General features: G+C 58.2%; 2 protein-coding genes across 3 annotated transcripts; both read left to right on the top strand.

Annotated features, from left to right (window-relative positions):
• The first annotated feature begins 2,625 nt into the window (after positions 1 to 2,625).
• Positions 2,626 to 28,413, top strand: KPNB1 (karyopherin subunit beta 1). Of its 2 annotated transcripts, XM_054649484.2 has the most exons (22): positions 2,629 to 3,009; positions 3,264 to 3,322; positions 6,387 to 6,569; positions 10,206 to 10,406; positions 11,944 to 12,096; positions 12,662 to 12,721; positions 12,823 to 12,912; positions 13,792 to 13,902; positions 15,851 to 15,952; positions 16,777 to 17,001; positions 17,715 to 17,906; positions 18,579 to 18,709; positions 19,636 to 19,783; positions 20,049 to 20,120; positions 22,080 to 22,224; positions 22,729 to 22,811; positions 23,506 to 23,613; positions 24,271 to 24,414; positions 24,894 to 24,999; positions 25,479 to 25,593; positions 26,199 to 26,360; positions 26,897 to 28,413. In XM_054649484.2, coding segments are annotated over exons 1-22 (2,631 nt in total). In that variant the 5' UTR covers positions 2,629 to 2,969; the 3' UTR covers positions 26,898 to 28,413. The 2 variants fall into 2 exon arrangements, with proteins under 2 accessions (XP_054505458.1, XP_054505459.1); XM_054649483.2 differs by lacking the exon at positions 26,897 to 28,413 and having other exon boundaries at positions 2,626 to 3,009; positions 26,199 to 26,364.
• Positions 28,414 to 33,986: 5,573 nt separating this feature from the next.
• Positions 33,987 to 44,884, top strand: TBKBP1 (TBK1 binding protein 1). Its single transcript, XM_077190856.1, has 11 exons — positions 33,987 to 34,851; positions 36,141 to 36,372; positions 37,152 to 37,376; positions 37,452 to 37,574; positions 37,660 to 37,764; positions 38,104 to 38,245; positions 38,325 to 38,485; positions 38,818 to 38,867; positions 41,621 to 41,739; positions 42,682 to 43,424; positions 43,615 to 44,884. Exons 3-11 carry the CDS (start codon positions 37,155 to 37,157, stop codon positions 43,741 to 43,743), a joined length of 1,794 nt encoding a protein of 597 aa, XP_077046971.1. The 5' UTR covers positions 33,987 to 34,851; positions 36,141 to 36,372; positions 37,152 to 37,154; the 3' UTR covers positions 43,744 to 44,884.
• Positions 44,885 to 54,504: the final 9,620 nt, after the last annotated feature.

Below are 54,504 nucleotides of genomic sequence, written 5' to 3' on the forward strand. Positions count from 1 at the left end.
GGGCTGCCCTGCTCCCCCTCCAGAGGATCCAGCTCCTCCTGCTCCTCCCTCTCCATCATTGCCGTGGAAATTTGGATTCTGAAGCCTTAAATCAGTGATGACGATGATGATGATGATGATGATGAAGCTGTGCCATCATCCCCTCCCAAAGCAACGTGGTCCTACTAACCAGCCACCCTCTAATACACAAAGGTTGGAGTTCCAGCTTTTTATTTTTGGTTTTTCCTCCCTTTTTCCTTATTTTCTTTAACAGGAATTCGTATTTGGTGTGGCTTAACTGTTAATTTTTTCAGAAGGTCATCAGATTTAACTTGTCAGACTGCTTCCCCTCGAGACATTTTTGTGCTATTGTTTAAAAAAAAAAAAGATTACAAAAAAACCCACAAAAAATAAAAAAAATCAAGCAAAAAAAAAAAAGAGTACAAAATAAAGGAAAAAAAAAAAGATTTAAAAGAGTTGGCGTTAATAAAAATGTCAATGTGAAATTCACGTCCTCACCTTGTGTTCTGTTTGAAGGCTGAAATGGACCCAAAGCTGGGTTTATTTGGAGCCTGAAAGGATCCAAAACTGAGTTTAATTTAGAGCCTGAAGTGACCCAAAGCTGTGAGGGGACAGCAGAGGCCAAGGTGCCGCTTACAGGACCCCTCCTATGCCACTGGGGTAGAGTTTGTGTAACGTGAACAAAAACCACCCTCGGGCACTCCAGAACTGCCCAGGACTTAGCAGAGAAAGGAAAGAAAAAAGCTGTGAATAAAAATAATGTATTGAAGAGCGCAAAGTTGACGGAATAACGCCGTGGAGGCGCTTCCAGGGTGGGGAAACGCCCCAGAATTGTCAATGTTGAGGCTCTGAGCTCTTGGCCGGTGGCACTGCCCAGGCTGGGCTGGGAACGAGCCTGGCTCGGGGATTTCGCTGCTGTCAGCACCAGCCCTGCCCCAGGCTAAGCCGCTTTCCCTTCTGCCGCCTGCACACGGACAAAGTGAAAATAACCCCGAGCGAGCGGGACCGGGGCACCCGCGTGGGACCGGCACAGAAACAGCAACCGCAGCAGCAAACGGGGCCGGGCTGGGCTGAATCCCCGTTAAGGGAACTTCGGGATCAGTCCTTCCCATAGGAATCCTTGATTTTTATCGTGGGTGACAAAGTAATGCTGGGGAGAGGGGCAGGACAGGGACAGAGGAGTTTTGCGGTGAGGAAAGGGCTGAGATGGGGCTCAGGGCGTGATTAACGAGGGGATTGTGGTAATTAAGGAGGGAATTGTGGTAATTGAGGAGGAAATTGTGGCTGCCACAGCCCTGGAGCGCCGGGGACAGCGGGACCTGTCCCTGCCCGTGGCAGGGTGGCACCGCATGAGCTTTAACCTTCCCACCCAAACCGTGCCTTGATTTTGCCCACGGGATTTGGGAGCGTCCCCACCAGGGACACCTGAGGGATCCAAGGAGGGATCCCCGGATCCAGCCCAGAACTCCTGGAGCTCCGGGAGGTTTCGGATCACCACCGTTCCATGGAGAGCTATCCCAGTGCCCGATCACTCCCTCCCAAGCAGGAATTCCTTCCCCGAACCCTGTCCGACCCTGCCCTCTCCCAGCCGGGCTCCTCCTTTTCCCCGAATTCCCTCGGATCCCGTTTCTGGAGCGCGTCCCTTTCCCGGGATCCCGGAATCCTCCGGGAGCGAGGGACGATGCCAGGGCCGAGCCCGGCGCTCCCCCGCCCGGGGCGGCGCTCGCCTCTCCCGGCCCTTCCCGGTGCCTCCCAGCCGCGGGAGGGGCCGGGGCTGTGTCCCGGTAATTGTCGCTTGTCCCCGCGGTGTTTGCGGTTTGTGTGTCACTAATTGCCACTCGCCGTTACAGCCCGTTAATTATCACCCGCCGCTCTCCACCTGTCCCGTTTTCCCTTTTCCTTCCCGTTCCCGCATCCCTCGGCTGTGCCGGTGTCACCCGGTTTGGGGACACACCGGGGCGCGGAGGGACTGCGGTGCCCGTCCCGGGGGCACTCGGGGGACACCGGAGCCGGTGCGGGTTCTGGCGGGGCTGTCTCCCCCGGGAGCGCTTCCATCACGGCCCGAGGGACATCCCGGTTCCTGCGGGACCCCGTCCCGGAGCGACTCTGCAGGGCCGGGCAGGACACCCGGACACGGCCCCGGGAAACCCGCGCCGGCTCCGCTTCCCGCTGCGCGCCGAGCACGTGGCTCCTCCCAAGCCGGTTCCGGTGCCGCTGCCGCCGCTTTCCGCGCCCGCCGCGGGCGGAGCTGCGCGGGCCGTGGCCGGAACCGGCAGCGGTGCCGGTGGCCCAGCAGCGGTGCCGCTGTCCCGGCTCTCCTCCGTCGGTCCCGCCGGTCCCGGTGCCGCCCCCACCCGCGGCCCAACGTGGTCGCGCCCCTCTTCCCCCCCCGCCCCGCGGCAATGGTCCCGGCCCGGCCCCGCCCAAGCCCCGCGCGCGCCGCCGGAAGCCCCGCCCCTTCTCTTTCCTCCCCCGCTGTCCCCCTTTGCCCCCCCCACCGCCAATGTCCTCGCGCCGCCGGCCCAGCCAATAGAAAGGCGCGCGCGCCGGCCCGGGGGGGCCCCGCCGGCCAATCAGCGCGGCGGGCGCGGGGCGCGCGCGCGGGGCCTCCTGGCGTATCCCTCCGCCGCCCGGTGCGCGCGCGCGCCGCCGCCTCCCCGCTCGCGCGGCCCCTTCTTTTTTTTTTTTTTTTTTCCCTTTTTTTTCTTTCCTTCTTCTTTTTCCGTTCTTTTTTTGTTTGGTTTTTTTTTTTTTGAAAATAATCTCCCGCCACCGCCCCGCAGACGCACCGGGAGCCGCCCCCGCCCCGCTCCGGCCTCCGCCCGCCGCCTCCGCGGGGCAGGCCCCGGCTTTCCGCCCTTCCCCTCCCTCCCCTCCTCCGGCCCGCCCCGCTTCCCCCCCCCTTCCCCTTCCCCTCCTCCTCCTCCTCCTCCTCCTCCCGCCGGCGCCGGAGCCGCCACGCCGCCGCCATGGAGCTCATCACCATCCTAGAGAAGACGGTCTCGCCGGGTAGGGCGCGGGCTGAGGGCTCAGGGCAGCGGGGCGGGCAGGCCCGGCGGGGCCGGGCGGGGCGGGGGCCGCGCAACCCGCGGGGCGGCCGAGGCGGCGCCCGCAGCCCCGGGGAGGGCGTGGGCGGCGGCGGAGGCCGTGGGGCGGGCGGGAACCGTGGCGGCGGGGAGGCTCCCGGGCACGCTGAGGAGCGCGCTCGGAGCCTGAGGGCCCGGGCGGTTGGGCCGCGGCTGACGCCGGTTTCCCCTCCGCAGACTGCTCGGAGCTCGAGGCGGCGCAGAAGTTCCTGGAGCAGGCGGCCATCGAGAACCTGGTGAGCGCTCGGGGCGGCCCCGGGGGTGGCGGGGCCGGTGGCGGGGCCGGCGCTGCCCCGAGCGCTCCGCGGCCCCCCCGCCCCGCCCGGCTCGGCCCGGCCCGGCCCGGCCCAGCCGCCATGGCCGCTGCCGCCCCTGCCCGCGCCCGGCGGCCGCGCGGGCCAATCACAGCGCGCCCTGCGGACCCGGCAGCCAATGAGCGCGCGGCGCCGGGCCGGGGGGCGGGGCCGGTGCGGGAGCGGCCGCGGGCCATGTGCGGCCACCGCGGCCATCGCGGCCCCGGGCGCCGCCCGGTCCTAAAGCCCGGCCGCCTGCGGGGACCCCCGGCCGGCCCCGCCTGCCGCTTCCAGCGCCTGCGGGCCCCCCGTTCGCTCCTAGTGCCGCCACACCCCCGCCCAGTCCCGCTGCCCGCTCCTACCGCCCGGCCCTGCGCCCGCGGGACCCCCGGCCGGTTCTAGCGCCCGCTCCTACGGGACCCTCTCCTAGCCTTGCCGTCCGCGGGATCCCTGCCCAGCCCTGCTGCCCGGTGCCAGTGTCCGGTTCTACTGCCTGTGGGACCCCCGCCCAGCCCTGCTGCCCCGTTCCAGTGCCCTCGGGACCCCTGTCCGGTCCTGCTGCCCGGCGCACCGGGCCCGCCGCATCCCCTCGGGCCCCCCGGCCGGGCGGGATCGGAGCTTCGGGAGTCTGGGGAGGAGCTCGGGGGCGGCTGGTGGGGAGGGAGGTGCGGCTGGGCAGGGGGAGTTGCACCCCCGGTGACCTTAGATTTGAGGAAGAAAAGAAGTCTGAAAAAAGAAAAGAAAGGGGGAACAAAAAGCCCAAAGCCCTGGGTGTAGTCGCGGTGCTGGAGCAGGGGATTCGAGGCTGCTGCTGCTCGAGAAGGGTTTTTGCTTAGTCAAGGCGTGGGGCTGCAGCTCTGGCTGCTCCCCGCAGCCCTGGGGAGCACTGGGGGTGCTGGGTCCCGGTGTCCCGGTGCTGTCCTTGTCACAGCCCCGCTGCCACCCCCAGAACTGGCACCTGTCAGCCCCAGCAGTTCCTCCCCTGGCCCGCTGTGAGCTGGGACAGCCACGGGCTGTCTGTGTTTGTGGTGCTCCTCCTGGGAGGAGGGTGAGCTCCCCTCGGAGCAGGATTGATGCAGCCTTTGTGCTCAGCACCAGTTTTGAGGGAAAATCCTCTGGGTTGGTGCTGGGGGTGTCTCAGGATGCCCCAGCTGAGCCTGGAGCCCCAGGGCTCTGTGGTGTGAGGGATTTTGGGGTGATGGGCAGGAGCTGCTCATGGTCCTGATTCCCAGGTGCTGGGAAGAGCTGGGCAAATGAGGATTTCCCAAGGTTTGGTTTTTCCCCTCTGCCTGGGGGGATTGCTCCAAGCTTTCATTTTTACTTTGCTTTGTGAGAGCAGAGCTTGGGCTGGCACCAAGGATCTGTGTGGGAATGGTCCAGGCTGGGAGGGGGCTGAGTCCTGGAGGAGGATGAGGGTGGGGATGAAGCAGGAGGATGAGGATGAGGAATTCAGGCCTGTCCCCACCACAGGATGTGGTCCCTGGGTGGGAAGAGCCTTTCCCAGGAGAGGGAAGGGGCAGGAGAGCCCCAGGGCTTTGGGGGCATCTCCCAGTTCCCTGCTGGAGCCTCCTGCTCTTCCTCTCCCCCCTTCCTCCTCCTCTGCACCCCTAATTAACTCCCTTTAGCTCATTTATCCATTTTTACCTGAGCTGTTCCCTGACACCTCTGCAGATGTGCCAGGTCAGGCACATCTGCCCTCACCTTATCTCTCAAACCTGACGTTTCTGATACTGCCTTTTTTTTTAGCTGAATTTACCCCAAAACCTCATGAAAAGACAAATTTTCCTGCTAATTTATGAGTGAGAAACCCAAGGATGCTTCTCCAGCTGTGAATTTCAGGAGTTTTCTTGTCCAAGGTGGCAGCAACACTTCTGGGTTGTCCTGTGAGCTAATTCTAGCTGGTTCCTCACTCCTGATACAATCACAATTATAATTTGGTTTGAAGTGGTTTAGTGGGGTCTGTTCTTTGGGTTTATTCTATTGCATTAAATTTAGAATATTTCTAATGCTTTACAGCATCTCTTAAAGTTTTCCCCCATTTTTTGACCCCAAATTCTTCAGTTTGAACTTGAAGAGTTTGGGATGGAACAACTACAATCAATTTTATCTCAAGAGCTGGGCTTGGGCATTGAAAACCTGGGGTCCAAGGCACTGGAGTTGTTTGTTCAACTTTTGAATGTTGAGTTAGTTTTAAAAATGGGTTTTGGTGCCCCAAAATCTTTGTAATTTAAGTTTGTTTTTTTTTTCTTTGAGGATATATTTTAAGATTTCTTCAAAGATTTTAGAACTGGGTTTATTGTAAAAAAGTAGAAGATTTTTAGGAAAATTGCTTGGAAAGCAATGCATCTGCTCCCACTATTTTCTAGGAAGGCTTTCCTGAGCAGGCAAAAAGCTTTTGAGGAAAAATATTCAGGAAAAAATAAAACTTCACTTCTGACACTTGACTTAAGGGAAGCCTCTGAAATGTGAAGAAATTTTAAAAAGGTTTGAAAGAAGAAAAGGTTTAAAAATTGAAAGTTTTAGCAAAGGAAGTGGCACCAGTGTCAAGGGGTTTTGTGTGCACTCAGGTGCTTTTTTGAGGGGTTGATCGTAATTTTGGGGGGTTGATCATAATTTTGGGGGGGTCGATCATAGTTTTGGGGGGGTTGATCATAATTTTGGGGGTCGATCATAATTTTGAGGGGCTAATAATAATTTTGAGGGGCTAATTATAGTTTTGAGGCGTTAATCATCATTGTGGTCAGCAGAGCGTTTGGAATGTCACAGATCAGAGGTTCCCCATTTTACCAATCCCAGTTTGGGTGTGGAATCGCCCAAACAGCGAGCGGGGAGTTCCTCCATAATTCCCCCCCAGAGCCTCCATGTTTGCCCCATAAATGCACTCATTGAGGGCGCTGTGGGAGCGGGGAAGGCGGCGGGGCCCCGGTGTCAGCCCTGAGGGGATCCCTCCCCACGCCGGCCCTGCCGAGCCCGTACCCCAGCCCCGCTGACCCCGCTGTCTCCACAGCCCACCTTCCTGGTGGAACTGTCCAAAGTGCTGGCCAACCCCGGCAACAGCCAGGTGGCGCGCGTGGCCGCGGGGCTGCAGATCAAGAACTCGCTGACCTCCAAGGACCCCGACATCAAGGCCCAGTACCAGCAGAGATGGCTCGCCATCGACGCCAACGCCCGCAGGGAGGTCAAGAACTTCGTAAGTCCCGGCCTCGCTCCTCCTGTTCCCTCGTTTGCGCCTCGGGTCATCCTCCCTGCTTCTCCACCTGAGGAGTCTTCTCCTGGTCTCTGGAGCTGCAGCTGCTCAGTTCTGGGAGCTGGTTTCATCCGGATGGGATTTGGGGTGGGATTTGGGCTAAGATCTTCCCCCAGGGGCTGGTTGAGTGCTGGTACAGCTCTCTATGGGATGGTTGTGATCCCAAAGCTGCTAGAACTCCAGCAGTTTGGGGTTGGATCTGTTGGGTGGGTTTTGGGGTTTCCCCAGAGGGTTTTTGGGCGCTGGGACAGCTCCTATTGGAATGGTGGTGATCCCAAAGCTCTCAGAGCTCCAGCAGTTTGGGGTTGGATTTTGGGGTTTCCCCAGAGGGTGTTTGGGCACTGGGACAGCTCCCCATGGAATGGTGGTGATCCCAAAACTCTCAGAGCTGCCAGGGGTGCACAGGGCGGATTTTGGGGTGTCCTGCAGGGATGGGAGCTGGGCTGGATGCTCCCTGTGGGTCCCTTCCAGCTCAAGATGTTTGGGATTTATGGAAGGTTCTGGCAGGACAGGGGAGGTTGGTTTTGGACTGGAAGAGGATTTAGATGAGCTAAAGGAAGAAGTTTCTACAGTGAAGCTCTAAAAACGCTGCAGGGATTGCCCAGAGCAGCTGTGGCTGCCCCTGGGAGAGTGGGGAATGTTCCTGCCTGTGGCCCTGGGTGGGATTTAGGGTCCCTTCCCACCCAAACCATTCCAGGATTCCATGGTTTCCCTTGCAGCCTGGCTGGGCGTTGATTTTTCGGCAGGAGATGCTTTTTGAGGAAGATTTTTCTTCCCTTTCTGAGGAGGATCTTCCCAAAGTGCTCTGCACTCCCCATCAGCATCTTTGAAATGAGTCTGAGCAACGTTCACATGAGGCCCAGCAAGTTTTAAAAGTGAAAAATGGGGGGAAAAAATGACAAGTTCCAGATAGAAAATGAATAAAAACGGGTGCGTTTGCCCGGCTGGAGTTCAGAGCCTGCAGGGACAGAAGTGGTGGCTCAGTGCTTTGTTGTTTCTTTTTGGCTGATGGGAGCAAAAAGCGGGGCTGGGATTTGTGCAGCGCTCTGAGACTGACTCAGCTCGGCCCCGAGCTTTGTGTTTATTTTCTGTGTGGAAATAGAATCGCTCTCTCGAATCCCAGAGTGATTTGGGTGGGGAGAACCCTGAATTCCATCAGCTCCCACCTTTCCTTCTCCAGTGTCCCAGTCTGGCCTTGGACATGGCAGGGATCAGGGGCAGCCGCAGCAGAGGCTGAATTTGGGTGCGAGAGGAGGGAGCACCTTTGGTCCTTTATCTCCATGGAATTTTACTGGCATCAGGAGCTGTCCCTGTGCACTGGAATTGAACAATTTGTTGCTGTTTTCAACACCAAAAACCCAACGTTTAGGTGGAAACTTGGAAAATGAAGGTGTGGAACTGGAAATGCTGATAAAATGCATCCCATTCCCTCCAGTTTGGAAAGGAAATGTTGGTGGTGTGTAACTGGAAATGCTGAAAAAATTAATTCTCATGTCTTTGTTTTTTAAAGAAAGTTTCATTGGTGTATAACCAAAAATGCTGGAAAAAGGCTAATCCTTTCCTCTGTTTTTTATAGAAAATATTATTGGTATTTAAGTGGAAATTATCAAAAAAAAAAAAGCATTTCCCTCTCTATTTTTTTTTAAAAAGTTACTGGTGTATAACTGGGAATGCTGAAAAAAGTTCATCCCATTTCCCTCCGTTTTTTAGAGGAAGTTACTGGTGTAAAACTAAAAATGATGGAAAAGTGAAAACCCCTCCCTCTACTTTTTAAAGAAAATTTTACTGACGTATGACTGGGAAATGCTGAAAAAATCCCTCTGTCTTCTAGAGAAAGTTATTGGTGTGTAACTAAAAATGATGGAAAAGTGCAAACCCCTGCCTCTGTTTTTTAAAGAAAATTTTACTGGTGTATAACAGGAAAAGCTGAAAAAATGCATCCCCCTCCCTCTGTTATTTTAAGGAAGAGTTCCCAAATTCCACCACCAAAAATCAACCCCAATGTCCAACAAAATGACACAGATAATTTTGGCATTTAAAAATTTGCTTTTCGTGTTGATTTCAACCCCGATTTGTTGAACTTTTACCAGAAAGTTAAGGAAAAATTCCCAAATTCCACCACCAAAAATCTTCCTGATCAATCCCCAATGCATTACAAAACTACCCAGATACTTTTAGCATTAAAAAATTTCCTTTTTGGGGCGAATTCAACCGCGATTTGTTGAACCTTTACCATGGCAGTCCCAGCCAGGCTGTTGGCGTTCCCAGCAGCGTTTTTGGGGTTCCCAGCAGCGTTTTTGGGGGTTCCCAGCAGCGTTTTTGGTGGGTTCCCAGCAGCGTTTTTGGTGGGTTCCCAGCAGCGTTTTTGGTGGGTTCCCAGCAGCGTTTTTGGGGGGTTCCCAGCAGCGTTTTTGGGGTTCCCAGCAGTGTTTGTGCAGGGTTCCCAGCAGCGTTTTTGGGGGGTTCCCAGCAGCGTTTTTGGGGGGATCTGTGGTGATCTGTGGCCGGTCCCTGGGTCCCCGGGGTCCCTGATGGCCGTTTGTGCGGGTTCCCCAGTGATCTGTGGCCGGTCCCGGGGTCCCTGGTGCCTGTTTGTGCAGGTTCCCCGGTGATCCATGGCCGGTCCCTGATGCCCGTTTGTGCAGGTTCCCCGGTGATCCGTGGCCAGTCCCTGGGGTCCCTGATGCCCGTTTTTGGGGGTTCCCCGGTGATCCGTGGCTGGTCCCTGATGGCCGTTTGTGTGGGTTCCCCGGTGATCCGTGGCCAGTCCCTGGGGTCCCTGATGGCCGTTTGTGTGGGTTCCCCGGTGATCCGTGGCCGGTCCCTGGGTCCCCGGGGTCCCTGATGGCCGTTTGTGCGGGTTCCCCGGTGATCCATGGCTGGTCCCAGGGTCCCTGATGGCCGTTTTTGGGGTTCCCCGGTGATCCGTGGCCGGTCCCTGATGGCCATTTGTGCGGGTTCCCCGGTGATCCATGGCTGGTCCCTGATGCCCGTTTTTGGGGGTTCCCCGGTGATCTGTGGCCGGTCCCTGATGGCCGTTTGTGCGGGTTCCCCGGTGATCCGTGGCCGGTCCCTGGGTCCCTGATGGCCGTTTTTTGGGGTTCCCCGGTGATCCGTGGCCGGTCCCTGATGCCCGTTTTTGGGGGTTCCCCGGTGATCCGTGGCCGGTCCCTGATGCCCGTTTTTGGGGTTCCCTGGTGATCCGTGGCCGGTCCCTGATGGCCGTTTTTGGGGGTTCCCCGGTGATCCGTGGCCAGTCCCTGATGCCCGTTTTTGGGGGTTCCCCGGTGATCCGTGGCCGGTCCCTGATGGCCGTTTGTGTGGGTTCCCCAGTGATCCATGGCTGGTCCCGGGGTCCCCGGGGTCCCTGATGGCCATTTGTGCGGGTTCCCCGGTGATCTGTGGCTGGTCCCTGGGTCCCTGATGCCCATTTTTCCGGGTTCCCCGGTGATCCGTGGCCGGTCCCTGATGCCCGTTTTTTGGGGTTCCCCGGTGATCCGTGGCCGGTCCCTGATGCCTGTTTCTGTGGGTTCCTTGGTGATCTGTGGCCGGTCCCTGATGGCCGTTTGTGCGGCGCAGGTGCTGCAGACGCTGGGCACAGAGACGTACCGGCCCAGCTCGGCGTCGCAGTGCGTGGCCGGCATCGCCTGCGCCGAGATCCCCATGAACCAGTGGCCCGAGCTGATCCCGCAGCTGGTGGCCAACGTCACCAACCAGCACAGCACCGAGCACATGAAGGAGTCCACGCTCGAGGCCATCGGCTACATCTGCCAGGACATCGTGAGTGCCCGGGGCTGCGGGGTGGGATGGGGCGGAGGCCGCCACGGCGTGGGATGGGTGCCTGGGTCCTTGGGCTGCAGATTCTTGGATTCTTTGGGTTGGAGATTTTTGGGTTCTTTTGGGCTGGAGATTCTTGGGTTCTTTTGGGCTGGAGATTTTTGGTTCTTTGGGTTCCATTCTTTGGGTTGGAGATTTTTGGATTCTTTGGGTTGGAGATTTTTGGATTCTTGGGGTTCAATTCTTTGGGTTGGACATTTTGGGATTCTTTGGGTTCAATTCTTTGGGTTGGACATTTTTGGATTCTTTGGGTTGGAGATTTTGGATTCTTTGGGTTCCATTCTTTGGGTAGGAGATTTTTCGGATTCTTTGGGTTCAATTCTTTGGGTTGGACATTTTTGGATTCTTTGGGTTTGATTCATTGGGTTGGAGATTTTTGGATTCTTTGGGTTCCATTCTTTGGGTTGGACATTTTTGGATTCTTTGGGTTCCATTCTTTGGGTAGGAGATTTTTGAATTCTTTGGGTTGGAGTTTCTTGGATTCTTTGGGCTGGATTTTGAGTTGGATTGTTTCTTTGGGTTTGATTTTTTGGATTCTTTGGGCTGGATTCTTTGGGTTGCATTTTGGGATGGATTGGAGTTTTTTGGATCTTTTGGGTTGGATTCTGGGTTGGGTTTTGGCTTGGATTCTTTGGATTGTATTTTGGGTTGAAGTTTTTTGGATTTGTTGGGCTGGGTTTAGGATTGAGTTCTTTAGGTTGCACTTTTTTGGTTGGATGTTGGACTGGGGCTTTTAAAGTTGGATTTTTTGTTTTCTAAGGATTCCCAGGAGATTTTTATGGCCTTGGGCTTTTCCAGCCTTAAGGAAATCCTGATTTCCAGGAGACTTTAAAATTATCTTGGAGGGCTTTCCTGATATTTGGATTCCCAGGAAACTTTGGTGATGCTTTGATGATTCCTTAAGGAATCCCTGATTTCCAGGAGATTTGTGCGGCTCTGGAGGGGATTCCCTGGTTTCCAGGAGATTTTCCCCCTGCTGGCAGCTCCAGGCAGGTTCCTGGAAGGCCTGACCTCCTTTCCCACCCCAAATCCAGGTCACCATTCCTGGAGGGAAAGCGGAGCCTCCGTGTCCCCACAGGGCTGAGGGAAAACAGGGATCAGCCTTGGCATCCTCCCTGGGCTGGAAATCTGGAATTTCCTCTGGCCAGGGGATTTCTGGAGGATTTGTGCTCAGTTCAGGCTTCTCCTTCCCATCCCAAGTGCTGCAGGAATTCCTTGGATTTCCCATGATTTCCTGGTTTATCCTAAAATTTTTCTAAAACATTTATTTGTAGATTCTGACAAAAAAAAAATCCCTTTTATTTGTAGATTCTACTGCTTGGAAACAGAAAAAATCTATTTAAATAATAAATAAATTTTAAAAATCTATTTCAATAATAAATAAATTTTAAAAATCTATTTAAATAATAAATAAATTTTTAAAATCTATTTAAATAATAAATAACTTTATCCAGATTTTTTTTAAATATTTTTTTTTCAGGATCCAGAGCAGCTCCAGGACAAATCCAATGAAATCCTGACTGCCATAATCCAGGGAATGAGAAAGGAGGAGCCCAGCAACAATGTGAAGCTTGCAGCTACCAACGCACTCCTGAACTCTTTGGAATTCACCAAAGCAAACTTTGACAAAGAGGTGAGGGAAAAAAAACCCCAAAAAAGCCAAAATCTTGGGAAGGGATTGCAGGGGAGCTGCTGATCCACGGTCAGTGATGAGGGTTCATGCACCACGCTGAGTTTTGATGGATAAATCCTGTGGAAACTGAGACTTGGATCCAGCTCTGGCCAGGGAGGGGAGCACTGACCTTTCCCCTTTCTTTCCTTCTTTTTTCCCTTTCTTTCCCCCCTTTTTTTTTAAGAAATTGCTGAAATAATTCAGGGACCAGCACGATTTTTGAATTCTGAAGTTCTGCTGTGTCTTTATTTTGGACAGCCTTGAAATGGAAGTTTTGGATTCCCGTTTTGGGGGGGAAAAAATTTCCATTTTGGTGGAAAAAACCACTTCACTTTTGGGGAAAAATACTCCAGTTTTGGGGGGAAAATATTCCCACTTTGGGGGGAAGATGGTTTAAAGTAGAGCAGGGAGTGGTGCCCTGTGTCTGTGCTGGTCCAGACCTAAATTCACCCTCCCTGGGGAGCCTTTAAAAGCTTAAATTCTTCTTTGAACCCTTTTAAGGTTCTTTTATTTCTCTTTTTTCCAGTCTGAAAGGCACTTTATTATGCAAGTAGTCTGTGAAGCCACACAGTGTCCAGACACAAGGGTGAGTAAATTCAAAATTCCCTTCCTGGGGAATCTCTGCCTGCCAAAAATATGCTAAAAATAGGAAAATTGTGTGAAATTGGGCATTTTTCTCTGCCCCAGGTACGAGTGGCTGCCTTACAGAACCTGGTGAAGATAATGTCCCTTTATTATCAATATATGGAGACCTACATGGGGCCTGCCCTCTTTGCTGTGAGTGGTTTATGTTTTATTTATAAAATAATTTTAATAATTAATAATAAAATTATTTATATATTTCTAATGAACATATATTAATTTCATATATAATTAGCATATATTAATATAATGTAATACTGTAATAATATTTATACACTGGTATAATAATAGATGTTAATAATATGTAAGTAAGATATAAAATTAATCTATAATAAATTATTTATTTATAATAAATACATTTTATTTCTAATTCTCACATTTATTCTTCCGATTTTTCTCTGCTCGTATTTTCCCCCATTTGTATTTTTATTTCTCTGATTTCTCCCCATTTGAATTTATATTTCTCACTCTTTTTGGCTGATCTCCCTGTGTTTATATTGATATTTATTTTCTTGATTTTTCTCTACTTATACTTCTGTGATTTCCCCCATTTGTATTTCTCATATTTATTGCTCTGCTCTCTCTGTACTTGTATTGGTATTTCTCAATTTATTTCTCTGATTTTTCCTTTGTTCATATTTATATTTCTCATGTTTATTTCTCTGATTTCCCTTATTTATATTTCTCATGTTTATTTCCCAAATCTCCCTCAATTTCTGTTTATATTTTCCATTTTTATTTCTCTCAAGGCCATCTCTTTAAAAATTTCCATTCCTGATTTTCCTTTGTATCCCTGGGGATCCCAATCCCTAAAAACCACATCCTTGAAATTCCAAATGGGACAAAACCCTCAGTTCCAGGTGATAAAATAAGGGCGAAAAATCAGATTTGTAATTTTCAACCTCAATAACTTGAATTTCCCCCAATCCCCAATCTCCTCCTGATCTCCCACAAACCAGGATGAATTCCAGGCAGGATCAATCCCTAAAATCTCCTTTTTTTTTGGCACGGCAGATCACGATTGAGGCGATGAAAAGCGACATAGACGAGGTGGCTCTGCAGGGCATCGAGTTCTGGTCCAACGTGTGTGACGAGGAGATGGACCTGGCCATCGAGGCCTCCGAGGTGGGGCTGGGGTCCCCTCTTCCATGCCCTGGGAATCCCCTGAGATTCCCCTCATCCATCCCCTCATCCATGCCCTGAGATTCCCCTCTTCCATGCCCTGAGATTCCCCTGAGATTCCACTCATCCATCCCCTCATCCATGCCCTGGGATTCCCCTCATCCATGCCCTGGGATTCCCCTCATCCATGCCCTGAGATTCCCCTCATCCATGCCCTGAGATTCCCCTCATCCATGCCCTCAGATTCCCCTCATCCATCCCCTCATCCATGCCCTGGGACTCCCCTCATCCATGCCCTGAGATTCCCCTCATCCATCCCCTGGGAATTCCCTCTTCCATGCCCTGAGATTCCCCTCATCAATCCCCTCATCAATCCCCTCATCAATCCCCTCATCAATCCCCTCATCAATCCCCTCATCAATCCCCTCATCAATCCCCTCATCAATCCCCTCATCAATCCCCTCATCAATCCCCTCATCAATCCCCTCATCAATCCCCTCATCAATCCCCTCATCAATCCCCTCATCAATCCCCTCATCAATCCCCTCAGATTCCCCTCAGATTCCCCTCAGATTCCCCTCAGATTCCCCTCATCCATCCCCTCAGATTCCCCTCATCCCATGCCCTGGGATCCCCTGCTCTTCCCCTGAAATTTGCCATTCCTGGCTTTGGCCACCCCGGGAGCTCCTCCTGCTGTTCCTGGGGGGAAATGGAGAAATTCCTGACTGGTTTTGGGCTCACAGCACCACCTGAAAAGCCCTAAAAGAGATTTTGGCTCCTCTTTTTGGGAGCTTTAAATTCCTCATTTGGGGGTTTTTAGCTCCTCCTTTGGGTGTTGAGTTTTTCCTCCTCCTTTGGGGATTTTTGGCTCCTTTTGGAAGTTTTTAGCTCATTTGGGAGTTCAAGTTTTGGCTTCCCCTTTGGGACTTTTTAGCTGCTGATTTGGGAGTTAGTTCCTCATTTGGGACTCGAGTTTTTAGCTCCTCACTTGGTTCTGGCCCAGGTCCTGCTCCCCCCAGGTAAACTGGAGGTTTTTAGCTGACTCTGCATTCGGAATTCCTGTTAATCCCAAAATCCTGAGATGGTTTGGGTTGGGAGGACCTTAAAACCCAGCCATGGGCAAGGACACCTCCCACCAACCCAGCTTCTCTCCAGCCTGGTGGGTTTTGTTCAAATAACCCAATTTTACCATTCTTATTCCCTATTTCCACCTAAATCCACGTGCAGCTCCTATCACAGAGCTCTCCCATGCTTTTCCTGGAAATAATCCGTGGGATTAATGAAATAATGCCCAAAATTTTGGGGTCTGCCATGGTTATGACAGAGTTTTTCTTCCAAAAGATGGCACACATTCCCTAAAATCCATGATTTATGAGTCAGACCTGGAATTCTGGAAGAAATAAAAGTAATTATCCTGTGGAATGGCTGGGGCTGGAGAGGAATTTGGGGAATTTGTTCTGCGTGCAGATGCTGTTTGCAGAAATTGTCTGTGGAGATCAATAACAGCTGAAACTTTGAAGGGCTCTGCATGAATCACATCCATTTTTTTAAAAGCAGCTAAATCTATATTTATGCTTGCATTCCCAAAAAATAAAAAAATCAAGGATAAAAGGACAGGCAGCAGCAGTGGGGTGGGGTTTATTTGCTCCAAACCTTTTGCTCCTTCACCTTGGGGTCACTTGGTAATTGCACCTGACAGCCAAGTGAAAATGGGGATAATTGTGCCCTGTGAGGAGGGATGAGGAATTAAAGTGGATTTTGGAATATTTACCTCAGTGCAAAGTGCCCTTGAGGCAGCTCAGAATTTGTGTTGGGGAGGAGGGGGGAAAAAAAAGGGAATTTATGCCTCCTGGAGTTGATCATTCAGCCTTTTAACGCTGAAAAAAATTATATAAAACCAGATAAAAATATTGATGAAAATAAACTTTTCACCTCTTCTTCTTCCCTGCAGGCAGCAGAGCAAGGACGGCCCCCAGAGCACACCAGCAAGTTCTATGCCAAGGGGGCACTGCAGTATTTGGTCCCTATCCTAACCCAGACCTTAACAAAACAGGTGAGTGCCACGTTCCTTGAGGGAATTGCAGCTCAGGAGCTCTTCCTGCCCCCTGGCTCCTTTGGGAATGGGGTTTTGGATTCCTCAAAATCCCTTTTGGATCCCCGAAATGGAGGTGGCAGTCCCTGGTCTGTGATGAGCTTTCATGCACCACTCTGAGCCAGTGATGCAGCAATTTTTGGGCTGAGACTGGGACTTGCCTCCTTTTTTTCCCTGATCACATCCCAGCATTTGTGGTTTCCAGAGGGGTTTGGTGATTCCCTGTATTCCTGAAAGAATATTTGGGATATTAAACCAAATATTGCACAGCCCCTGCCTCATCTGAGCTCCAGTTCCTGGGATTTTTGAGGCCTTAGTCCCTGTTAAACTATATATAAAATAATTCCAGGGATTTATTGGAGCTCTGCTTCCCGAGATTTGTGGTTCCCAGAGGGTTTTAGTGATTCCCTCTATTCCTATTTGGGATATTAAACCAAATATTCCACAGCTTCACATGAGCTCCCAATCCCTGGAATTTTGGAGGCCTGGGTTTATTTACTTCCTGTTAAACACTTCCAGGGATTTATTGGGGCTGTGCTTCCCAAGATTTGCTGTTCCCAGAGAGGTTTGGTGATTCCCTTTATTCCTGACAGAATATGCTCCTGTAACTTGTGTGATTGTCCTTGTTCCCAAGCTGTAAAAGGAATTATTTTATTTCCTTACCCTGTGAAGAGAGCTCACCAACCCTTAATATGTATCTCAGACCCACACTGTAAAGCAGCCCAAAATCTGAAAAAACTAAAGTTCACACTTCATTGCATGGCCGGGTGATGTTTTTCCCGCAGGATGAGAACGACGACGACGACGACTGGAACCCCTGCAAGGCCGCAGGGGTGTGCCTGATGCTGCTGGCCACGTGCTGCGAGGACGACATCGTCCCGCACGTGCTGCCCTTCATCAAGGAGCACATCAAGAACCCCGACTGGAGGTACCGCGACGCGGCCGTCATGGCCTTCGGCTGCATCCTGGAGGGGCCCGAGCCCAACCAGCTCAAGCCTTTGGTCATACAGGTCAGTGCTGGGCACGGCTGCAGCTCCGAATCCTGCGGGTCTTCAGGGCAGGGTGCTCCGTTTGCGTGAGCTTTTCGGTTCAGGAAAATCAGGAGGGTGCCATCTGCTTTTGGAGGTGAAAATGCCCTCTTTAGGGGCTGCTAGAGCTAAAAGTCTTGTGGTTATCTGGAGGAGAATGTCTGATTTCTACATGCTCTTATTTAAAAAAAAAAATCAGAAGGATATCACCTGTTTTGGACATTTCTGGAGCTTGAGTTTTGTAGGGTTTTAGAGCCCAAAATCACTGGGTTAATTGATCTTATTTTAAGGAAAATCAGAAGGGTGTTTCTGGAGCCTGAGTTTTGTAGGGTTTTAGAGCCCAAAATCACTGGGTTAATTGATCTTATTTTAAGGAAAATCAGAAGGGTGTTTCTGGAGCCTGAGTTTTGTAGGGTTTTAGAGCCCGAAATCGCTGGGTTAATTGGGAGAGAATGTCTGGTTTCTACATGATCTTATTTTAAGGAAAATCAAAAGGATGTCACCTGTTTTGGAGGCTTCTGGCGCCTGAGTTTTGTGGGGGTTTTGAGGGTTTCTTTTGAGGAAAATCAGAAGGATGTAATCTGGTTTTGGAGGTAAAAATCTCTTGCTTGGGGGTTTTTAGAGTTTAAAATTGCATGGTTATTTGTAGGAGAAATTTTTTTTCCCCTCACGTGGCTTCTCCTGGCTCCTTCCAGGCCATGCCAACGTTGATAGAGCTGATGAAGGATCCCAGCGTGGTGGTCAGGGACACGACAGCCTGGACCGTGGGCAGGATCTGCGAGATGCTGCCCGAGGCCGCCATCAACGACATCTACCTGGCCCCGCTGCTGCAGTGCCTGATGGAGGGGCTGAGCGCCGAGCCCAGGGTGGCCACCAACGTCTGCTGGGTGAGGAGCCCCCCAGACCCCGCGGGAATCCACACCCAGTGGGAAAAGCAGCTCCCGGTGGGATCTGGAAGGGTTTGGGTGACACCAGGTCTGAGCGTTGTGCCGGGAGCAGCGCTGAATTGTGCTGGCTCTTCTGTGCTCATCCGTGAATTTGCTGGGCAATTCCAGAGACTGGCAGTTCAGCCCTGCTCCAGGCAGCTTCTGCAGATGCCTGGGACTTCTTCCATGAGGGAATTTTCCTTAATATCCAGCCTGGACATCCCTTAAGGCTGTTTGGTCTTGACTGTCCAAATCTTGCCCGTTTCCCCTCACGAATCTCTCCTTTTTTCCCTCACATTTTCCCCTCACGGATCTCCCCCGTTTTCCCCTCACGGATCTCCCCCGTTTTCCCCTCACGGATCTCCCCCGTTTTCCCCTCACATCCACCCCCATTTCCCCTCACGAATCTCTCCTTTTTTCCCTCACATTTTCCCCTCACGGATCTCCCCCGTTTTCCCCTCACGGATCTCCCCCATTTTCCCCTCACAGATCCTCCCCCGTTTTCCCCTCACAGATCTCCCCCGTTTTCCCCTCACGAATCTCCCCTGTTTTCCCCTCACATCCACCCCCATTTCCCCCTCACGTCTCGCCCATTTTCCCTCAAGTTGGACATTTTGATATTTTGTGTCCCAGGCCTTCTCCAGCCTTGCTGAAGCTGCCTATGAAGCTGCAGATGTGGCTGATGATCAGGAAGAACCAGCAACCTACTGCTTATCCTCCTCCTTTGAGCTGATAGTGCAGAAGCTGCTGGAGACTGCAGACAGGTAAAGCAGCCTCTCCAGAAAGCCTTTTCTCATTTACTTCCCACTCCACGCTCTCAGGCTCTTCTTGGCAGCTGAGATCTGGTGTTGGATTAAAACGTGGCTTTAGTTGGTGTAAAAAAACCCAGAGGAATAGAGGATGCAAATCCCAGGAAAACAGCTCTTCCCACTGAATAATTTCTCATAATTTTGTCCATATCTGGTTTTAGGAAGTCCAGAAGTGTCCCTTCTCCCTTTTCCTTCAAATTTCTCCCATTTCCCCTCACATCTCCCCCATTTCCCCCTCACATTTTCCCCTCACATCTCCCCCATTTTCCCCTCACAACTCCTCCATTTTTTCCTCACGTTTTCCCCTCACATCTGAGGGAAAATATTTTGCTCTCAGATGCAGGGGAAAAAAAGGCTAAAACTCAAATTTTATGGTGGCTCGAAGGTCACATAAATCTGACAGCTCCAGGTTCAATCCCTGGATCAGCTCCATGGACTGATGGAGCTTTTTTTTTGCTGCTGATTCTCCTTAAAAGCCTTGTCCCAGTTCAAAATTTAAACTCTTTCCCTGTCTTCATTTGCATCCAGCCAGGAGTGGAGTGTCTGGCTCAAGGCTCTGGAGCCCATCAATCATCTCAGGTGCCTCAATTCCGAATTTCACACCCTCAGGGGTGTCTGAAGTGCTGCTCACCTGACACCAACTCAGAGGCTCCTTCTGTCCCTCTCCTTGTTGTGAGAGCTGCTGAAAATCATTTCAAAAACTGAAAATCGTTAGAAAGAAAACTGCCAGAAGCGGCTTCACAAATTCCCTTTATTTCAAGGCTTTTCAAGTGGCTCCTGCTTGTCACAGCACTCAAATGGAGCTGTTGCTGCTTTACTAAAATTAAAAAAAATCTGTTTCCAAGCACTTGGAGCTGCAAATCTTCCTCCTTCTGTTGCAGACCTGATGGACACCAGAATAACTTGAGGAGTTCTGCCTATGAATCCCTGATGGAAATAGTGAAAAACAGTGCCAAGGACTGTTATCCTGCTGTCCAAAAAACCACCCTGGTCATCATGGAGAGGCTCCAGCAAGTGCTGCAGATGGAGGTGGGTAAATCCTGATTTAAAATTAAAAATTTAAATTTAAAACTCTATCCCTGAGAGTGTCCAAATCCAGGGATGGTGGGAGGTGTCCCTGCCCATTTGGGATTTAAGGTCCCAAACCACTCAGGGTTTCTATATTCAGCTTCTTCACAGCCCCTGTGCTCTGAAATCTGAAAAGAACAAATATTTAAAGTACAACCTGGCTCTCCCTGGAGCTGCCAGGATCCCAGGCAGCCTCTTCACATGTGGGATTTTGTTCTTGTTTCAGTCTCACATCCAGAGCACCTCTGACAGAATCCAGTTCAACGACCTCCAGTCTCTTCTCTGTGCTACTCTCCAGGTAAGTTCCTCTCTCCTGGGTTTGCTGTGGGAATAAAGTGGTTTTTGAGGTGTTTGTGTGCCCCTAAAGCTGCAACCTCAGCTCCTGGTGCTGAGAATTGAATGAAAAAAGCGGATTTTGGGTCCCAGCTGACACGTGGGAGGTGATGCAAGGTTCAGAAGTCTCTAAGTTGTGCTCTAGTGACAAAATTCAGGGCAATGTGACTCAAAGGATGCTGCTGGGGATTTTATAGGTTGTCTGTGCTGTCAGATTGGTTCTTGGGTTGGCTACAGCCTCAACAATCCCACAGACAACAACAACAACAACAAAAAAATTCCCTCAAGGCTTTGATTCCCTCATCTGCCTCTTGTGCTTGGTGCTCTTGATCCAAATGGCACCAATTAAAATGTTCTGAGTGTCCTCAGAATTCCCAATTAAACATCTGCTAATGAGCAGGCGCCACCAGGGCGGTGCTTACTGCTGCAAACACTGCTCAAAAAAGGGGTTTTTTTTCCCCAAAAAATCAGCTCAGAGCAACCCAGGTGCTCTCCAGGTTGATCCCAGGTTGTCCCTAATTTCATCCTCAAAAGCTTCATGTTTGCTTTCACTCTCCAATTTTACGGTAATTTTTGAAAATAATGGGAAATGGGAATAAACTGTCCTTGGAAAGGGTTTTAATGGAGAATTTTTGCCCTGGAATCTCACAGGATGGGCACTGATCTCTGCCTGGGGAGTGTAATCGAGGTGGAATTAAGATGCCAATTTTAATGTCTAAATGTGGTTTTTTATTATCATCCCAGAACCTGAACCTGAATTTTTTACCCAGTTGCAGCAAATGCTAAAAAACCACAGAGTAAAACTCAGCAGAGGGACTTTTTTCAGTATTAAAAAGATAAAATATATGGGGGTTTTTCCCAATTTTTTTTTTTTGTTGTTTTGCTGGAAATGCAATTACGAACATCCAGCAGAAGAAAAAACATTTGTTAATATTGAAAATTAAGTGAGAAAATCCCATCCCTGGAAGAAACAACTTGGTTTAGTGGGACGTGTTACTGTCCATGGAATTTGGGGATTTTTTAAGCTCCCTTCCCACCCAAACCATCCTGTAATTCCATAATTCAAATCTTAATTATATAAACAGCCAAAGTCCATTTTTGTGGAGTGCAAAATTAAACTTTAAATAATTACATTCTTCTGGAAATTAAGGATTTTTTTTTTCTTTTCCTGGGAACTGTTGTATTTTGACCACTTCAAGCATTTCTAAACTTTTAATTCAGAAGGGTTCAACCCCTACAAGCTCAGCTGCGACAGAAAAGAAAAGGATTTCATTATTATGTTTTTTTTAATAGGCTAAATTTGGGCTGGTCACATTTAATTCCAGCTTACACATGGCAAAGCTTTGAGAACAGCCCATGCAGCAGGAAAGGGAAATTCAGCTGGAAAATCTGAATGCAGCCAAATGAACGGGACTTTGCAGCCACAAAAGCAGATTTTTTTGGCTGCAAAAGGGTTCAAACAGCAGCTCTTTCATCCTTATCAAAGCTCTCAGGGCTGTGGGAATGCTTTATCTGTAGGATAAGCAGCAATTTTTGCCCGTTTTCCACGATTTTTCCCTCAGAATGTGCTGAGGAAGGTGCAGAACCCATTGGTGTGGGAATGCTTTACCTGTGGGATGAGCAGTGATTTTTGCCCAATTTCCATTATTTTTCCCTCAGAAGGAGCAAACCCATTGATGTGGGAATGCTTTACCTATAGGATAACTGATGATTTTTGCCCATTTTCCACGATTTTTCCCTCAGAACATGCTGCAGAAGGTGCAGCACCCACGGCTGTGGGAATGCTTTACCTGAGGGATGAATGGTGATTTTTTCCCATTTTCCATGATTTTTCCCTCAGAAGGAGCAAACCCAGGGCTGTGGGAGTCCTTTACCTGTAGAATGAGCAGTGATTTTTGCCCGTTTTCCACGATTTTTCCCTCAGAACGTGCTGCGGAAGGTGCAGCACCAGGACGCGCTGCAGATCTCGGATGTGGTGATGGCGTCGCTGCTCAGAATGTTCCAGAGCACGGCCGGCTCCGGGGGGGTGCAGGAGGACGCCCTGATGGCCGTCAGCACCCTGGTGGAAGGTCAGGAATGGGGTTGGATCCGGGAATTTTGGGCAAAGTGGTGGAAAATGTAATTTCTGGTGCAGGGAAGGTGGTGGGGGGCTCCGTCCATGGAAGTGGCCGAGGCTGGAGGAACTTGGGATAGTGGAAGGTGTCACTTTAAGGTCCCCTTCAACCCAAGAAATCCTGGGATTCTGAAATCCAAACCACTTTAGAGAGTAGAGTTTTGGTTTCTTGTATTTTTTTATTATTCCTAAGGAAAATGTGGATAAGGCAGTAAAGGAGAGTTGGGGGTGTTCACATGGCTCAAGTGTCCAAGGCCAGGCTGGACAGGGCATTTCCTATAAGAATTTGGGAATTTGTCCAGTCCAGGAGGACCTGGATAATTTCACTGTTCTCAGTTGTCAAGTGGAACGTTGGTTTTCGCTGGGTTTGGGTGGAATTTGAGGGATTTCTGATTTATTGTTTATGGCAAATGCCAGGAATCGGGATTTTCCTTCTCACTGGAATGTTTTCCCTGCACAGTCCTGGGTGGAGAATTCCTGAAGTACATGGATGCCTTCAAACCTTTCCTTGGGATTGGTCTGAAAAACTACGCTGAGTACCAGGTGTGGATCCCATTTCTCCCTTTTCCAGGGAAATTGTGGCTGCCCCACCCCTGGAATTTTGAGTTTGGGGATAGTGAAAGGTGTCCCTGCCCATCCAGTGGGGTCACTTCCAACCCAAACAATCCCAGGATTCTCAAATCCAAACCACCTTGGAGCGTGGAATTTTGGAGTCTTAGGTTTTCTTAGTTACTTCCAAGGAAAAGTGTGGATAAGGCAGCAAATTCCCCTTGGAATGTCAAATACTGGTGCCCCCCAGGGGAATTTGGGGGTTTTTTCCCCAGCCCAGATCCTGGCTGGGATTTTCTCTTGAATTATCAATCCTGGCTGGGATTTCCTTGTGGGATATCAATCCTGGCTGGGATTTGCCCTTGGATTATCAATCCTGATGGCCTCCATGGGAATTTTGGAGTAGTTTTTCCAGCCCAAATCCTGTCTGGGATTTCCCCTTTGGAATTGGAATTTAGGGATGTTTCTCCAAGCCGAATCCCTGCCACTCCTGGATGTGCTGCCCTCATGCCTCACCCCGTGCTGTCAGCCAGCTCGTTATCCCCTTTAGGATTTAATCACCCTCCCATCCCTCCGGAGCACCAGGATGACCCCACATTCCCGGGGGCCGACCCCAAATTCCCGGGGGACGACCCCAAATCCCTGGGGATGCTCCCCAGTGCCAGAGCTGATCCCTGCCCTGTTGCAGGTCTGCCTGTCAGCAGTGGGGCTGGTGGGGGACCTGTGCCGAGCCCTGCAGTCCAACATCCTCCCCTTCTGCGACGAGGTGATGCAGCTGCTCCTGGAGAACCTGGGGGTGAGTGGGAGATTCCCGAGTAACAGTTGGATGCTCACTCTTCCCAGGGGAGTGGGAGGTGGGAGAAGCCTGGGAAAAGTGGGAGGAATTCTCCGGGAACGTCTCGTGTTTGGCGACGCCGCGCGGTTTGAACGGCGGCCAGGAGGTGCTGGGGGCAAGGGCGTTGGGTTCTGGGGGAATGTCTCATTTATCAGCCTGCTGAATTCCTAAATCAATTCCTTCTTGAATTCCTGAATTCCTCCCAGATTCCTTCCTCTCTCCCACTCTGCATCGCTCCCCCTGAATTCCTGAATTCTCTCTCTGAATTCCTTCTGAATCCCTTCCTGAATTCACTCCTTCCAAGTTCCTTCCTTCCTTCCAAGTTCCTTCCTCCCTTCCTGTTGAATTCCTTCTGAATTCTGAATTCCTTCCTTCCAAATTCCTTTCTTCCTTTTGGATTCCTTCCTGCCTTTCCCTCCCTCTCCCACATTCCTGGGACATTTCCAGGCATTTTCCAAGCCCTGGCTGTAGTTGCTCCAACATTTGACACCCCTTCCCCTGGGGAAGCATTCCGAAGCACCCCACACCAACCCCCTGGCGCAGCCTGAGGCCATTCCCTCCTTTGCTTTGCCCCTTCCCACACTGATCCAGGACCCTTTTGGGATGCTCTTTTCCCAGAATGAGAACGTGCACAGGTCGGTGAAGCCGCAGATCCTCTCGGTGTTCGGGGACATCGCCCTGGCCATCGGGGGCGAGTTCAAGAAGTACCTGGACGTGGTGCTCAACACCCTCCAGCAGGCATCCCAGGCCCAGGTGGACAAGGTGAGCTGTCCCCAGTCCCGGGGGCATCCCCAAGGTCTCACCTGGAAGCCTAAAGAGGCTGGGCAGAGTTAAAGGAATAAAGCAGGGATTTGTTAAAAGGCTTCAAGGATTCACCTTGGGCAGCACAAGAGCCTGGCCGTGGCTACACCCAAGATGGACTCAGAGTCAGGAGTTTTCTCACTTTAATAAGTTTTGTTCCATTTCCATATTGGGGTTAATTGTCCATTTACAGCTCATGCAGTCCCATCCTCACAGATTCCTCCCCTCAATTTGCTTTGCTCACACTTTTTGGGCCTTTGTGTTGTTCACACTTTTGGGCCTGAAGCTGCAAGGTTGTGCTTGGCCCTGGGGCTGGAAAGGGATTGTTTTGTGTGCCTGAGCTGTGAGCAGAACGTGCTGGCACTCCGTGTGAGTGCAGAACCTGGGAAATGTGGGAGCTGGGGCTGAAGGCACGGCCGTGTCCGTGTGTCTGTCCCCAGTCCGACTACGACATGGTGGATTACCTGAACGAGCTGCGCGAGGGCTGCCTGGAGGCCTACACGGGCATCATCCAGGGCCTCAAGGGAGACCAGGAGAACGTGCACCGTGAGTGGCAGCCCTGGGGATCCACCCTGGACATCAGCCACCTCCTGGCGTCCTGGGTATTCCCAGATACCCGACACAAACCTCCCCAGGCCTCCTTTTGGGGTGGTCGTGTCCCTGCTCCTTCCCTTCCTTTGAAATCGTCCAGTGTCACCTCCAAACCACACCTCCTTTTTTTGCCCTTACTCCCCTGAATCCCTTTTCCCCCATGAATTCCCTTTTTCCCAGGATTCCTTCTTTTTCCCCTTAATTCCCTGAATTCCCTTTTCTCCTGTTGATTCCCCGAATTCTCTTTTTTCCCTGAACTCCCAGTGCCACATCCCCGCATTCCTGGGACATTTCCAGGGATCCAGGAGCCCCCCTGAGCCTCCTTTCCCCAAACAATCCGGGATCGTTTCCGCTCCCCAGAGGGAGGGTCCGGGTGGGCCCCGGGCTGTTTTTTGGGAGCATCCCAAAGCTCTGACCAGGCCTCTCCCCTGCAGCTGACGTGATGCTGGTGCAGCCCAGGGTGGAATTCATCCTGTCCTACATCGACCACATCGCGGGGGACGAGGACCACACGGACGGGGTGGTGGCCTGCGCCGCGGGGCTCATCGGGTGAGGCCTCCCCGCCCTGATCCTCCCAGGAAAACCCTGGGGTCTCCCCCTTTTCCTGCCTCCCTGAGGTTTTCCGGGTCCCTTTTGGGGCTGGAGTTGGGTGTTTGGCTCCAGGTGGGAAGGGATTTCGCAGGTGAGAGAATCATCACCAAAATCCCAGGTTTAGGATTTTCCAGGTGCTCAGTACCCAAAACCCTCATCCTTAGGGAACAGAGGAAGCCAGGTTAAGATTCTGGAATCTGCCCTTTTTTCCTGCCTCGCTGAAGTTTTCAGTGTCAGTTTTGGGGTTGGGCTTCGGGTGTTTGGCTCAAGGTGTGAAGCGGTTCTGAAGGTGAGAAACTCGTCACAAAAATCCCAGATTCAGGATTTTTCCAGGAGTTTAGAACCACAAAAACTCCTCATCCTTAGGTAACAGAGAAAGCCAGGTTGAGGTGTTTTCATTTCTCCTGCTGAATTGAAGGAGAATTATGGCGAAATCAACCTTTGGCCAGGAACTGGAGCATTTTTAAATCCCATTTCTAACTGCGATTTCCCCAAAATCAGCCCCGACCAGCACTTTGTGCCACTCCCATGGGGTTTATTTCCCAATTCTCCTCTGCATCCAGGGATTTGTGTACAGCTTTTGGGAAGGACGTCCTGAAATTAGTAGAAGCCAGACCCATGATCCACGAGCTGCTAACGGAGGGGAGGAGATCCAAGACGAACAAAACTAAAACCCTCGCGACCTGGGCCACGAAAGAGCTGAGGAAACTCAAGAACCAAGCTTGGTGAGGGCTCATCCCCCTTTTTATCCCACCTAAAGAATCATGGAATTGGCTCAGCTTAGCCTTGGAAGAGTCACAATCCCAAAGTTCTGTTTTCCTGCTTTTTTGGGGGGAAAAAAGCCCCATTTGGGGGTCTCTTGACCCTACAAAGTCGATTTTTCTCTGTTTTAAAGTTGGAAAAGTCTCTGAGATTGAATTGAAGCCAATTTTTTCCCTCGCATTTTTTATTATTATCTGTTGATTTGAGGTGTTTAGGTTTGGGGTCTCTATGTTGTAATCCTGGACTGTTAAATTTGGGAAAATCCTCAAGGTGGAGTCCAGCCCAAGAGCCCCATTCCCACGTTTTTAAACACTTCCAGGGCTTTAATTCCCTGAATTCCCTTCTTCCTCCTGACCCCCCTTTTTTCTCTGAATTCCTTTTCCCCCTTTTTTTCCCCCTCAATTCCCTTTCCCCTCTTGAATTCCCCAAATCCATTTTCTCCCCCCCAAAATCCCATTTTTTCCCGCCCTAAATCCCCTTTTTCTTTTCCCTTTTCCAGATCTGTTACCATTGGGACGACACCTGAGGACCCCCACTGGATAAAAAAACCAACAACAACACCAAGAAAAAAAAAGGAAAAATCTCCAATCTCCTACAAAACCCCCCAAAAGCCCCGGGAGTGAGGACGTGTGCGGAATGTTTGGGAATGAGAGGATGCTGAGGATGCGTGAGTGAGGCTCGGAACAAAAATCCCAACCTTTGGTGACCCCCGGCATCCAGGAGGGAATTCTGTGCCCTAAAAATTCCAAAATAAAAGGGGGGGGAAAAAGCAAAATTCCCTCCAGCCCAAGAGCGGCTGAGCTCGGAGGAGAAAATGAGGGAAAAACGGGGAAAATTGGGATTAAAGCGGTGCTCTGTGAGGTTTTGGCTGCTGGAGAGAGAGAGAGAGAGAGGTGGGAAATGGGGAATTTCCCAGGGATTTGGGATTTTCCCAGGGATTTGGGAGTCTCCGGGATGAGGCGAATCCCAGAGGAGAGAGAAGGAGTTTCAGGAGGAGTGAGTGTGTGTGAGTGAGGTCATATCCACATTCTCAACTTCCCAAAAAAAAAAAAAAAAAACAAAAAAAGATTTCATTGCAGTTTCTCTCTTTTTTTTTTTTTTTTTTCCCAAAACCACAAAAAAAAAATTCCGGGAAAAAAAAAAAAAAAAACCAACAAAAGACAGGAAAAAAAAAGACAAAAAAAAATCTAAAATATACAAAATTTAAGGGTTCAGCTGTTGCATTTCATAACTGAGGTTCAGGCAGTAAGAGATAGGGAAGAAAAAGTAGAAAAGAGGGAAAAAAAAAAATGAAATTTAAGGAAAGTCGCTTTTTTTAGGGATTTTATTTTTAGGGAATGCTGAATGTTTGGAGCTCTTGGCTTGTCCTGCTCAGCAACAAAAGCGCCTTTCCTTCCTTAAATATTCAACTGTGAATGTAGAAATGGGGGAAAAAACACAATTTTTGGGTTGCAGGGAATAGAAAAATCCATTTGTCCAGCGAGTTTCAGGCTTCAAAAAGTCCAAAAAAAATAAAAAGAAGTCAGGAAAAAAAATTAAAAATCAAATTTTTTTTTAAAAAGTGCTGCAAATTGGGAAAAGAGATCTCCTGACTGGGACTGTAGCAGAATCAAAATTGTGCCAAAGAGGTGAAAAAAAAAAGAAATAAATACAAATGTGCACAAAAAGAAAGAAAAAATTTAAAAAATTCAGGTGATATTTGGAGAGGAAATTGGATGTGGAAAGAAAACCACAAAAAATGGGATTAAAAGCTGTTCATTTGGAATTATTTGGGATTTTTTTTTTTGCTTTCTCAAGGCTCGATTCGGATCAGGCTTGATGTGGTTTTTGGTCTCTTGCTGCACTTGGAAAAACACAAGGAAAAAATAAAAAACAGGAAAAAAAAAAGGAAAAAAAAAGAAATTTATATAAAATATATAAATATATAACTTGAGTTGAGCTGACAACGCCGGCGCTTGTAAAAGGTTTCTATTTTTCCACTGCAGTTGAAGATGAATAAAATGGTGTCAAACATTCCCCAATATTTTCCTTTTTTTTTTTTTTTTTTTTTTTTGGGATACTCTTGGCTCTTTTCCAGAGGGAAACCCAGGAAAAAATTGGGATTTTTAAATGGATTTTGGGGGTTTTTCCCCAGTAATCCACAAGGAATTTTTTCTTTGCCGCTTCCTGAATTTCTCGCCGTATTGGGAGCGGAATTTTTCCTCTGGAAAAAGGAAGAAAGGGGGGAAAAATCAAAATAAAAAGGTTTTGTTTTTTTCTTAGGATGTTCAGGGTTTGGAGATTTGGAATTTTCACTTTGTTTGCAGCTCTGTGGAGGTGTCGGGAAAGCTCCTGGGAGGGGGAGCAGGAAAACTGGGCAGGATTTGCTCCTCAGTTCCTACAAGGTTGATTTTTAGTTTTCCTTTTAATTTTTCAATTTTTTCCATTTTTCCCTTAATTTAATTTTTTTTCTTTTATTTTTCTCATTTTTAATTTTATTTTTCCTTTTTTTCTTCATATTTTTAGCTTTTATTTTTCCAATTTTCTTTTGGTTTTCCTTTTAATTTCTTTTTCATGTTTCTTCTAATTTTCATCTGGTTTTCTCTTGATTTTTTTCCTTTATTTCCCTTTTAATTTTTCTTGGTGGTTTTTTTTTTTCCCGTCCCTAATTTTCTGTTTTCCTTTATTTTTCCTTTTTCATTTTTTGTTTTTCGTTTCCTATCCATTTTTATTTTCCTCTATGTTTTATTTTTTCCACTTTATTTTACTTTTTTTCATTTCTTTTAATTTTTTTATTTGATTCTCTTTTTTTCCCTTTTTTTTTCAATTTTTCTTCCTCTTTTTTCTCAATTTTTTTTTTATTTTTTCTCACTATTTGTCTTCTTTATTTTTCAATTTCTTCTACCATTTTTCCCTTTTTTTTATTTATTTCAATTTTTTTTCCATTATTTTTTTCAATTTTTCTTCCTTTTTTTTCCATTTTTCTTCATTTTTTTCCTTTCCCCTTCAACTTTTTCCCATTTCCCCCAACCCTTTCAACCTCTTTTTTTTTTCCCGCCATATTTCTTCATTTTTCCTTTTTTTTTTTTTGATTTTTCCCCCCATTTTTCCTCCTCCCCTTCCCTTCCAATTCCCCTTTCAGTCCCTCCCGGCTGCCCCAGCTCGTACAGGGTATCAGACATGAATGTGCCTTCCGTGCTCTGCCCACCGCGCAGAACCGACACAAACGACCCAAAACACCCCAAAAAACCCCAAATCCGAGGAAAAACCGCGCGGCTCCCGCCGGGATCCCCTCCCAGCGATGCCTTTTCCTTCTCCTCCGGGGCGGGGGCGGCGATGCCCACAGGGGGAACACAATGACAGAAAAAACGATACAAAAACTCTGAAACAAATGGAATTAAAGAGAAAAAGAGCAAAAGCCAAAAGCCGCGGCCGGGCGGGAGGAGCCGAGCGGCGCCGGGGCCGGACCTGGCTCCGGGGCTGAGGCAGTGCAGAATAAACACTGAGAGTAGTGCAAGAACGCGCCTCCAGACTCGTCTTTTGGGGGGTTTGGGGTTTTCTTTTTGTTTCTTTTTTGGGTTTTTTTTTTGTTTCTTTTTGTGGGATTTTTTTGGGTTTTTGTTTGGTTTTTTTGGGATTTTTTTGGGGGTTTGTTTTGGTTTTGTTTTTGTGGGGTATTTTGGGTTTTTGTTTATTTTTTTCGGATTTTTTGGGGGGTTTTTTTTTAGTTTTGAAGGGTGTTTTGGGGCCTTTTTAGGGCCATGTTTGGGAGCCATTTTGGGGGCTTTTATTGGCTTTTTGAAAACTTCTTTAGGGCTGGGTTTGGGAGCCTTGCTCAGGGGTTTTGAGGCCTTTTTTGGGAGGGTTTGTTTTGGCTTTTTGAAGGGTGTTTTGAGGCCTTTTCAGAGCCGTTTTTTGGGGATTTTGGGGGCTTTTTTTACCTTTTTGAAAACTTCTTTAGGGCTGGGTTTGGGAGCCTTGCTCAGGGGTTTTGAGGCCTTTTTTGGGAGGGTTTGTTTTGGCTTTTTGAAGGGTCAAAAAAGCCATTTTGGGGCCTTTTCAGGGCCGTTTCTGGGGGCTTTAAGGGCTTTGGTTTTTTGGGGGGTTTTGTTTTCTTTCTAAGGGACTTTTTCTGGTTATTGGGAACCTTTTTGGGGTGGTTTTTTGGCCTTCCTGGGGTTTTTTTGGTGGGATTTCCTTGGGATTTTCGGAGGTTTTTGAGCTTTGTGAGGGGTGTGGGCTTTTGGAAGCGTTCTTGGGACATTTTTGGAGCTTTTTTTTGGGACTGGGTTGGGGCCTTTGTGCTTCTTTTTGCCTTTCCTGGGGCGTTTTTATGGGGGCTTTTTGGGCCTGTTTTGGGGGGTTTTTGGAGGGCTTTTCGGGCCTGTTTTGGGCGGTTTTTGGGGGGCTTTTTGGACCTGTTTTGGGCGATTTTTGAGGGCTTTTGGGGTGTATCACAAGGAATTTCCTCCTCAAATCCACCCCTCCTCGCTCCCATCGCTGCCTGGGCATGGATCGAACTCTTCCAGCATCCTCTGGGATTTCTGAGGGGCTTTTTTGGGCCGCACCACCAGGAATTTGGTGGTGCTGGAGATGCCAAATTCCTGGGCATCCCACATTCCCAGAGACCCCAAACTCTTGGAGATTTCGGAATCCCCGCTGGAGATTCCCAAATTCCTGGAGATTCGGCTCCGTCAGCAGCTCCAGGCCCCTGATCCCACCCTGATCCCTGATCCCGTTCCCTTGGGATCCTCCACAACCCCAAAGCTGCAGCTCCACCTTCATTAATTAATCAATCAATCAATCAATCAATCAAATCTATCAATCAGCAAAGGAACCAACCCCTGGCTGCTCCTCCATCTCCCCAAAAACCCCGGGCAGGATCCATTTGCTCACCTCCCAAACCCAACATTAAAAACCCCACTTTTATTTTCATTTTCCCCTAATTTTAAATTTTTTTATTTTATTTTAATTTAATTTTTCCCTGCTGCCTCATTTCCCGGGAGCCTCTGCCAGGCGCCTGCCCCCGCTCGGAGACGCCGTGGGAGGGGAGAGCCGAGCTCGCGTTTCCTCTCCGGGGGAGCCGGAGGTGGCAGCGCCGTGTCCCCGGTGCCATCTGTGCCACCACCCCGGCCCGGGGACACGGTGCCGGTGCCGGGACCGTTCCCGGGCTCGGCCAGGAGCGGCCTGAGGCTCCCACCCCCTAAACGAGGAGGGAAAGGGCCTTTCCTTTGGAAAAAGTGGGAAAAAAGAATCCACAAGTGGATTTTGGAGGCGACAGCGCTGTGTCACCGGTGCCATCTGTGCCACCACCCCGGGGACACACCGTTATTCCCAGGATTATTCCCAGGATTATTCCTTCCCAGGATTATTCATTCCCAGGATTCTTCATTCCCAGGATTATTCCCAGGATTATTCATTCCCAGGATTATTCCCAGGATTATTCATTCCCAGGATTCTTCATTCCCAGGATTCTTCATTCCCAGGATTATTCCCAGGACTGGCACTTCCCAACGCTGATGGGCTGAGCTCCCGCCTAAAAGAGAAGGAAAAGCTGATTTTTCTTTGGATAAAGGGGCAAAAAAAGGAGCCAGGAGTGGATTTTGGAGCCTCAGAAGTGACGCCAGCCATCCGTGCCCCCGCCCTGGCCTGGGGACATCACTGTCACTCCCGGGATCAGCAGCTCCCCTCGGGGATTTATCCAGGAGCCTTTCTCTGGGTCTGGGCGGGTGCTCTGGACTCCCACTCCGGGGGACGAAGCTGATTTGCCTTGGGAAAGGAGGGAAAACCAAGCCCCGAGTGGGTTTTGGGGCCTCGGGAGCTTTGCCCAGGCGCTGCCACCCGCAGGGGACGGGACACCCTGGAGCCGGTGCCACCCTCTGGAATGGGATTTTCCAGCCGAGAAAATGTTGGGAAGGGGGGAAAAGGACACGGGGGACAGAGGGGGGTTCCCGATGGGGCTCCATGCACAGCCCAGCCTTGGGAGGAGCAGGGGATCCCATGGGATGGCCCAGCGCTGAACACAGAGGCTCTGGGGACCCCAAACCCCCCAAATCCCAGCAGCTCGGACCTGTCCTGCCTCCCTCTGCTCCTCCGTTGGTCCCCACGGTTTGTGCCCAGCTCCCGGGGACCTCGGGGGGGTCCCTGCATCCACCGGGACACCCCGGGATGGTTTTGCTTCCAAATTAACCCGGCCTGGCGGAAATCCTTCATTTGCACTTCAAAGCAGCCGATCCCCGGCAGGAGCGGCCGCTCGGGGCCGGCTCTGGGGCCCTGTTTGCGGCAGATCCCGTCCCTGCTGATCCCCGAGGATCCCCGAGGATCCCCGAGGATCCCCGCGGGTCCCTCCCGCCCTTCCCCGCCGTTCTCCCACCCTCGGGGCACCTTCCAGGGGCTCTTTGCTTCCCCAGGCCGCGCACCGAGGGCCGTTCCCGGCTGGAATTCCCGACGGGAGCGGCCACCGAGCGCCGGTGCCCCCGGCATTGGCCTCCCCGAATATTCCCGGCCTCGCGGTGCGGTTTGGGCTCCCGCGGGAGCCTCCCGGGATCTCGGCATCCCCGGGCGGTGCCCCCGATGCCAGGGACCCGCCTGCGCCCCCAGCGCAGGATCCAGAGCCTGGATCCCCTCCAGGCGCTCCAGGACGCCCGATCTGCGTTGGGAATCCCAGTCTGAAGCTCCCAGTTTGAGGCTTTGCTCCCTCTGATTCTCCTGCTGGGACCCCAAATCCCGAGCTGGATTTTCCAGCGGTTCCTTTGCCCCCTCGTGCCAGAGCCACGCTCAGCACCAGGATTTCTCTGTGCCGGCATCTCCCAGCTCAGCTCTGGGGCCGGAGCCCCTCCGTGCCCATCCCTGGGGCTGCTCTTCCCCCTCGGCTCCCCCAGAGGCCTTGCCAGGGATGCTTGGAGCGTCGGGGCCCCGCAGATTCCCCCTGGCCCCAGCCCTGGGGCTCTGCTGCCCATTCCCAGCCCCTCTGCCGGGGGGGATGAGGCCCTGGCCGGAATCTGGTGCCACTGGGGTCACTCGGGGCCGTGGGTCTGTCCATGCCGTGGGTCTGTCCGTGCTGTGGGTCTGTCTGTGCCGTGGGTCTGTCCGTGCCGTGGGTCCGTCCGTGCCGTGGGTCTGTCCATGCCGTGGCTCTGTCCATGCTGTGGCTCTGTCCATGCCGTGGGTCTGTCCATGCCGTGGGTCTGTCCATGCCGTGGGTCTGTCCGTGCCCTGGGACTGTCCGTGCTGTGGGTCCCTCCGTGCCGTGGGTCTGTCCATGCTGTGGCTCTGTCCATGCCGTGGGTCTGTCCGTGCTGTGGGTCTGTCTGTGCCATGGGTCTGTCCATGCCGTGGGTCTGTCCATGCCGTGGGTCTGTCCATGCCCTGTGTCTGTCCGTGCTGTGGCTCTGTCCATGCCGTGGCTCTGTCCGTGCTGTGGGTCCGTCCATGCCGTGGGTCCCTCCGTGCCGTGGGTCCCTCCGTGCCGTGGGTCTGTCCATGCCGTGGCTCCGTCCGTGCCCTGGGACTGTCCATGCCGTGGGTCTGTCCATGCCGTGGGTCTGTCCGTGCCCCGGGTCTGTCCATGCCGTGGGTCCGTCCATGCCCTGGGTCTGTCCGTGCCGTGGGTCTGTCCATGCCATGGGTCTGTCCATGCCGTGGGTCCCTCCGTGCCGTGGGTCTGTCCGTGCCGTGGGTCTGTCCATGCCGTGGCTCTGTCCGTGCTCTGGGTCACTCCAGGCTCTATCCCGGGGCTCTGGGGTGGCAGTCACCCCACCGCGGGCTCTGCAGGGCTCTGTCCGTGCCGTTCCCGGCTCTGCCCTCGGCCACCAGCCCTGCAGTGACCCCTCCCGGGGGGGTTTTTGTCCCCCGGAGCCCCCGGCAGCCGCGGCGAAAGGAGAGCAGCTATTAATAACCCTGCGCACCGGGGGAAAGATGTAATTCCATCATGGAAGCGGCTCCGAGAGCAACCCAGGGAATAAAATGTTCGGGCAGGGGGGAGGGGGGGTTCGGGGCGGGGGCAGGGGGCGAGCCCAGCCCCCCCCGCGCGGGGCCGCGGCTCCGAGGTGCCGGAGCCCCCCGGGATGGGGGGGAGCCCCCCGGGATGAGGGGGGAGCCCCCCGGGATGAGCCCCCGGGATGAGCCCCCGGCCCCGCCGCCACCCTGGGGGCTCCGGGCGGGCGCGGGAGGGGCCGGGGGCCGGTGGGGCCCCCCCGGTCGGGCCATGGCGGGGGTGTCGGGGTCCGGTCCCGGGGATGCTCGGGGGGGGGGGGGGGGCGGGTCACAGCCCCGGGGGCGGCCCCGGCGCGTGGCGGGGGAGGGGCTGGCGGCCGCCCGGTGCCCACGTGGTTTGTCGGTGTCTCCGGAGCGGAAGAAACGGCGGCGGGGCCGGGGCTGCGGCGGGCACCGGGAACGGGAGCGGCAGCGGGACCCGGCGGGGCGGGGACGGAGCCGCATCCCGGCGGGCGCCGCCGCAGCGCAGCAGCAGCGCCGGTGAGTGCGGGGCCTGGGCCGGGGGGCACCGGGAGCGGCGGGGGGGCAGAGCGGGCAGCCCCCGCCCCACCGGGCCTGTGCTCCCCCGCCACAGCGCGACCCCAGCCCCGGCCCCAGCCCCATCTGCCCCCGCCGCCTTCACCAGCCCCGCTTCATCCTCATGCGCGGCTCCATCCTCAGCCACATCCTCATCCTCACCCCCATCTTCATCCTCACCCCCATCCTCATCCCCATCCTCACCCCCATCCTCATCCTCATCCTCACCCCATCCTCAGCCCCATCCCCATCCCCATCCCCATCCTCATCCCCATCCCCATCCCCATCCCCGGCTGGATTCGCATCTTCATCCCCTCCCTCATCCCCATCCCCGGTTCCGTGCCCATCTCCGCCCGTGCTTCCATCCCGCTTCCGTCCCCATCTCCTGCTCCATCCCCATCCCCATCCCCGGCTCCATCCTCATCCTCATCCTCATCCCGTCCCGGCTCCGCCCCGGACCCCTCCTGCGTTTCCGTCCCCGTCCCCCGCCCGGCGCCCCCGGCGCGCTGCGGCCCCGGCCCGGGGGCGTTCGGGGACGGTTTCCCGGAGGCTCCGGGGCCGCCGCAGGCCGGACCCCCCCCCGCTCACCCCACTGCGACCCCCGGCCGCGCTCAGCGGCGCTCCGGGCCTGGCTCCGGGGCTCGGGGGCGCGCTCGACCCGCCCCCCTTTCCCCGCCCGTTCTCCCCCGGTTCTCCCCCGGTTCTCCCCCGGTCCCACGGCGGTTCCACGCCCGCTGCGCTCGCTCGTGGCCGTGGCGGTGCCCCCAGCCCCCCCCGGCCCCTCAGAACCGGGACAGCCCCGGGGGCTCCCAGCAATGAGGAGGGGGCTCGGCCCGGCCGAGGGTCGGGGCAGGGGGGGCTGCCCCAGGCCGGGCCCTACCGAGCGCATCCTCCCGACCCCACAAAGGTTTTTATGGGGGGGGCAAGGCCTGTCCCCAACCCAGCCCGGTGCCAGAGGCCCGGCAGCACCACAGCCTGGCACATCCATCCCATCCCATCCCATCCCATCCCCATTCTCGTTCCTGTTCCCATCCCCATCTCCATTCTCGTTCCCAGTCCTGTTCCCGTTCCCGTTCTCGTTCCCAGTCTTGTCCCCATTCCCACTGGAGCCCTGAGCCGGCCGAGCCCTCCAGCAGTGTCCCAGTCCCGGGGAGCTGCAGCCCGATTTTTGCTCATTTTCCAAACCCCATTTCTGCTTTTTCCCAAACCCCATTTTTGCTCATTTTCCAAACCCCATTTCTGCTTTCCCCCAGGCATTTTCAGGCCTCGAGGAGGGGCCGGGAGCGCGGAGGGAGCGGCGGTGCCGCGGGGACCCCGCCTGGACCCCGATGAGAGCAGCTCCGGCTCGCGCCGATGTCCGGAGCTCCCGCACCTGAGACACGCCTGTGACACGCCTGTGACACGCCTGTGACACGCCTGTGCCCGCCCGCAGCCCTGCCCAGCCCGCGCCGCTTCGCCCCGCGCCTGGGGCCCGCTGCAAGGCAGGTGTCCCGGGGAAACTGAGGCACGGCCAGCGGGGAGCAGCTGTCCCCTCCCCGTGCCCCTGCAGGTCCCTCCTCCCTCTGCCAGCTTCGTGCCATGAATTATTCGTGCGGCGGTGCCTCCCAGAGCTCTGCCAGGGCTGCGCCTGCCCGGGACAGGGGACGGCGCCACAGCGGCCGCGCTGCCTCCGGGCGCTTCTCCCACCGGGAATCGCCCCGGGAATCGCCCCGGGAGCCCCGGGCACGGCCGAGCCCCGCGCGGGGTCAGCGCTGCGGCAGAGCGGGACGGGCGGGGCGGGGACCCCGGCAGGGGCTGGGGACAGCGCCGGAGCCAGGCGGCCCCGGGGGGTGAGCGCAGCTCCGGTATTTAGGGCACGGCTGCGAGGCGTGGGAGGCCGGGAGCAGCTCGCGTGCGGCGCGGGGCGGGAGCGGCGGCACCGGCCGCTATTTCTGGTGCTCGTTCCCCCGAGGGGACGGCGGGAATGTCACCGTGTGCCCTCCCGGGGGTGCTCTCTGCTCCCACCCTCGTGCTGAGGGAGCCTGGCGGGTGTCAGCACCTCTGTCCCCCATGGAGGTGATGGCACAGCATGGCCGGTGTCCCCTCGTCACCCTCGGGGTTGGAGTTGCTGGTGGTGGCGGCTCCTGGCGCTGTCACCCGGCGCCACTGAGCTCCCACAGACCCCGCCCTGGCTGGGTCACCACCCCAGCGTCCCCAGTGTCCCCAGCGCTGCCCTGGCCGGGCCCAGCCCTGCCCTGGTGTCACCCGTGTGTCCCCACAGGCAGGACATGGACTCCATGTTCGAGGACGACATCAGCATCCTGACGCAGGAGGCGCTGGGGCCGGACGAGGACTGGCTGGACAGCCCCAACACCGACCTGTCGGGCGAGATGTGCTCGGCCTCGCACTTCGCCCTCATCACCGCCTATGACGACATCAAGAACCGCCTGACGGGGCTGGAGAGGGAGAACTCCACGCTCAAGCGCCGCCTCAAGATGTACGAGGTCAAGGTGAGGGGTCGGGGGGGTCCTGGGGGGCGCGCGGGGCCGGGGGGACCTCGCTGACCGCCCGTCCCACGGCCGCAGTACCCCCTGATCGGAGAGTTCGGCGAGGAGCACATCTTCTCCCTCTACGAGGCCAAGGAGAACTCGCTGCTCAAGAGTGAGAAGGCGTCGCTGCAGCAGCAGCTCAACCAGTTCCAGCACGAGGTGAGGGGCACGGGGGGCCTAGGGGGGCTCTGGGGGTCCCCGAGCCGGCCCCCACCCCCAAATCCCCCCCACCTTTCCCCGGCAGCTGCAGAAGAGCAAAGAGCGGGAGGAGCAGCTGGAGGAGATGATCCAGGCCTACGAGAAGCTCTGCGTGGAGAAGGCGGACCTGGAGACGGAGCTGGGAGAGATGGTGGGTGACAGCCACCAGCAGGGGACAGCGGCGTCCCCGTCCCTTCTCCACCGCAGCCCCCGGGCCCCTGGTGTCCCTGTCTTTGGGGGTGCAGGGCTGGGGGGCGTTTTGGCCGCGCTGGGATTTTAGGGATGCTCGGGTTCATCCATCTCCCGCTGCCCCGGGCACCCCCGGCTCCCCTTTCCCAGCCAGGAGCCACCGCTGCCACGCCGCTGTCACCAGATCGACCCCACTCCGAAAAGCGACCCCAAAATCCGCGTGTGCCGGGCTGGGGGGGCAGGAGAGCCCCGGGGAGGGGCCGAGGCTCAGCCGCGTCCCCTCTGTCCCCGCGCCGTGCAGCGGGCGCTGGTGGAGACGCACCTGAGCCGCATCCGGAGCTTGGAGCAGCAGCTGCGGCAGCGCGACGGCGGCGCCTTCCCCGGGCTGGGCGCCCAGGACGTGCCGTTCATCGCCCTGCACCCCAGCCCCGGCCTGAGCCACGGTGAGCCGCCCCCTCCCCGCCCCGCCGCGGCCCCGGCAGCCCCGGGCCGCGCCGGGGCTGAGCCGAGCCGTGCCCGCAGTGCTGGAGCGCGCCGGGGGCTGGCAGAGCCGCGGGCTGGAGGCCGAGCTGGAGGCGGCGCGGCAGGAGAACCAGCGCGCCCAGCACCGCGAGGAGCACCTCAAGGCCGAGTGCGAGCGGCTGCAGGCGGAGCTGAAACACCTGCAGGACACCCGCGAGCAGGTGCGGGGCAGGGCCGGCCTGGGACCGGCCCCGTCCGGGTGGGGGGGACTGGGAGAAGGAATGGGGCAGGTGCGACCCCAAAACCCCCCCTATCCCCCCTTCCCCACCTGCTGGGAGGTGTCTGAGAGGAGGAACAGGGCAGGGTCTGACCCACAGCACCCCTCATTCCCGGTATGTGGGGTTTGGGTGCTGGGAAGCGCCTGGGAGCAGGTGCAGGGCAGGGTCTGACCCCATAGGACCCCTCATTCCCGGTATGTGGGGTTTGGGTGCTGGGAAGCGCCTGACCCCGCAGGACCCCGGTCCTGGTGCTGAGGGGGCTCTGCTGTCCCCAGGAGCAGTCGGAGCGGGACATGGCCTGGGTGAAGAAGGTGGGCGACGACCAGTAAGTGCTGGGAGGGGACTGGGAGGGGACTGGGAGGGGACTGGGGGGACACTGGGGGGCACACACAGGACCGGCTGTGGGGCACGGCGGCCACCCCACACCTCCGCACGGGGGTCCCGGGGGGCTCCCTGCATTGAGTGCTGCAGTGGGGGGGATTCCGCACCCCAAAACCGCCAACAGCGCCCCGGGGGCTGGGGCTGAGCGGGGCTGCGGGCGTGGGGTGCCCGCTCCCGGTGTCTGGTGCCCGGTCCCGGTGTCCATGCGCTGTCCCGGTGCCCGGTTCCGGTGTCCGTACGTTGTCCCAGTGTCCGGTTCCGGTGTCTGGTGCCCAGTCCCGGTGTCCGGTCCCGGTGTCCATGCGCTGTCCCAGTGTCCGGTTCCGGTGTCCGTACGTTGTCCCAGTGTCCGGTTCCGGTGTCTGGTGCCCAGTCCCGGTGTCCGGTTCCGGTGTCCATGCATTGCCCCGGTGTCCGGTTCCGGTGTCCATGCATTGCCCCGGTGTCCGGTTCCGGTGTCCGTGCGCTGTCCCGGTGCCCGGTGTGGGCTCGGCGCTGCCTCCAGAGGGCACTGACGGCTCGCGGCTGCCGAGAGAGCGGCACCGAGTGGCACCGAGTGGCACCGAGTGGCACCGAGTGGCACCGAGTGGCACCGAGCGGCGCCGAGGCGGTCGCGGTGTCCCCGGACCCCCCCAAACCCCCCCGGTGGCACCGAGGCGGGGGCGCTGTCCCCGCTTTCACGCGGTCCCCAGGGCGGCGGTGACAGCGGGGCCGAGCTGCGGACAGATGGGAGGTGACACGCGGCCGGGAAGTGCTCGGGTGCGTTTCGGGGCTGGCTCCGGCCCCTCCGCTCCGGAGGCGTTGGAAGCTGTCGCCGTTTCTGTCGTCCTGGCGCAGATCAGAGCCAGGGAGCGCTGGGTCCCTGCCGGGGCCGCTCCCGCCTCTCCCTTCCCCTCCTGGATTCCCTCGATTTCCACAAAATCACCCGAGCTCACCCCCAGATCGCCCCCACCCCTTTCCCGCAACATCCACGGAAATTAAAACTCCCGAATGTCTCCATTAACGTTCCCCCATCACCCAAATCTTTATTTTTTACGCCCGAATTCACCACGCTGGGATGGGGAAACTGAGGCAGGGCTGGCTCCTCACCCCCTCCCCGGGCACAGCTTTTCCCTGCGCGCTCTTTTCTTGCCGATTCAGCTCTTTTTTGTCACCTGCTTCTCTCCGCCGCTGTTTTCTTGGGTGTGAAAAGCGCCTTATCGGCGTTTTCCATCTCCGGGTGATTTTCTGGTGCTTCTGCCGCGCTGTGCTTGGGGCGGGGGTCCCCCCGCGTCCCGATCTTCCTTTTTTTTTGTTTATTTTCTGAGATTTGGAACTTTTTTTGGCTTTCTGAGCTCGCGGTTATTCCCTCTTGCACTCCCTCCCAAGAAAAGCCAAATCTTGAGGAAAGCCCTGGAGAGAGCAGGGTGGGGATTTGGGGGGGTCAGACCGCCCCTCCCACTGCCCCGCCCCGCGATTTTGGGGGGATTGTGTGGGTTTCAATGACTCTTGCGCCCATGGGTGCCAATGTCGGGCACGTCCCCACCCCTGGCTCCTCCAGCCCTGCAGCAAAAAGGGGCCTGGGGGACACAAAGGTGACATCCTGCAGGTGTCCCCTAAGGTTTTTGGTTTTCTTTTCCTCCTTTTCTTTCTTTTCCTTTTCCTCCTTTTCCTCCTTTTCCTTCTTTTCTTTCTTTTCCTCCTTTTCCTTTTCCTCCTCCTCTCTTTTCCTTCTCTTCCTCCTTTTCATACTTTTCTTTTCTCTCCCATTCCTTCTCTTCTCCACCTAATTTCTTCCCTTTTTCTTTTCTCTCTTTCTATTATTTTCCTCCTTCCCCCCTCACTCTTTCCCCTCCTTTCCCTCATCCTTTTCCTCACTTTCCCCTTCTCCTCCTCCTCCTCCTTTCCCACCTCTCCGGGCCGCGGTGCCCGGGGGCCCGGCGGGGCCCGGCGCTGTCAGCCGCGGTTACGAGCGGCGGCTCCAGTGCCCGCGGTGTCACAACGGCTCAGCGGGACCGCGCCGGGACGCGCCGAGCTCCGGCCCCGCGGCTCCGTTCTCCCCTCGCGTCCCCGCCGAGAATCCCGGCTGGGAAAGCGACACCAGCTTGGGGCAGAATTGATGATTTTGGCAGCGCTCCTGAGCGCCGGGAGCGGGGGGAGCCGCACCCGCCGCGTCCCGGCTGCTCCGGGGCGCGATCCGCGGCCGCAGCTTCGCCCTTCGGAGCTGGAAAAATGAATTTGGGTCGGGTTTGAGTTGGTGCTGGGGCTCCGCGGGGCCGCGTCACCCGCAGAGCCACTGTGTCCCCTTCGGGAATTGTCCCCTGGGTTGGGTGGTGCGGCAGGGGCGGAGAGAGGCAACCTCAGACACCCTGAGGCGCCTTTTTTCCACCCTGGGCCATTATTTCCCTCCCTTTCCTATTTTCCTGGGGGAATGCTGGAAGCACCATCCAGGCAGCTGCCCCAAACCATTTCTAGTTGTATTTATTAAAAAACCAAACCAAAACAAAAACCAAAAACCAAACCAACCAAAATTCCGGGGGGGAGGTCAAGCCCCGCTGAAGGATTTAACCCCCGCTGAAGGATTTAACCTCTCCCGAGGGGTTCAATGGGATTTAACCCCTGCTGAAGGATTTAACCTCTCCCGAGGGCTTCAATGGGATTTAACCCCTGCTGAAGGGTTTCTCCCGGGAACCCCAGGGCCCCTTTGCCCCCTTGCAGGGTGAACCTGGCGCTGGCCTACACGGAGCTGACGGAGGAGCTGTGCCGCCTGCGCAACCTGAGCTCGCTGCAGAGCCAGATCCTGCGGGCGCTGCTGCAGGACAAGAGCCCCAACGGGGGTAAGGGGGACCCGGGGCTGCCAGGCCGGGATGGGGGCACCAACACCGGGAAAAGGGGGGGTGGGCTCGTCCTGCGGGTGGGGGTGTCGGTGCCCAGGGGTGCCCAGCCCCGGGGGTGCCCCACAGCAAGGGCGTCCCCAGCTGGGTGTACCCGTACCTGGGAGTATCCATCCCAAAATGTCCATCCCTGGGAATATCCCATCCCAAAATATCCATACCTGGGAGTATCCATCCCAAAATGTCCATCCCTGGGAATATCCCATCCCAAAAGCATCCAGAATTGGGAGCATCCATCGCTGGGAGTATCCATCCCAAAATGTCCATCCCTGGGAGTATCCCATCCTAAAATATCCATACCTGAGAGTATCCATCCCAAAATGTCCATCCCTGGGAGTATCCCATCCTAAAACCATCCAGAATTGGGAGCATCCATCGCTGGGAGTATCCATCCCAAAATGTCCATCCCTGGGAATATCCCATCCTAAAACCATCCAGAATTGGGAGCATCCATCCCTGGTGGTATCCATCCCAAAATATCCACCCCTGGGAGTATCCATCCCAAAGCAGCCGTACCTGGGAGCCTCCCAGCCCCAAAATTCTCCAGAGCATCCATAACTGGGAGCGTCTCATTCCAAAATATTCTGTACCTGGGAACATCCATATGTGGGATCACCCGCACCTGGGAATGTCCCATTCCAAAACCATCCACACCTGGTGGTATCCATCCCAAAATATCCATCCCTGGGACCGTCCATCCCTGGCTGTATCCCCCCAGAATCTCCCGGGGGTCCCCACGGCCGCATCCCCCCCGGCTCCCTCCGGGCTGCCCCTGGATGCTGAGGCACATTTTCCACATTTTCCACATTTCCCACATTTCCTCGCTCTCCGAGCCGCGGCGCTGACGCGGAGCACTTCCCGCGTGTCCCCCTTGTCCCGTGCCAGGCCAGCGCCACTCGCCGCTGTCCCAGTGCCACTCCCCGGCCCAGCAGCGCCGCTCGCCCGCCCCGCAGTGCCCCTCGCCCGTTCCTCCGGGACGCTCGCAGTGCCAATCCCCCGCCCTCCAGCGCCGCTCGCCGGGACCCCCCAGCCAATCTCCGGCCCAGCAGCGCCGCTCGCCCGCCCCCGGCCCGTGCCAGTCGCCGGCCCAGCAGCGCCGCTCCCCGGTGCCGCCGCCCAGCCAGTCCCCGGCCCAGCAGCGCCGCTCGCCCGCCCCGCCGCCGCCGCCCTGCCCCTCTCCGAGCTCGGCGTCCCCGCACCGCCTGCCCGGCGAGAGGATGGAGCTGGCCTACGCCAAACCCTCGAGCCGCCACATCAAGGCCGGCTTCCAGGGCCGCCGCAGCTACTCGGAGGTGACCAACGTGGCCCTGTACCAGCAGAGCCGCTCGCTCTGGCTGCAGCCCGAGGCCTCCACGCTGCCCAAGCACCGACCCTACGGCGAGGTCTACCTGGGGGCCGCGGGGGCCCCGCTGAGCGCCCACGAGCCCTTCGAGGAGCACGTCCGCTTCGAGAAGCAGTCGTCGGACGAGGAGGAGTGGGCGCTGCCCAGCCCGCCCAGCCCCGAGGCCGGCGCCATCCGCTGCGCCTCCTTCTGCGCCGGCTTCCCCGCGCCCGACGCCGACGCCGCGCACCGGACGGCGGCCGCCTACGCCCGCGCCGAGCACGCCCAGTCCTGGCCTTCCATCAACGTAAGGAGGAACCCCCCCAGTCTCCCCGCGGGGTTTTGGGGTGGGTTTGGTCGAGGGAACCCCCCCGGCGCGGTGGCGCCCGCAGTGAGGTGGGTGCCTCAGTTTCCCCGGGGCAGCGGGGGGTTCTGGGGGGTGGCAGAGGGGACGTGGCCAGCGCGGGGGTCCCAGCGCCGTCCCGTGCCCCCCGCAGCTGCTGCTGGAGACGGTGGACTCGGAGGTGCGGAGCTGCCCGCTGTGCCAGCTGGCCTTCCCCATCGGGTACCCGGACGATGCCCTGGTCAAACACATCGACTCGCACCTGGAGAACAGCAAGATCTGAGCCTCGCCCCCTTCCCCTCCTTTGGATGCTGCATGGAAACACCGGGAGCGCCCGGCTCCCGAAATACCTCCAAGTCTTGAGTAGCTACGGAAAGACTGAGCCCCCCCCGCCCGCACCCAGGGTCACCCCGAGCCCCCGGCCCGCTCAGAGTGGGTTCAGCCCCGTGCCAGGGGTACCAGGATCCCCCCGAGCCCCCGGCCCGCTCGGAGCGGGTCCATCCCCCGTGCCAGGGGTACCAGGGTCACCCCGAGCCCCCGGCCCGCTCAGAGTGGGTCCAGCCCCGTGCCAGGGGTACCAGGGTCACCCCCGAGCCCCCGGCCCGCTCGGAGCGGGTCCATCCTCGCCCGCCTCACTCCTGTGCCAGGTCCGGGTGCTCTGCCCGGGGCACCGTCCCCACCGTGCCAGGCGCTGGCCGCAGGGGACCCGTCTGTGCCCCTGGGTGTCCCCTGTCCCCTCGAGTGTCGCTGCTTGATCTCAGGGAGGATCCGAGGGGCCGAGTCCCGGATCCGGCCCCCAGGAAGGAGGAGAGGGGAAGGGGCCGCCCCTTCCCCGGCCCGAGGGGTCACAGGTGGGGTCGGGGGTGGGAGCGGGGGCAGCTGCTCGTTCTCGGTCCCCTTTGAATCTTTCCTCTCTTTTACATTAAAAGCACCCCCCACCCCCGGATTTCCCCCCCTCCCCATAACGATGCTGCTGAGAAACGAGCCCGGAGGAGCAGCATGGACCCCCCCACACCCCGACATTGCACTGGGCTCCCCGGGGCTCCCCCTGACCCCCCCGCGCGGCGTGGGGACAGCGCAGCCCCCCAGCAGCCCCCCCAAACCCCCCCGGCCCCCCCGCTTTAACCGGGGGCTGCAGGCGGCTGCTCTCCCTGAGCCCCCCCCGTCACCCCCGTCCCCCCACGTTCGATCTACCTCAAAGCCGCCGGGAGAGGGGGGGGCGCAGCGCTGTCCCCCCTCCCCGGCCGCTGGCGCTGCATGTCCCCCCCGTGTCACAGCGCACACCCCCCAAACACACACACACACACACACACACAACGCCGGGGCGCGGCCCCCCCGCCCCACGCCGGGACCCCGGAACGAGGGACCCGCCCGCCCTCGCTGCGACCACCGACTCCAATAAAACCTGCCCGAAACGCCTCGGACGGGGCGGAGGCCTCTCCTCTATGGGGGTCCCTGGGGGGGGGGGGCTGGATTTGTCCCCCCGGGGATGGGGCTGGGGTCGGGGGGGCCCTGGGGGTGGCAGGCCTGGGGTGTCCTGCAGCTCCCGGCCCGTTTGGGGCTGGCTGGGCAGGTGGGTGACACAAACGGGACAATCAGAACCAGAGCAGAGCTCGGCAGGCTCGGGGTGACAGAAGGGACACGGCCGGAGCAGGGGGGGCGGATGGCGGGGGGGCTCTCCCGGGTTTCCTGGGGGGCTCTGGGCTGGGGGGGCTCTGTCCGTCCCTCCCTGCTCTGCTATTGGGGGTCCCACAGCCCCTCCTGCGGGAGCGCCCACCCCGGGCCGAGCTCCGGGGGCTGGGGGGGTCCCGGCGCGGCCCCCGAGCCCGGCCCGGCCCCGAGCAGGTGCGCAGGCGGCTCCCAGCGCCGCGGCCGATGGTGTGAAGGAGATAAGCGCGCGCCGCAGCCTTATCGCCGCCCATCCCCGCGTGTGCCCGGGCACGGGGCAGGAAGAGCAGCCCCTGCCCACCGCCCCCCCCGCCCCGGTGGGCACCGGCAGCGCCAGCGGGGCCGGAGGGCGCGGGCAGAGCCGGGGGGCACTCGGGGACCCCCCCTGGGGACGGTGCCCAAGGCGCCCGCGTGGGGACGGTGCCCGCGCCGTGCCCGGGGTGCGCGGGGCGGGGGCCGGGCCGTGCCCGGCCGGGACCGGGAGCGCTGGGACGGGGCCTCCCTGCGCTGGGGGGGCCCGGCCCCCACCTTCTCCCCCGGTTTTTTCTCTCTTTTTTTGAAATCACGTGATAAATGCCAAACGGCGCTGCCGTTACTCATCCCGGCCCCTCCCGGCGCCGCTTCCCCCCGGGGGCGGCGGCGCTGACTCAGGACCTGCCGGGCTCCCCCGGCACCGCGGGGACCCCCCCGCGCCCCCGAGCCCCGTCCCTTCAGGAGGCGTCACCTGGCGCAGCAGCAGCGCCCCTGCGATGCTCAAGTGAGTCTGGGGGCTCCCAGCACCCCAAAGCCGGGGCCGGGGGCTCTCCCCGCTCCCGGGGCTGTCCCGGGTGCCCGCGGTGCCCGCGGGGCTCGGGGCCGTGCTGGCCCTTTTGGCACCTCCCGCCACCGGGGTGGGGGCGCACCCCCCCTCTGTCCCCGTGGGGAGACTCCGACCCCTCCCCAGTGCGAGAGGGAGGGAGCGGTTCCCACGGCTGCCCCCGTGCCTCAGTTTCCCTTTCCCACCGCCTGGCTCCGCTGCCCACTGCGGAGGGAAGTGGGGGTGTCCGGGGAGGGCGTTGCTGGCCCCGTTTCCTGTGACCCCCCCCGAGCTGCCAACCGCAGGCCTGGGCTGTGCCTTTGGTGGCAGCACTGTCCCACGGGGTGTCCTCGCCGTGCCACCCCCGCCGTGTCCCCAAGGCCACCCTGAGCCCCCTCGGCTGCGCTGCCCCAGGGGGGCTGCGGGGGACGTGGCCCCGCTGTCCCCAGAGGGCGGGACAGGGGACAAGGTGGCGTTTGGTGGCTCTCGGTGGCCTCCCGGGCCCGGCTGGAGGCACCAGGTCCCCCGTGTGGCCTGGCCGTGACAAGGGACAAGCCAGGCCTGCCTCGGCCGTGAGGATGGGGGGGCTACGGGTGCTTCCTGCGGGGACAGGGGCTGGGCTTTGTCACCTCCCGCCTGTCCCGAGGGCAGTGGGAGCATCCCGGGGGGAATTGTCCCCTCTGAACGCCGGGGGTGTCACAGGGCACCGTCTCCAGGGCCACCCAGGGGTGCGCAGCGCCCTCACACCCTGCCCTGCCTGTGTCCCCCGCCCCTGGTGGGACACAGCTGGCTCCTGGTGTCCCCCGCGTCCCCGTGTCCCTGTGTTCCCCATGTCCCCCATGTCCCCATGTCCCCATATCAACTCTGTCCCCATGTCCCCATGTCCCATGTCCCCGTGTCCCCCATGTCCCCTCTGTCCCCCATGTCCCCTCTGTCCCCCGCGTCCCCATGTCCCCATGTCCCCATGTCCCATGTCCCCGTGTCCCCCATGTCCCCTCTGTCCCCCATGTCCCCCATGTCCCCATGTCCCCTCTGTCCCCCGTGTCCCCCATGTCCCCTCTGTCCCCCATGTCCCCATGTCCCCATGTCCCCATGTCCCCATGTCCCCTCTGTCCATGTCCCAATGTCCCCATGTCCCATGTCCCCATGTCCCCATGCCAGCGGGTCACACTTTGCCATCTCCTAGGCAACAACTTCATTTCATTGTTTTTCCCATCAAAACCCCCTCTTATTTCGGGCACTTTTAAGGTTTCTTTTTCCAGCTTTCAGTTGGGTCGGGGTTTTTTTTTTCCCCTTTTCTCAGTGTTTTTATCATTTAGGGGAAAAACAAAACAATTCTCCCTGCTCGGGCCCCGCTTTCCCCTGCCGGGGGGAGGGAGGGACCGAGGCCGCTTTGGAGGGACGGGACCGTCCTGGTCCCGCTGGCTGCGGGTGTCGCTCGGGGATTCTCCGATGCCCTCTGAGTGGCGCTGGGGTCTCACTCCCGGCCGTCCCTTTGTCCTTCCGGGGGATCCCTGCGAGCACCAGCCCGGGGGGGCTGCAGGGACCCCCAGCCCGGCTCGGGGGAGGCGCCGCCATCCCCGTGTCCCCTCCGCGGCGTTTATAGGAAACGGCTCTGCGAGGAAGTGCCCGGCTGGCTGCCCCCGTGAGGGTTTTTTTCCTGCCGTGGGCGCCCCGGGGCTGCGGGGGATCCGGTGTGAGTCAAAGCCGGAGCCCCGGGGTCCAACCGCAAGCCCGGAGCTGCCGTGTCACGGCAGAGCCGCGCCAGAGGCGTTTATAAGAAATGGAGGGGCTGCCCTGAGGGGGAGGGACCCCGCTGGCACCGCGGCCGTGCCCGCCACCCCTCGGGGACCGCTGCCCTGGCGCCGGGGCTCGGGTCTCAGCCCGGGGCTGCTGCAAGGGGCCGGGGCTGTTGCGCCTCAGCCTCACAGCTCAGCCCCTGCCCGGCGTGCCTGGATCCCCCCAAAGTGCCCGAACCACCCAAGGGTGCCCTTGTCACACTGAGGTGACCCCAGGCACCTCATCCAGCTGGGGGCCTGCATCACCCCTGAGTGGCTGTGTCCAGGCTGGAAATCCAGTGCCAGCATCACCCTGGGTGCCAGCACCACTCTGGGGTCCTCAGGTCACCCTGGGTGCTTCATCTAACGGGGGGTGCTGGTGCCAGCATCACCCCTGGGTACCTGTACCCAGCTCTGTTCAGGTGCCAGCATCACCCCTGGGTACCTGTACCCAGCTCTGTTCAGGTGCCATCATCACCCCTGGGTACCTGTACCCAGCTCTGTTCAGGTGCCAGCATCACCCCTGGGCACCTGTACCCAGCTCTGTTCCAGGTGCCAGCATCCCTCCAGGGTGCCCCCATCACCCCCAGGTGCCTCAATCCTGTTCCTGCCTCACCCTGGGGTACCCACACCCCGAGCGGGGCTGCTCCTGTGTCCCCCCGGTTCTCCTGTCCCCCCTCCTGTGGCTGCCCTGCTGTCCCCGCTGCCCGCTGGCCCTGTCCCACTCGTGTGCCAGCAGCTCCTGGCCTGTCACAGATGCTCTTCCTGGGGCCAAGGGTGGTGGCACTCGCGGTGCCTGGGGACCTCCTGCCCTGCACACTCCGGGGAAGGCCACGCCGTGTCCCCTCCTGGCCGAGCGGCCGCGGTGTCCCCGCTGCCCGTGACAGGATGGGCTCTTTGCTGTCGCCCCCTCCCCGTGCCCAGCCATGGCGGCCTCGAATGACAGCGCGGGGGGGACAGGGCCCCACACACACGGCACAACCGCGGCCCCGGCTGCCATGTGCCCAGCGCCATCGCGGCTGCCGCGGAGCGACAAGCGCCACCGGGCCCCTCGGGAGCCGCGGGCCGCCCCGGAGCCGCCGCCGCGCTGCGGGGAGGTGACGGAGCCAACGCGCCGTGACACGGGGCTGGCGGAGCCCCCCCCGCCTCGGCCAGCGCCTCGGCAGCGCCCGCCGGGGGCAACTCTCGGCTGTCACAACCCATCTGCGCTGGGGACAGCGTCTGCCGGCGCCGTAAGTGGGGTTAAACTCGGGGTCACCCCCACCGAGCATCCAAAGGGAGGGGGGGTCCTGCTGGAAAGGATCCCCCCCTCCCCAAATCCCTCCGTGTCCCGGCCCCGCTGTCACCAGGGTGGGACGCTCGGGGGGGGACAGTGAGCGCGTCCCCCGGTGCCCCGTGGCTCTCGGGGACAGCAGCGGTGGTGGCCGGGCACGGCGGTGGCCCCAGGGCCGCTGCTCAGCGCTCGCTGCGGGTCACGGCGGCCACGGGGACCCGCGGGGCCCCGGATCCGGCACCCGCCTGAACTGCGGGGAGCGCGGCCAGCGCGGCCAGCGCGGCCCCCCCGGCACCGCGCCGCCCTCCCGGGGTCGCAGCCCAGCGCTGCCGGCTGGATCCGGCCCGATCCCCACCGGGGCTGTCCTGGAGCCCTCCAGGGCCGCGGCGGCCGCGATCTGGGGACAGTCGGGCCCCGCCGGGCCGCAGGAGCCGGTGCCGGGCAGGTGCGGTCTGGGGCCGGGGTCCCAGGGCCCTGGCAGAGGATCGTGGTGTGGGTGCCGAGTCCCCTTCCCCTCACCTCCACCGCCCCCCGTCCTTTTCGTCCCCCCCGCCACCGTCCGGGCTCTCGCGGTGCCGCCGGACCCGCGGGCGGCTCCTTTTAACCCGCGGCTGAAATGAAACCGGCTCCGGCTCCTTCCCCGTGACCTATTTTTAACATTTGATTGGAATCTGTTTGTTTCCTTTTTATTTTCCCCTCCTCTCCTCGCCGTTCCCGCGCGCCGGCCCCGGGTGCGAGCGCGGTGTCAGCCCCGCGTCACATCAATTAACGCGCGCGGGGCGTCATTTGTCACTTCGCATTTCCCCAAGGCCACCTCGCCGTGGCCGCGGCGGTGGCGGGGGGCGCACGCCGGGCTGGGGGTGGCCCCTCCTGGGGTGAGGGGAACGAGGATTCTCCTCCCGCCCCGTGGTTTTGGGGCTGGGGCGGGGGGGAGGAACCGGGACGCGGCTGCCGCCGCCGCCGCCGCCGCCGCCCCTGTCGGTGGGGTCCCGGTGCCGGGCGCGAGGGTCGCTGGCGGGGGCCGGGACACCCGAGTCCGGCCCCCCCCGGCCCCGAGCAGCCGGTGCCGACACCTCCACTTCCGTCGGCAGGGCCCCCTCGGGTATTTTTAACCGCGGGCGCTGCCGCTTGGCACGCTCCGAGCGTCCGTCCCTGCCTCCAGCTGCCTCCCCCGGCCCGCGCCGCCCCCCGCGGCAGCACCGGGGCCTCCGGAGCCGCACCGGGCGCTCCGCGACTGCACGGGACAGGAGCGGGACTGTGGGACTGGGGTGGGCCCGATGGGGCTGACCCGAGCAGGGTGGGACCCCACGGAGCGGGACGGGGCCGTGCGGGGCAGGAGGGGATCCTGTGGGGGATGTCAGTCCCCAAAGAGTGAGGCGGGACCCCACAGAGTGGGGAACCTCTGGAGCAGGATTGGGAGATGGAAAGCAGAAATAGGATCAGACTGTAGGGGAACATGGGACCCTGCAGGGTTGGGCCCTACAGCTCCTGCAGGGCAGAACCTTCCAGATCGTGATGGGATGCTGCGGGACAGGATGGGACCCGGCAGCTGGGACAGTCCCCTGTGGGACAGGACTGGTCCCAGTGGGTCCGGATTGGTCCCAGTGGGTCCGGATTGATCCCATTTGGTCAGAATTGCTCGCAGTGGGGCAGGAGCGGTAGCTGTGGGGCAGGATCCACATCTCCACCCCTTCCGCCGGGCAGGACCATCCTCATCCCCATCCCAGAGGGGTCCAGCCCCCCCATGTCCCCGCGTCACCCACGTCCCCCAGTTCGCGGGACCCCTCCCCTGGCCGGGTCCCGGGCCGGGGGGGCTCCGTGGCGGGCGGGGGCAGCGATCCCGCACACGCGCTGCCCGCGGGGCCCGCGTGTTGTCAGAAGCTGTAGCCCGTGTCTCGCCCGCCGTCCCCCCGCCCGGGCAGCGCACATCACTCCCCGGCCTTCGCCTCCCGCTGACGAAGAGGAAGGGCCGGGGGCGCCGGCCCGGAGCCCCCCGCGCCCCCGTCACGCTAAGCCGGCCGGACAGGGGCTGCAGCCCCGCGGCGCTCCCCAGGGAGCCGCGCTCCGCGCCGAGGATGCGGCTCCCGCTGAGGAAAATCACCTCGTACAGGAGCGGGGCGAGGCGCCGGGCACGGCGGCGGGGGGTGAAACGGACACCCCCGGACCCCCCCGGACCCCCCCGGACTCCCCCGGACTCCCCCGGACTCCCCCGGCCTGGCGCTCGGTGCGGCCTCATGCGCTCACACGGGCGCAGCTGCGTCCCTGCACAGCCGCGGTGCCGCCCTTGCGCACCCCGACACCCACCCGGCCCCCGCGCACACTCGGGGACCCCCTGGCCCCCCCTCGCCCCCCAAGGTGCCCTTGCACACCCAGCCACCCCCCCCGGCCCGTCACACACCTTCGCACACCCACGCAGCCGCTGACGCCCCCGGTGCTGCGGCCCCGGGCGCGGGGGGCGCCCCCGAGGCGGTGACACCCGGACACGGCGGGAGCTGCCCGCGCACGCCGCCGCCTCCCACGCGGGGCTGCCATGGCCGGGGTGAGGAAGAGGAGGAGGGACCGGAGCCCAAGCGCGGATCGGTCTCCGGGGGACAGGAGGGGACAGGAGGGAACAGGGAGCCGCCACCGCTGAGTCCCGGCAGCGGGACCACCGCAGGGAGGGGTTTTGGGGACCCCCGGTGCCACCCAAGCCAGCGCTCCCCGGGGGCTCGGTGACAGCGGGGACGGGGGGCACGGGGGGCACGGGGGGCACGGGGGGCACGGGGGGCACGGGGACAGCGGTGCGGGCGGCGCGGGGCTCAGCACCAGCCGGGTTTTGGGTGGCAGCGGCTGGAACGATGTTAATGACTTTTCTTCCTGTCGCTCTCCTTTTACACCGAGGGCAGCTCCGTAACCAGAGCCGCTTCCTTCCCCGAGATTAAGGAGCCGTCTGCTCGCCCTGCCCGGGCCGCTGACCCCCCCCGCCACCGAACTGTCACCCCCGGCTGGCCCCGGCCTGGCCCTGCTGGGGACACCCGCCCCCGTCACCCTTGGGTGCCCCTTCCCCGCGAGGGCTGAGAATCCTCCCAGAGCCGCCCAGGACTTGGGGTTCGGGGCTCCTCAATGGGAACCGGGCTCGCCGCGACCCCCCCGCTCCCCTCCCTCCCTCCCTCGGTCCCCCCGGGGGGCTCCCCCAAAGCCCGGGGGGGGCGCAGCGCCCGCTGCCAGCTCGGGGGGCGCTGGGGCAGGGAGGGGAGGGTGACAAGGCCGGGCTGAGGAGCCGCGGGCCGGGGGACAGCGGCTGGGACCCCCAAACCCCCCCAGCGCCGGCTCTGCCCGTGCCCACTCGGTGCCACCCGTGACTCCATTTCCCCGCTGGGACTCAGAGGAGCTGGGGGACCTGGCCAGGTCCTGCGGGGGGGACAAAGAGCTCGGGGTGGCCTGGCCGGGGGACGGGAGGGGCCCGGGGGAGGGGGTCAGGAGGGCTCCGGGGGAAAGCGGGGATGCGGCGCTGGCTGCAGGTGGGCGGCGGATGCGGCCCGGGCCGGGGGTCCCGGGGGTGTCAGGTGGCCGGGCCGGGGGTCCCAGGGGGTGTCAGGTGGCCGGGCCGGGGGTCCCGGGGGGTGTCAGGTGGCCGGGCCGGGGGTCCCGGGGGCTGGCAGGTGGCCGGGCCGGGCCGGGGGCCCCGCGGTTTGTGCACTTGGTGGCTCCATGGAACGCTCGTCACCGCGCTGCCTTCGAGCAGCGGCGAGATGCAAATTCCTCTGGGGTGGGGGCAGTATTTTTGTATTTTTGGTTCTCCCTGAGCCCAAATTTAGCCCCCGCGGGTGCCCGGTGCCCTCGTGCTCATTTTAATAATGAAAACAGGAACGATGCCACCGAATGAGAAAATTACCCGCAAGTTTCCCCTGGTTCCTCAGAAGCCAAATTCCACGGCAGAGGCAGAGCCTGCCTGGGGGCTGGGCTGCAGGGGGGCGTGGGGACGCTTCGGGGACACTTTGGGGGCATTCTGGGGACATTTTGGGGGCTACAGAATTGCCCCCCCCCCCGGCTGGGTGCGACCCTCGCCCCTCTGCGGGGTTTTGGTCCCGGGATGATGCCGGGAGTGGGGACATGCGGGGTGGTGGCGCTCCCCAGAGGGGACAGGGGAAATCCGGGGTAATCCCCCACGGAGGGTCCAACCCCCACCCCGCGACCCCCTGGAGACCCCAGGGATGGAGGAAACTGAGGAACGGGGGCGATGCCGGGGTTGGCTCAAGGGACGCAGAGCTCGGTGCCGCCGCTTCGCAAGGGAGGCGGCCCTTGGTGACAAATGTGTCCCCAGCCCCGGGCGCATCCTGCAGCCGCGCCGCTTCCTCCCGGCCCCTCTGTGAGGGCGTTGGGCACCCCCGAAGCCGCGGGGGTGGCCGGGAGGGACCGGGCGCGGCGGCCACACGGAGGTGGCCTCGGCCACCCCGGGCTGCGCGACATCAGCCACCCACAGAGGGGAAACTGAGGCACCAAAGGAGGGGGTTCAAGCCCGAGGAGGTGCCGGAGCTCCCGCGCTGCAGGAAGGGCCCTGCGGGGGTGGATGCCCGGCCCTGGGCAGGGCTGGAGCCCAAATCCCCGCGGTCCCTCTCGGTGGAGGGCCCAGCTCGGGCTCGGAGTGCCCCGAACCAAGGGACGCTGTGACCCAGCGGGGGCCGGGATGTCCCAGAGCATCCCCGTGGCCGGCAATGGAACGGCTGGTGGCTGTTCAAGGTGATGGTCAGGACACGGCTGCTGTCCCTGCTGTCCCTCCCGGCCCTCACGGGGACACCTGTGACAACCATCTCCCCAGGAGTCCCGCCGCGTCTTCCAGTGTCCCTGGTGTCACTTTACGGTGCCAGGGGGAGGCTCAAGGGCGTGAGGACAGGGCCTGTCCCGCCCCTCTGGACCCCGCTGCTGGCCCGGCCAGGCCCGGGAGCCCCGGGGCGGTGGTGGCGGTGGTGGCGGTGGTGGCGGTGCTGGCGGTGGTGGCGGTGGTGGCGGTGGTGGCGGTGGTGGCGGTGGTGGCGGTGGTGGCGCGGGTGGCGGTGGTGGCGCGGGTGGCGGTGGTGGCGGGTCCGCAGCTGCGGCCGCGCTGGGGACCCTGGCGAGCCCGACACCCCCTGGGTGCCACGGCGGCTGCTCCCTCAGCGGGGGGGTGTCCCTGTGAATTTGTCCTCGGCGGCGATGGCAGAACGGGGATGAATTAGCGCGTGGTGATGTCAGGAGCGCTGGTGCCTCGGCGCTCGCTCCCCCCCCGTTAATGAGTCGCTCCCCCCATCCTTAACCCCCCTCCGGCCTTGATTTTCCCTCCTAGAAAAAAACAATTCTGGAAATTTCCTTGGTTTCCTTCATTTTCTCACTTGGGCTCTCGGCGTGGGGGTCCCTGCTGGGTGGGTGGGAAGGGGGTGGCAGCGCCCTGGGGGTCTGGGGGTGCCCCGGAGGGTGGGGACAGCCGGACGGGGCGATGCTGGCCCCACCGCCATCCTCAGGGAACCAGAAAATGCAGGGAGGGGGCGGTGGGGGCAGCAGGGGGAGCTTTGC

Source organism: Agelaius phoeniceus, chromosome 26 (assembly GCF_051311805.1).
Source record: "Agelaius phoeniceus isolate bAgePho1 chromosome 26, bAgePho1.hap1, whole genome shotgun sequence".
NCBI classification, from domain to species: Eukaryota; Metazoa; Chordata; class Aves; order Passeriformes; family Icteridae; genus Agelaius; species Agelaius phoeniceus.

Excerpts from the sequence above, each read along its gene's own strand:
- KPNB1 (XM_054649483.2), top strand. The coding sequence starts at position 2,970 with ATGGAGCTCATCACCATCCTAGAGAAGACGGTCTCGCCGG. Across the intron at positions 3,323-6,386 it reads AGGCGGCCATCGAGAACCTG|CCCACCTTCCTGGTGGAACT; the intron begins GTGAGCGCTCGG and ends CTGTCTCCACAG. Across the intron at positions 12,097-12,661 it reads AAGCAAACTTTGACAAAGAG|TCTGAAAGGCACTTTATTAT; the intron begins GTGAGGGAAAAA and ends TCTTTTTTCCAG.
- TBKBP1 (XM_077190856.1), top strand. The coding sequence starts at position 37,155 with ATGGACTCCATGTTCGAGGACGACATCAGCATCCTGACGCAGGAGGCG. Across the intron at positions 37,575-37,659 it reads TCAACCAGTTCCAGCACGAG|CTGCAGAAGAGCAAAGAGCG; the intron begins GTGAGGGGCACG and ends TTTCCCCGGCAG. Across the intron at positions 38,246-38,324 it reads CAGCCCCGGCCTGAGCCACG|TGCTGGAGCGCGCCGGGGGC; the intron begins GTGAGCCGCCCC and ends CCGTGCCCGCAG.